The following is a 52,847-nucleotide window of genomic DNA, read 5'->3' on the forward strand; positions in this document are numbered from 1 at the left end:
CTACTGAGAGCTCACCGCCTCCAGGAGGCCTTCCCACACTCAGCCCCTTCCTTCCTCTCCCCCTCGTCCCCCTCTCCATCCCCCCATCTTACCTCCATCCCTTCCCCACAGCACCTATATATATGTATATATGTTTGTACATATTTATTACTCTATTTATCTTGTACCTATCTATTCTATTTATTTTATTTTGTTAGTATGTTTTGTTCTGTTGTCTGTCTCCCCCTTCTAGACTGTGAGCCAACTGTTGGGTAGGGACCGTCTCTATATGTTGTCAACTTGTACTTCCCAAGCGCTTAGTACAGTGCTCTGCACACAGTGAGCGCTCAATAAATACGATTGATTGATTGAGTGAGTGAGTGACTGAGGAGGCCCAAGCCCCCCTGAGGGGCAGGGAGCCATCGAAGCGAGCCCCGGCGGGGCCGCAAACTACACCTCCCGACATGCCTAGCGGGGCCCCTCCGGCCAGCAAACTACACCTCCCGACATGCCCAGCGGGGCCCCGCCGGGCCGCAAACTACAACTCCCGACAGGCCCAGCGGGGCCCCGCCGGACCACTTCCGCCCGGGGCTGGAGCGGGGGCCTGCGCTTCCCAGGAGGCCTTGCGCGGCGGGGCCTGACTGCGCAGGTGCGGAAGTGAGGCCGGCTTCCGGCGGGGCCCATTGTTGGCCGCCCCAAGCGCGGGAGGTCAGAGGTCAAGCCCAGGCCGGCCTCACACCCACCAGACCGACGGACGGCGCTTTCTTTGGGAGACGCTTCCACTGTGAGCTGATCACCGGAATAATAATAATAATAATCAGAGTAATAATAACAATGAGAGGGCGTTTGTTTATAATTATAACAGTAATAGTAATGATGCTATTTGATAAGCGCTCACTATGTGCCAAGCACTGTACTACTACTAATTAATCAACCAGTCAATCGTATTTACTGAGCGCTTACTGTGTGCAGAGCACTGTACTAGGCGCTTGGGAAGTACAAGTTGGCAACGTATAGAGACGGTCCCTACCCAACAGTGGGCTCACAGTCTAGAAGGGGGAGACGGACAACAAAACATTAACAAAATAAAATAAGTAGAATAGATATGTACAAGTAAGATAAATAAATAAATAGAGTAATAAATATGTACAAACATATGCTACTTGATGAGCGCTCACTATGTGCCAAGCACTGTACTACTACTAATTAATCAATCAATCAATCGTATTTATTGAGCGCTTACTGTGTGCAGAGCACTGGACTAAGCGCTTGGGAAGTACAAGTTGGCAACATATTGAGACGGTCCCTACCCAACAGTGGGCTCACAGTCTAAAAGGGGGAGACAGAGAACAAAACCAAACATACTAATAAAATAAAATAAATAGAATAGATATGTAAATAAACAGAATAGATAATGTAATAAATAGAATAGATACGTAAATAAATAGAATAGATATGTAATAATAATGATGGCATTTCCAAAGCGCTTACTATGTGCCAAGCACTGTTCTAAGCGCTGGGGAGGTTACAGGGTGATCAGGTTGTCCCACGGGAGGCGCGCAGTCTTCATCCCCATTTTACAGATGAGGGAACTGAGGCCCAGAGAAGTGAAGTGACTTGCCCAAAGTCACAGCTGACAAGGGGTGGAGCCGGGATTTAATAATAATAATGATGACATCTGTTAAGCACTTACTTTGTGCCAAGCACTGTTCTAAGCACTGGGGAGTTTACAGGGTGATCAGGTTGTCCCACAGGGGGCTCGCAGTCTTCAACCCCATTTTACAGATGAGGGAACTGAGGCACAGAGAAGTGAAGTGACTTGCCCCAAGTCACACAGCTGACAAGTGGCGGAGCCGGGATTCGAACCCATGATCTCTGACTCCAAAGCCCGGGCTCTTTCCACTGAGCCACGCTGCTTCTCTAAATGCCGGGGGATGGCGGGCAAAGTGATCACACAGTCTTCATCCCATCATCAATCATATTTATTGAGCGCTTACTGTGTGCAGAGCACTGTACTAAGCGCTTGGGAAGTACAAGTTTTAACAATAATGATGGCATTTGTTAAGCGCTTACTCTGTGCCAAGCACTGTTCTAAGCACTGGGGGGAGATAGATACAGCGTGGCTCAGAGGAAAGAGCCCGGGTTTGGGAGTCTGAGGTCATGGATTCAAATCCAGACCCCGCCACTTGTCAGCTGTGTGACTTTGAGCAAGTCACTTCACTTCTCTGGCCCTCAGTTCCCTCATCTGGAAAATGGGGATGAAGACTGTGAGCCCCATGTGGGACAACCTGATTACCTCGTATCCCCGCAGCGCTTAGAACAGTGCTTGGCACATAGTAAGCGCTTAACAAATGCCATCATTATTATTATCATTATTACAGGATAATCAGGTTGACCCACGTGGGGCTCACACTCTTCGCCCCAACTTTAATAATACTAATAATAACGGTATTTGTTAAGCGCTTACTATGTTCTAAGCACTGGGGAGGTTACAAGGTGATCAGGTTGTCCCACGGGGGGCTCACACTCTTCACCCCCACTTTAATAATACTAATAATGATGGTATTTGTTAAGCACTTACTATGTTCTAAGCGCTGGGGAGGTTACAAGGTGATCAGGTTGTCCCACGGGGGGCTCACACTCTTCACCCCCACTTTAATAATACTAATAATGATGGTATTTGTTAAGCGCTTATTATGTTCTAAGCGCTGGGGAGGTTACAGGGTGATCAGGTTGTCCCACGGGGGGCTCACACTCTTCACCCCCACTTTAATAATACTAATAATGATGGTATTTGTTAAGCGCTTATTATGTTCTAAGCGCTGGGGAGGTTACAAGGTGATCAGGTTGTCCCACGGGGGGCTCACACTCTTCACCCCCACTTTAATAATACTAATAATGATGGTATTTGTTAAGCGTTTACTATGGTCTAAGCACAGGGGAGGTTACAAGGTGATCAGGTTGTCCAACGTGGGGCTCACACTCATCACCCCCACTTTAATAATACTAATAATGATGGTATTTGTTAAGCGTTTACTATGTTCTAAGCACCGGGGAGGTTACAAGGTGATCAGGTTGTCCCACGGGGGGCTCACAGTCTTAATCCCCATTTTCCAGATGAGGTAACTGAGGCTCAGAGAAGTGAAGTGGCTTGCCCAGGTTCACACGGCTGACAGGCGGCGGAGCCGGGATTAGAACCCGTGACTTCTGACTCCCAAGCCCGGGTTCTTTCCGCTGAGCCATGCTGCTTCTTCTGTTTGTTATTGTTAAGCGCTTGCTATGTGCCAAGCACTGTTCTGAGCGGTGGGGTAATAATAATGATGGCATTTGTTAAACGCTTACTATGTGCAAAGCACTGTTCTAAGCGCTGGGGGAGGTTACAAGGTGACCAGATTGTCCCACGGGGGGCTCACTGTCTCAATCCCCATTTTCCAGATGAGGGAACTGAGGCACAGAGAAATTAAGTGACTTGCGTGGATACAAGGTAAGGGGGTTGTCCCACGTGGGGCCCACGGTCTTAATTCCCATTTTATAGATGAGGTAACTGAGGCCCAGAGAAGTGAGGCGGCTTGCCCAAAGTCACTTGTATCTACCCCAGTGCTTAGAACAGTGCTTGGCACATAGTAAGCACCTAACAAATGCTGTTGTGATTATTATTCACAAATAGCATAATGATATGAGAAGCAGCCTGGCTTAGTGGAAGGAGCCCGGGCTTTGGAGTCAGAGGTCCTGGGTTCGCATCCCGGCTCCGCCGCTTGTCAGCCGGGTGACTCTGGGCAAGTCACTTCATTTCTCTGGGCCTCAGTTACTTTATCTGTAAAATGGGGACCAAGATTGTGAGCCAACCTGATTGCCTTGGGTCTAGCCCAGTGCACAGAACAGCGCTTGGCACATAATAAACGCTTAAAAAATACCACGATTGTTATTATCGTTTCCCGTCTCGAGGGAGGAGTTCACAACCCGGTGGGTGGGTTTTGCAGTCCGATGGGAGGAGTTTGAACTTGCCCCATCTGAGACTGTCTCCTTCCAGCGCTTAGAACAGCGCCTGGCACGCGGTAAGCGCTTAGTAAATGCCGTAATCAGCACCGTTATCGCCGTCGTCCCGCGCCCAGGGCCGGCACCCCGCCCGCCGGACGAGATGGCGGAAGAGGCGAGCGATGAGAAGAAGCCGCTGGCCAAATTCGAGCTGGAGCGGGAGACGGAGTTGCGCTTCGAGGTGGAGGCCTCTCAGTCGGCCCAGCTGGAGCTGCTGGCCGGCATGGCGGAGATCTTCGGCACGGAGCTGACCCGCAACAAGAAGTTCACTTTCGACGCGGGCGCCAAAGTGGCCGTCTTCACCTGGCACGGCTGCTCGCTGCAGCTGAGCGGCCGCACGGAGGTGGCCTACGTCTCCAAGGACACCCCGATGCTGCTCTACCTCAACACCCACACGGCCCTGGAGCAGATGCGGCGGCAGGCGGAGCGCGAAGAGGAGCGGGGGCCCAGGGTCATGGTGGTGGGCCCCACCGACGTGGGCAAGTCCACCGTGTGCCGGCTGCTGCTCAACTACGCCGTCCGGCTGGGCCGGCGGCCCACTTACGTCGAGCTGGACGTGGGCCAGGGCTCCGTCTCCATCCCCGGCACCATGGGCGCCCTGTACATCGAGCGGCCGGCCGACGTCGAGGAGGGCTTCTCCATCCAGGCCCCGCTCGTCTACCACTTCGGCTCCACCACCCCCGGGACCAACATCAAACTCTACAATAAGGTGAGGGGCCGGGGCGGGCGGGGAGGCCAAGACCCGTCCATCTGCGGCGTGGGACGAACGCGTCGACCGTTCAAGTCGGTCCCCGGGCGGGACGGGGATGCCCCCCAATCCGTAGACCCCCGCATCGACCTCCGCGCTCTGTACGCCGCGTGGCACGTTGTAACCGCTTAGCAGATACCTCTGTGAGGATTGTTATTTTTGCAAATCAGGGTATAAATAATAGTGATGATGGTATTCGTTAAGCGCTTGCTATGTGCCAAGCACCGTTCTAAGCGCTGGGGTAGACCCAAGGTCATCAGGTTGCTCCCGATCTTAATCCCCATTTTAATAATAATAATGATGATGGCGTTTATTAAGCGCTTGCTCTGTGCAAAGCACCGTTCTAAGCGCTGGGGAGGTTACAAGGTGATCAAGTTGTCTCACGGGGGGCTCACAGTCTTCATCCCCATTTTCCTGATGAGGTAACTGAGGCACAGGGAAGTGAAGTGACGTGCCCAAAGTCACACAGCTGACAATTGGCGGAGCCGGGATTTGAACCCACGACCTCTGACTCCAAAGCCCGGGCTCTTTCCACTGAGCCACGCTGTTTCTTAATCCCCATTTTACAGATGAGGTCACTGAGGCGCAGAGAAGTGAAGTGGCTTGCCCAAGGTCACAGCAGACAAGCGGCGGAGCCGGGATTAGAACCCACGACCTCTGGCTCCCAAGCCCGGGCTCTTTCCCCTAAGCCAGTCGTCGTGGCATATCGAGGGGAGGGAAATGACGGGCTTCTATCCAGATGAAGATACCCTTTAGGCCTTCAGAGGCATTTTCTCGACAATATTCATTCAATCGTATTTATTGAGCGCTTACTGTGTGCAGAGCACTGTACTAAGCGCTTGGGAAGTACAAGTTGGCAACATACAGAGACGGTCCCTACCCAACAGTCTAGAAGAATAATGTTGGTATTTGTTAAGCGTTTACTATGTGCAAAGCACTGTTTTAAGCGCTGGGGTAGATACAGGGTGATCAGGTTGTCCCACGAGGGGCTCACAGTTTTCATCCCCATTTTACGGATGAGGGAACTGAGGCCCAGAGGAGTGAAGTGACTTTCCCAGAGTCACCCAGCTGACAAGTGGCGGGGCCGGGATTTGAACCCGCGGCCTCTGACTCCAAAGGCCGGGCTCTTCCCACTGAGCCACGTCAGCTAGATGATTCATTACGAGGTGCCCAGGCCAGGATTTCAGAAAACGAGATCCAGGCTGGCGCAGATTTGACCTCCTACTTCCTGGGATTCGACCCTGGCTGGGTTGGGCGTGACCTGCCCTATCCCCATCTTCCTTCCCCTCTTCCTCAGCTTGGCTCAGCGGAAAGAGCCCGGGCTCGGGAGTCAGAGGCCCTGGGTTCTAATCCCGGCTCCGACTTTGGGCGAGTCTGCGCCTCAGTGACCTCATCGGTATTCATTCAGTCGTATTTATTGAGCGCTTACTGTGTGCAGAGCACTGTACTAAGCGCTTGGGAAGTACAAGTCGGCAACATATAAAGACGGTCCCTACCCAACAGCGGGCTCACAGTCTAGAAGGGGGAGACAGACAACAAAACATGGAGACAGGTGTCAAAGTCGTCGGAACAAATAAAGCTATATGCACATCATTAACTAAAATTAACTCCCCCTCCCCATCCCCCCCCCGCCTTACCTCCTTCCCCTCCCCACAGCACCTGTATATATGTTTGTACGTATTTATTACTCTATTTTATTTGTACAGATTTATTCTTATTTTATTTTGTAAATATGTTTGGTTTCGTTGTCTGCCTCCCCCTTCTAGACTGTGAGCCCGCTGTTGGGCAGGGACCGTCTCTAGATGTTGCCAACTTGGACTTCCCAAGTGCTTAGTCCAGTGCTGGGCACACAGTAAGCGCTCAATAAATACGATTGAATGAATGAGCAGATAGAATAATAAATATATACAAGTAGAGTAATAAATCTGTACAAATATATATACAGGTGCTGTGGGGAGGGGAAGGAGGAGAGGAAAAGGGGGGCTCAGTCTGGGATCTATCTAAATCTAATCTAAACGCCTGGACATATTCCAACTGGACCGGGAGCCGTTGGATACCCGAGTCTCCCACAGTTATTGTCCTCTCCTTCCCAGTGAGAAGTGTGATCGCCTGGTGTCACTTTAGGTAGCTGGACAGAAAACTTGTTCTATTATAGTCCAGCCTCTGGTCTCGGGCAAGAAACACCACCTACTCTTCCCTTCCTCAGAGCTCCTCAGGGAAGGAGAGGGGTAGAATGGGGATGAAGACTGTGAGCCCCATGTGGTATCTCCCCCAGTGCTTGGCACACAGTAAGCGCTTCACAAAGACCATTATTATCATTACCTCCCTTCACTCCCGCCCCCGACCCTCTTTGGTCCAGGAGGATTGAAGGGACGGGGGACCGTGGCGGGCCCGGTTATCCAAGGGGCGCAGGCGGGCGGCCCAGCCGGCTCCCTCCGGACGGGGCCGGGGTCCCGGGGTCCCGGGGCCGGGTGTTCCCCTGTGCCCGCGCCGACCCCCGCCGTCCCCCTCGGCAGATCACCTCCCGGCTGGCGGACGTCTTCAACCAGCGGTGCGAGGTGAATCGGCGGGCGTCCGTCAGCGGCTGCGTCATCAACACGTGCGGCTGGGTCAAGGGGTCGGGTTACCAGGCCCTGGTGCACGCGGCCTCGGCCTTCGAGGTGGACGTGGTGGTGGTGCTGGACCAGGAGCGGCTGTACAACGAGCTGAAGCGCGACCTGCCTCACTTCGTGCGCACCGTGCTGCTCCCCAAGTCGGGCGGGGTGGTGGAGCGGTCCAAGGACTTCCGGCGGGAGTGCCGGGACGAGCGCATCCGGGAGTATTTCTACGGGTTCCGGGGCTGCTTCTATCCCCACGCCTTCAACGTCAAGTTCTCCGACGTCAAGATCTACAAGGTGGGGGCCCCCACCATCCCCGATTCCTGCCTGCCGCTGGGCATGTCCCAGGAGGACAACCAGCTGAAGCTGGTCCCGGTCACCCCGGGCCGGGACATGGTGCATCACCTGCTGAGCGTCAGCACCGCCGAGGGCACCGAGGAGAACATCTCCGAGACCAGCGTGGCCGGCTTCATCGTGGTCACCAGCGTGGACCTGGAGCACCAGGTCTTCACCGTTCTCTCCCCGGCCCCCCGCCCTCTGCCCAAGAACTTTCTGCTCATCATGGACATCCGCTTCATGGATCTCAAGTAGACTCCTCTCCCCGCCCCCCATGCCCGCGCCCTCCCCTCCCCCTGGAGATTGGTCCGGACGTAACCCGGAGTAAAGGAAACTTCCGTGGGAGACGGATCGGTGCGAGGACTGTGGAGAGGTGGGTGGGAAACGGGGAGGGTAGCTCTGGAGAGAAGGCAGGGGGATTGGGGGCGGGAGCAGGGAGAAGGGGTCTCCGGCTCTTCCCGGGGTCCCGTGGGCTCCCCTCACTCCACATTCCCGCTCCACATTCCCGTTTCCAGTGGGGAAGGGGAGGGCACCGGGGGGCTCACGGCGCATCCGGCAGGCGGGAGACCCCGGCCTGGCCGTGGGTTTTCGGGGCGCCGCTTGGAACGGTCATGGAGAGGAGGAGCCCCTTCTCTGTGCCCGGTTCTTCTTCCCTCTCTCCTGCTCTTCCCGCTGCTTGGCGTGAGCCGGGACTGGCAGGAGCCCCTTCAACCGAATTCCGAGTTTTAAAGACATTTGTTTTGTACTTTTAAATAAATATTTTTTCAGGTGCCCAGAGCAGAGCGTACGGGCCGAGTGCTTTCTGAAAAACGGGAGGTGCCGAGACCGGAGACGGGAAACGGGAAACGGGAAACCCACCCCCGTGCTCCGGGGGCTCACGTCCGGGGACCGGTAAAAGCCCAGGTGCTCCCGCGTGACCCACCTGGTTCTCGGCTTTGGGCCAGGGCCCCGAAGGTCGGTCGAGTCCGATCCGTCGGCCACGTTGTCACTCGTTTCTGCGGACCCTGCCCTGACGCCGGGCGGGTGACGGGAATGGGACGGGTCCCCTCAGGGTCTGCTGGCGACTCTGGCTTTTCCCAGGGGTCTCCCAGAGGAGGTGATGCTACATCTCCCTCCCCGCAACCCTCGTTTTCAAAAATCTACAAGATTTCAGGGGAAAAAAAAATCACTTATTCTGCAGTTCTGCCTCACCACACTTTTTGACTGGTCGAGCTAGACTCACCCCTCACCCCTCCTGGCATTTCAAGTTTGATTTTGGCGGGAAGTCAGAAAGGTCCGCTTTGATTTCTCCAGGAGAAGGCCGTCTGGCCAGGAGAGCTCGCAGAGAGAACTTGCATTTCTTAACCAGTCACCCACTTGATCTGCCATTCCCTTAAGTCAGCCTTCCGAGAGGCCAGAGATGGGAGTTCAAATCCCGGCTCCGCCAACTGTCAGCTGTGTGGCTTTGGGCAAGTCACTTCTCTGGGCCTGTTACCTCATCTGTAAAATGAGAATTAAAACCGTGAGCCCCCCGTGGGACAACCCGATGACCTTGTAACCTCCCCAGCGCTTAAAACAGTGCTTTGTACATAGTAAGCGCTTAACAGATACCATCATCATTATTATTATTAAGGGAGCCCTGCCGCTTTTCTCCGAGTTCTTTACCAAGAAGCTTGAAAAACATACGACGTGTATTTTTTGGATCGTTCTTGTTCAGCCTGTTGTGCAAAACGCCGTAGTAAGCCCTGGGGATTGGCAAGATCATTGAGGAACGAGCCCTTGACCCACAAGGGGCTCTCGGTCTGAAAGGGGACGTAGGAAGAATTGACAAGATCACAAGGAAAGAACGATATTTCGTGACTCAGTGGAAAGGGCCCGGGCTTTGGAGTCAGAAGTCACGGGTTCAAATCCCGGCTCCGCCACTTGTCAGCTGTGTGACTTTGGGCAAGTCACTTCACTTCTCTGGGCCTCAGTGACCTCATCTGCAAAATAGGGATTAAGACTGTTATCCCCCCGTGGGACAACCTGATCACCTTGTAACCTCCCCAGCGCTTAGAACGGTGCTTTGCACATAGTAAGCGCTTAATAAATGCCGTTATTATTATTATTACCGTGTGCGCAGCACGTACTAAGCGCTCGGGGGAGTACAGTTGAATTCCAAGCCACGATCCCCGCCCTCGAGGAGCTTTCGATCTAGCGAGGGGGAAGGGGGCGAGCACCAACAGAAAAATAAATTCCCTACAGGAGGGAGAAGAAAACGGAAAGCTGAACGTGTGGGTGAGGAAACGGTTCGATGGTAGAGCGTGCGCGTCTAGGTACGGAATCGGTAGACACGATCCCGGCTCTCAGAGAGCCCGTAACTTAGGGAGATGGAAAGATGAATGACAGGAATGACAGTTGATTCTTCCGAGAAAACGCCGGGCCCTGAAATCTCAAGGCTGAGGTAGGTCCGGGGGCCGGGGAAGTGGAGGGGAGACTCTCACACTGAGAGTCCATCGTCCCAGGACGGTCTTCGTTCCGCGCCCGGACGGAGGGGAGTCGCTCTGAAGTTTTCCTCCGCTATAATAACCAGTGAGGAAGGCCTAACACTGTTCATTCATTCAATCGTATTTATTGAGCGCTTACTGTGTGCAAGAGCATCATCATCATCAATCGTATTTATTGAGAGCACTTTACTAAGCGCTTGGGAAGTACAAATTGGCAACATATAGAGACAGTCCCTACCCAACAGTGGGCTCACAGCCTAAAAGGGGGAGACAGAGAACAAAACCAAACATACTAATAAAATAAATAGAATAGATATGTACAAGTAGAATAAATAAATAGAGTAATAAATATGTACAAGCATATATACATATATACAGGCGCTGTGGGGAAGGGAAGGAGGTAAGATCGGGGGGATGGAGAGGGGGACGAGGGGGAGAGGAAGGAAGGGGCTCAGTCTGGGAAGGCCTCCTGGAGGAGGTGAGCTCTCAGTAGGGCCTTGAAGGGAGGAAGAGAGCTAGCTTAGCGGATGGGCAGAGGGAGGGAGAGCAATGTACTAAGTGCTTGGGAGAGTACAATAATAATAATAATAATGGTATTTGTTAAACGCTTACTGTGTGCAGAGCACTACTAAGCACTTGGGAGAGTACAGTAATAATAACGGTATTTGTTAAGCACTGTTTTAAGCACTGTCTGTCTCCCCCTTCTAGACTGTGAGCCCGTTGTTGGGTAGGGACCATCTCTATATGTTGCCAACTTGGGCTTCCCAAGCGCTTAGTACAGTGCTCTGCACAGTAAGCGCTCAATAAATACAAATGAATGAATGAATACAAGGTCATCAGATCGTCCCAAGTGGGGCTCACAATCTTCATCCCCATTTTACAGGTGAGGTAACTGAGGCACAGAGGAGTGAAGTGACTTGCCCAAAGTCACACAGCTCAAAGTGGCAGAGCTGGGATTGGAACCCACGACCTCTTGACTCCCAAGCCCGTACTCTTCCATGCATTCATTCATTCAATCGTATTTATTGAGCGCTTACTGTGTGCAGAGCACTGTACTAAGCGCTTGGGAAGTACAAGTTGGCAACATAGAGACAGTCCCTACCCAACAATGGGCTCACAGTCTAGAAGGGGGAGACAGACAACAAAACAAAACATATTAACAAAATAAATAGAATAGTAAGTATATACAAGTAAAATAAATAGAGTAATAAATCTGTACAAACATATACAGGTGCTGTGGGGAGGGGGAGGAGGAGAGGAAGGAGGGGGCTCAGTGTGGGAAGGCCTCCCGGAGGAGGTGAGCTCTCAGTAGGGCTTTGAAGGGAGGAAGAGAGCTAGCTTGGCGGATGGGCGGAGGGAGGGCATTCCGGGCCAGGGGGAGGACGGGGGCCGGGGGGTCGACGGCGGGACAGGCGAGAACGAGGCCTAACGGTGAGGAGATTAGCAGCGGCAGAGGAGCGGAGGGTGCGGGCCGGGCTGGAGAAGGAGAGAAGGGAGGTGAGGTAGGAGGGGGCCAGGGGATGGACAGCCTTATAGCCGAGGGTGAGGAGTGTCTGCCTGATGCGTAGGTTGACTGGTAGCCACTGGAGATTTTTGAGGAGGGGAGTAACATGGCCAGAGCGTTTCTGCACAAAGATGATCCGGGCAGCAGCGTGAAGTATAGACTGAAGTGGGGAGAGACAGGAGGAGGGGCGATCAGAGAGGAGGCTGATGCAATCATCCAGTCAGGATAAGATGAGAGATTGAACGAGCAGGGTAGCGGTTTGGATGGAGAGGAAAGGGCGGCTCTTGGCGATGTTGTGGAAGTGTGACCGGCAGGTTTTGGTGACGGATTGGATGTGAGGGGTGAACGAGAGAGCGGAGTCGAGGATGACACCAAGGTTGCGGGCTTGTGAGACGGGAAGGATGGGAGTGCCGTCTACGGCGATGGGAAAGTCAGGGAGAGGGCAGGGTTTGGGAGGGAAGATAAAGGAGTTCAGTCTTGGACATGTTGAGTTTTAGATGGTGGGCAGACATCCAGATGGAGATGTCCTGAAGGCAGGAGGAGATGCGAGCCTGAAGGGAGGGACAGAGAGCAGGGGCAGAGATGTAGATTTGGGTGTCATCAGTGTAAAGATGATAATTGAAGCCGTGGGAGCGAATGAGTTCACTTTCCAATAAACTATGCATAAACAGAGACATTCCCTACCCACAACGAGCTTACAGTCTAGAGGGGAGAGAAAGAGAGAGAGACGTTAACAGAAATAAATAAATGACGGGGCAGCCCGGTTCCCCTGCCCCTTCAACCACAGAAGGCCTGAACCTCTTCTCTCCCAACCCTCGCGGGGAGAAGGCAAAAACAGCTCGGTCTAGTGGAAAGAACTTCCCAGTGGGAGTTGGATACCCAGAGTAAAGCTCGGGAAATCCCTCGGCACGAGAGCCGCCCGGCTCCGTCCTGTACCTGACCCAGATTTCTCCCATTTTAAGACACCGAAATCACTGTAAGGCACTTGGCAAATAGGATATCCTACACAAATGATAATAGCAATACCCTGTATTTATCCCTAATAATACCTTCTCTCTAGCTTTCTTTCATGAGCCCAGGGCTCATGAAAGACGTCTCACGCATTTTTACAACGCTCTGCTACGGTTGGAGGAGGATACTTGGAGTTATGGGCCGAAAAGATGCTAGATAAATACAAGGTATTATATTACGACGTAATTATCCGTCTCCTTTTACGTGAAGGGTAAAGACGTTTTCCAGCGTCTTTCCGAGGCCGCGTGGCAGCCGAGCGGCGGCAGAGCCGGCGCGGGATCCCCCGGGCCCCCGTCTTGCCGTCGATTCCCCCGGGTGCGGAGTCGGCCACGACCGGAGCGGACCTTTTGAGCGGTGAGTACCCAAAGAGCCAGTCCCACCATTTGAACCCACTTTGATTGCGAGATGTGGACGGTTTTAACGATCCGGCTCGGCCCTCCCCGGGCCGGAGAGCCACGTTTGGGGCCCAGAAGGGTCAGTTACGGCTCTTGAGCTGGAGGTTGTGGTGCCCGGCTGGAGATTTCCCCGCCTGATTCCGACAGACGGAAGATCCCGAGGAGCCCCGCTGCCGCGTGAACGCGACCTCCGAGGCAGGCCGGCCCCCGGGGCTCCACGATGTACTCTGTGGAAGGCTCGGTATTCAGAACGAGCCAGCCCTCTAATAAGAAGAAGAAGAATGGCATTTATTAAGCGCTTACTATGTGCAAAGCACTGCTCTAAGCGCTGGGGAGGTTACAAGGTGATCAGGTTGTCCCACGGGGGGGGTCTGCTTAGAGAAGCAGCGTGGCTCAGTGGAAAGAGCCCGGGCTTTGGAGTCAGAGGTCATGGGTTCAAATCCCCACTCCTCCAATTGTCAGCTGTGTGACTGTGGGCAAGTCACTTAATTTCTCTGGGCCTCAGTTCCCTCATCTGGAAAATGGGGATTAAGGCCGTGAGCCCCCCGGTGGGACAACCTGATCACCGTGTAACCTCCCCAGCACTTAGAACAGTGCTTGGCACGTAGTAAGCACTTAATAAATGCCGTTATTATTATTAATCCCCATTTGACAGATGAGGTAACTGAGGCCCAGAGCAGTGAAGTGACTTGCCCAAGTCACACAGCTGACAGTTGGCAGAGCCGGGATTTGAACCCATGACCTCTGACTCCAAAGCCCGGGCTCTTTCCACTGGGCCACGCTGCTTCTCCCTCTCTACATCAGGGGGGAAAAGTGGCTTGGCAGTTTGCAGTCAGAGGTCATGGGTTCAAATTCCGGCTCCACCAACTGTCAGCTGTGTGACTTTGGGCAAGTCACTTCACTTCTCTGGGTCTCAGTTCCCTCATTGTAAAACGGGGATTAAAACTGTGACACCCCCCCCCACCCCGTGGGACAACCTGATCACCTTGTTACCTCCCCAGTGCTTAGAACAGTGCTTTGCCCATAGCAAGCGCTTAACAAATATTATTATTATGAGGGAGACTCCCAGACGGTCCTCTGGTTCAATCCTTTCGCTTCTGGCCAATATTGAATCGGCTCCAGAAGAGGCCCGGGAGAGCCGGCACTGCTCCTCGTGCCCGTGGTTTCGGGCAGGCCGGGGTCAATCAATCAATCAATCGTATTTATTGAGTGCAGAGCACTGTACTAAGCGCTTGGGAAGTACAAGTTGGCAACATATAGAGACGGTCCCTACCCAACAGTGGGGTCAGAGGTGGCGGAGAGCCGGGAGGCGTACGACGGGGGCCCTGATCCTTCGACCCTACGGCTTCAGTGTGGGGGGCTCAGCCCGCAGACCCCAAAAGCCCCGGGGAGGGGGCTCGGGTGATGCCGCTGAGCCCGAGCCCCTGAAAGCTCCGGCGTAAATTGTTATCGACAAGTAGGGTGCAAAATAGTTTAACTGGTCGCAGGGTTCGAGAACCCAAGGTGGTGACGACGCAGCTAGGAATAATGGCTCGGAGACCTGAGTTCAGATAGAGCCGTTGAGGTAGGAAAGCTGACGGCTCGCCCGTTCACCTCCCGAGAGGTACGAGGGACCAACTGCCCCGATCCCACCCGCTTCTTCCCTTTTCTTTGCTTTCCCCATCGGAGCTACACCTAGGATTCCCAAGAGCGCGAAACTTTGCCTCACTTTTAGACTGTGAGCCCACTGTTGGGTAGGGACTGTCTCTATGCGTTGCCAACTTGTACTTCCCAAGCGCTTAGTACAGTGCTCTGCACACAGTAAGCGCTCAATAAATACGATTGATGATGACGATGATGGCACCCTGTTGTCAGGAGGCATCGCCCACACAGGATGGGGTCGTCTCGGACGGGGCCTAGCCGCTTTGATCAGTGTCAGCCCTCCTCGCTTACAGGATCTTCCGCGAGGCCGGCGCCTATTCCTCACATATCCAATCAATCAATCAATCGTATTTATTGAGCGCTGACTGTGTGCAGAGCACTGGACTAAGCGCTTGGGAAGTACAAGTCGGCAACATGTATCCAGCGTAAAATGGAGTCGGTTATGCTAAGCCTTTAGGAGTCAGAGGTCGTGGGTTCAAATCCCGGCTCTGCCAGTTGTCAGCTGTGTGACTTTGGGCAAGTCACTTAACCTCTCTGTGCCTCAGTTACCTCATCTGTAAAAGGGGGATGAAGACTGTGAGCCCCCCGTGGGACAATCTGATCACCTTGTAACCTCCCAGCGCTTAGAACAGTGCTTTGCACATAGTAAGCGCTTAATAAATGCCATCATCATTATTATTATTATTATTATTTAGGGAAAATGCAGTCAATGACGCTTCTGCTAGAGTATGCGGCTAGGGTGGACTGCAAAATTCAGCCTTGTTCGCGGCGATAACACAGGACCCCCAACCCATTCATTTATTCATTCATTCATTCACCCAGCCATTCAATCGTACTTTGGGCAAGTCACTTACCCTCTCGGGGCCTCAGTTCCCTCATCTGTAAAATGGGGATTAAGACTGTGTTGCCAACTTGTACTTCCCAAGCGCTTAGTACAGAGCTCTGCACACAGTAAGCGCTCAATAAATACGATTGAATGAATGAATGAGCCCCGTGTGGGACAGAGACCAATAATAATAATAATAATAATAATAATGGCATTTATTAAGCGCTTACTATGTGTAAAGCACTGTTTGAAGCGCTGGGGAGGTTACAAGGTGATCAGGTTGACCCACGGGGGGCTCACGGTCTTAATCGTCATTTTACAGATGAGGGAACTGAGGCACAGAGAAGTTCATTCATTCACTCATTCAATTCATTCATTCAAGTTAAGTGACAATTGGCAGAGCCGGGATTTGTGTCCAACCTGATGACCTTGTATTCACCCCAGCGCTCAGAACAGCACTTACCATTATTATTTTCTGAGCGCTTACGGTGTGCAAAGCACTGCTTGGGAGAATGAAATATAGCAACAGACACAGCCCTGCCCACAAAGAGCTCACAGTCCAGAGGGTGAGACAGGCATGAATCGAAATAAATAAATGAATAAATGACAGGTCTATACGGATATATGCGGCTGTGCTGTGGGGGTGGGAGGGAAGATGAACGAAGGAGCAAGTAAGAGCGGCGCAGAAGGGAGAGGGAGGAGAGGAGGGCTTAGTCAGGGAAGGCTTCTTGGAGGAGACGGGCCTTCAATAAGGATTTGAAGTGTTGGGAGGGGAATTATCCGTCTGATATCAGTAGGGAGGGCGTACCAGGCCAGAGGTAGGATGTGGGCGAGAGGCCGGCGGCGAGACGGACGAGATCGAGGTACACCGTGAGAGATCGAGTGAGCTCCTACTGTGTGCAGAGCACTGTACTAAGCGCTTGGGAGCGTACGCTACGACGATAAACACTCATTCCGTGCCCACGACGAGCTTACGGTTGTCAGTCATTCATTCATACTGAGCAATTACTCTTCTATTTCCTTGTATTGATGCCCATGTACTTGTTTTGATGGGCACATATCTATAATTCTATTTTTGTATATTGATGCCTGTTTACTTGTTTTTGATGTCTGTCTGTCTCCCCCCCCCCGCCCCCCCTTCTAGACTGTAAGCCCGGCGTGGGCAGGGATTGTCTTTATTGCTGAATTGTACTTTCCAAGTGTTTAGTACAGTGCTCTGCACAAAGTAAGCGTTCAATAAATACTACTGAATGACTGCTGGATGCAGAGCACCGTTCCAGCGCTTAGAACAGTGCTTTGCACATGGTAAGCGCTTAACAAACAGCATCATTATTATTATTATTATTACTAAGCACCTGGGAGACTTCAATATGACAATAAACAGCACACTCCCCGCCCACGATGAGCTTACAGTCTAGAGGGGGCTACGGACATTAATAGAAATAAATAAATAATAATAAAGATGATGGTATTTGTTCGTTCATTCATTCAATCGTATATACTGAGTGCTTACTTTGTGCAGAGCACTGTACTAAGCGCTCGGAAAGTACAGTTCGGCAACAGAGACAATCCCTACCCAACAATGGGCTCTGTTAAGCGCTTACTATGTGCCAAGCACCGTTCCAAGTGCTATGGGGATGTGGTGGGTGGGGAGGGGAGGATGAATATAATGATGGTATTTGTTGAGCGCTCACTACATGCCAAGCACTGTTCTAAACGCTGGAATAGATAGGAGGTAATCAAGTTGTCCCACGAAGGGCTCACAGTCTTAATCTCCACGTGGGCCAACCTGATCACCTTGTATCCCCCTCCAGCGCTTAGAACAGTGCTTGGCACATAGTAAGCGCTTAACAAATGCCGTCATTATTATTAAACCCAAATTGACGGGTGAAGAAGTGAAGTCCCAGTTCCACCACTTGTCAGTTGTGTGACTTCGGGCAAGTCACTTCACTTCTCCGGGCCTCAGTTCCCTCGTCTGTCAAATGGGGATGAAGACTGGGAGCCCCACGTGGGACAACCCGATCACCGTGTATCTCTCCTAGCGCTTAGAACAGTGCTTGGCACAGAGTAAGTGCTTAACAAATACTATTATTATTATTGACTTGCCCAAATAAAGGGAGCAAATCAGGGTGACCTACGTTGAGGGAGCTGGAGTGGGCACCGTGCCTCGGGTTGGGGGATTCATTCATTCATTCTTTCAATCGTATTTATTGAGCGCTTACTATGTGCAGAGCTCTGTACTAAGCGCTTGGGAAGTACAAGTTGGCAACGTATAGAGACGGTCCCTACCCAACAGCGGGCTCATTCATTCAGTCGTATTTATTGAGCGCTTACTGTGTACAGAGCACTGTACTAAACGCTTGGGAGAGCACAACATGGGACTTTAGGCAAGTCACGTGTTTTCTTTGTACTTCAGTTTCCTCCTCTTCTGGGGTGAGGGGAGGTTTTGTTCCAGGCCTGGGGTCCCGTACGGAGACGTCACGCAAGGAACGGAATCTGGTGTCTTCATTCATTTATTCAATCGTATTTTTTGAGCGCTCACTGTGTACAGGGCACTGTACTAAGCGCTTGGGAGAGTACAATGTGGAACTTTAGGCAAGTCACGTGTTTTCTTTGTACTTCAGTTTCCTCCTCTTCTGGGGTGAGGGGAGGTTTTGTTCCAGGCCTGGGGTCCCTTACGGAGACGTCACGCAAGAAACGGAATCTGGTGTCTTCATTCATTTATTCAATCGTATTTTTTGAGTGCTTACTGTGTACAGGGCACTGTACTAAGCGCTTGGGAGAGTACAACGTGGGACTTTAGGCAAGTCACGTGTTTTCTTTGTACTTCAGTTTCCTCCTCTTCTGGGGTGAGGGGAGGTTTTGTTCCAGGCCTGGGGTCCCATACGGAGATGTCGTGCAAGAAACGGAATCTGGTGTCTTCAGTCATTTATTCAATCGTATTTATTGAGCGCTTACTGTGCGCAGAGCACTGTACTAAGCGCTTGGGAGAGTACAACGTGGGACTTTAGGCAAGTCACGTGTTTTCTTTGTACTTCAGTTTCCTCCTCTTCTGGGGTGAGGGGAGGTTTTTTTACAGGCCTGGGGTTCCGTATGGAGACATCATGCAAGAAACAGAATCTGGTGTCTTCAGTGATTTATTCAATCGTATTATTGAGCGCTTACTGTGCGCAGAGCACTGTACTAAGCGCTTGGGAGAGTACAACGTGGGACTTTAGGCAAGTCACGTGTTTTCTTTGTACTTCAGTTTCCTCCTCTTCTGGGGTGAGGGGAGGTTTTGTTACAGGCCTGGGGTTCCGTATGGAGACATCATGCAATAAACAGAATCTGGTGTCTTCAGTGATTTATTCAATCGTATTATTGAGCGCTTACTGTGTGCAGAGCACTGTACTAAGTGCTTGGGAGAGTACAACGTGGGACTTTAGGCAAGTCACGTGTTTTCTTTGTACTTCAGTTTCCTCCTCTTCTGGGGTGAGGGGAGGTTTTGTTACAGGCCTGGGGTCCCTTACGGGGATGTCATGCAAGAAACGGAATCTGGTGTCTTCAGTCATCTATTCAATCGTATTTATTGAGCGCTTACTGTGCACAGAGCACTGTACTAAGTGCTTGGGAGAGTACAATGTGGAACTTTAGGCAAGTCACGTGTTTTCTTTGTACTTCAGTTTCCTCCTCTTCTGGGGTGAGGGGAGGTTTTGTTCCAGGCCTGGGGTCCCGTACGCGGATGTCGTGCAAGAAACGGAATCTGGTGTCTTCAGTGTTTATTCAATCGTATTTTTTGAGCGCTTACTGTGTGCAGAGCACTGGACTAAGCGCTTGGAAAGTGCAATTTGGCAACAGGTAGAGGCAATCCCTGCCCAACAACGGGCTCACAGGCTAGAAAGGGGGAGACAGACAACAGCGTGGCTTAGTGGACCGGGCCCCGGGCCCGGGAGTCCGAGGTCGTGGGTTCTCATCCCGCCTCCGCCACTTGTCAGCTGGGTGACCTTGGGCAAGTCACTTCACTTCTCTGGGCCTCAGTTCCCTCGTCTGTCAAATGGGGATGAAGACTGGGAGCCCCCCGTGGGACAACCTGATCAATAGGTGTGGAATGGAAAGAGCCCGGGCTTTGGAGTCAGAAGGTCATGGGTTCAAATCCCGGATCCGCCAATTGTCTGCTGGGTGGCTTTGGGCAAGTCACTTCACTTCTCTGGGCCTCAGTTCCCTCATCTGTAAAATGGGGATTAAGCCTGTGAGCCCCCCGTGGGACAACCTGATCACCTTGTAACCTCCCCCGGCGCTTAGAACAGTGTTTGGCACATAGCAAGCGCTCAATAAATGTCATCATTATTATTATCAAAATAGATGAATAGAATTATAGATAGGTACACCTCATTATTAAAATAAATCGAATAATAAATATACACCAATATACACCAGTACTACTCAGTGACCTCATCTGTAAAATGGGGATGAAGCCTGTGAGCCCCCCCATGGGACAACCTGATCATCTTGTAACCTCCCCAGCGCTTAGAACAGGGCTTGGCACATAGTAAATGCTTAATAAATGGCATCATTATTATTATCAAAATAGTTGAATAGAATTATAGATAGGTACACCTCATTAATAAAATAGAATAACAAATATGTACCAATATGCAACAGTACTATCCCAGCGGTTAGAACAGTGCTTCGCACATAGTAAGCGCTTAACAAATGCCGTCATTATTATTATTATTATCAAAATAGATAAATAGAATTATAGATAGGTACAACTCATTAATAAAATTAATAGAATATGTACCAATATGCACCAGTCCTATCCCAGCAGTTATAACAGTGCTTCGCACATGGTAAGCGCTTAAGAAATGCCGTCATTATTATTATTACTATTATCAAAATAGATAAATAGAATTATAGACACACCTCATTAATAAAATTAATAGACTATGTACCAATATGCACCAGTACTATCCCAGCGCTTAGAACAGTGCTTCGCACATGGTAAGAGCTTGACAAATGCTGTCATTTTTAATATTATTGTCAAAGTAGATAAATAGAATTATAGATAGATATACCTCATTAATAAAATAAATAGAATAACAAATATGCACCAGTCCTATCCCAGCAGTTACAACAGTGCTTTGCACATGAGGTGTACCTATCTACAATTCTATTTACCTATTTTGATAATAGGTAAGCGCTTGACAAATGCCATCATCATTATATTATTTTCAGCATAGATGAATAGAATTATAGATAGGTACACGATAATAAAATAAATAGAATAACAAATATGTACCAATATGCACACCAGTCCTATCCCGGCGGTTAGAACAGTGCTTTGGACATGAGGTGTACCTATCTATAGTTCTATTTATCTATTTTGATAATAGGTAAGTGCTTGACAAATGCCATCATTATTATCATTATTATTTTCAAAATAGATGAACAGAATTATAGATAGGTACACATTAATGAGATAAATAGAATAATAAATATGGACCAATATACACCAGTCCTATCCCAGCGGTTAGAACAGTGCTTTGCACATGAGGTGTACCTATCTATAATTCTATTTATACATTTTAATAATAGATAAGTGCTTGACAAATGCCGTCATTATTATCATTCTTATTTTCAAAATAGATGAACAGAATTATAGATAGGTACACATTAATGAGATAAATAGAATAATAAACATGGACCAATATACACCAGTCCTATCCCAGCGGTTAGAACAGTGCTTTGCACATGAGGTGTACCTATCTATAATTCTATTTATACATTTTAATAATAGATAAGTGCTTGACAAATGCCGTCATTATTATCATTCTTATTTTCAAAATAGATGAATAGAATTGCAGATAGATACACCTCATTAATAAAATAAATAGAGTAATAAATATGGACCAATATGCACCAGTCCTAGCCCAGTGGTTAGAACAGTGCTTCGCACATGGTAAGCGCTTGACAAATGCCGTCATTATTATTATTATCAAAATAGATAAATGGAATTATAGATAGGTACACCTCATTACTAAAATAAATAAAATAATAAATATGGACCAATATGCACCAGTCCTATCCCAGCGGTTAGAACAGTGCTTCGCACGTAAGCGCTTAACAAACGCCGTCATTATGATTATTATTGTTGTCAAAATAGATAAATAGAATTATAGATAGGTACACCTCAATAAAATAAATAGAATGATATGTACCAATATGCACCAGTCCTATCCCAGCGGTTAGAACAGTGCTTCACACATAGTAAGCGCTTAAGAAATGCCGTTATTATTATTATCAAAATAAACAGAATTATAGATAGGTACACCTCACTAATGAAATAAATAGAATAACAAATATGCACCAGTCCTATCCCAGCGGTTAGAACAGTGCTCTGCACATGAGGTGTACCTAGCTATAATTCTATCTACTATGATAATAGGTAAGTGTTTGACAAATGCCGTCATTATCATTATTATTATCAAAATAGATGAATAGAATTATAGCTAGGTACACGTCATTAATAAAATAAATAGAATAAATATGTACCAATATGCACCAGTCCTATCCCAGCGGTTAGAACAGTGCTTTGCACGTAGTAAGCGCTTAACAAATGCCGTCATTATGATTATTATTGTCAAAATAGATAAATGGAATTATAGATAGGTACACCTCATTACTAAAATAAATAGAATAATAAGTATGGACCAATATGCACCAGTCCCATCCCACCGGTTAAAACAGTGCTTTGCACATGAGGTGTACCTATAATTCTACTGATCTATTTTGATAATAGGTAAGCGCTTAACAAATGCCGTCATTATTATTATTATTTTCAAAATAGATGAATAGAATTACAGATACACTTCATTAGTAAAATAAATAGAATAATAAATATGGACCAATATGTACCAGTCCTATCCCAGCGGTTAGAACAGCGCTTCGCACATAGTAAGCGCTTAACAAAGGCCATCATTATTATGATTATTATTTTCAAAACAGATGAATAGAATTACAGATACACCTCATTAATAAAATAAACAGAATAATCAATATGGACCAATATGCACCAGTCCTATCCCAGCGGTTAGAACAGCGCTTCGCATGTAGTAAGTGCTTAACAAATGCCATCATTATTATGATTATTATTTTCAAAATAGATGAATAGAATTACAGATACACCACATTAATAAAATAAATAGAATCAATATGGACCAATATGCACCAGTCCTATCCTAGCGGTTAGATCAGCGCTTCGCACGTAGTAAGCGCTTAACAAATGCCGTCATTATGATTATTATGATTATTATGATTTTCAAAATAGATGAATAGAATTACAGATGCACCTCATTAATAAAATAAATAGAATAATCAATATGGACCAATATGCACCAGTCCTCCCCAGCGGTTAGAACAGCTATTCGCACGTAGTAAGCGCTTAACAGATACCAAAATTATGATTATTATTATTATTATTTTCAAAATAGATGAATAGAATTACAGATACACCACATTAATAAAATAAATAGAATATGGACCAATATGCACCAGTCCTATCCCAGCGGTTAGAACAGCGCTTCGCACGTAGTAAGCGCTTAACAAATGCCGTCATTATTATTATTATGATTATTTTCAAAATAGATGAATAGAATTACAGGTGCACCTCATTAATAAAATAAATAGAATAATAATTATGGACCAATATGCACCGGTCCTACCCCAGCAGTTAGAACAGCGCTTCGCACGTAGTAAGCGCTTAACAAATGCCGTCATTATTATTATTATTATTATTATTTTCAAAATAGATGAATAGAATTACAGATACACCTCATTAATAAAATAAATAGAATAATAAATATGTACCAATATGCACCAGTCCTATCCCAGCGGTTAGAACAGCAATTCGCACGTAGTAAGCGCTTAGCAAATGCCGTCATTATTATTATGATTATTATTATTTTCAAAATAGATGAATAGAATTACAGATACACCTCATTAATAAAATAAATAGAATAATCAATATGGACCAATATGCACCAGTCCTATCCCAGCGGTTAGAACAGCGCTTCGCACGTAGTAAGCGCTTAGCAAATGCTGTCATTATTATTATGATTATTATTATTTTCAAAATAGATGAATAGAATTACAGATACACCTCATTAATAAAATAAATAGAATAATCAATATGGACCAATATGCACCAGTCCTATCCCAGCGGTTACAACAGCGCTTCGCACGTAGTAAGCGCTTGACAAATACCAAAATTATGATTATTATTTTCAAAATAGATGAATAGAATTACAGATACACCTCATTAATAAAATAAATAGAATAATCAATATGGACCAACATGCACCAGTCCTATCCCAGCGGTTAGAACAGCGCTTCGCACGTAGTAAGCGCTTAACAAATGCCGTCATCATGATTATTATTTTCAAAATAGATGAATAGAATTACAGATACACCTCATTAATAAAATAAATAGAATGATAAATATGGACCAATATGCACCAGTCCTAGCCCAGCGGATAGAACAGCAATTCGCACGTAGTAAGCCCTTAACAAATACCAAAATTATCATCATTATTATTATTATTAATTATTATTATTAATTATTATGAAGATTCCGCTCCCCTCCCCCCCACCAGACCCGACTCCCTTCCGGGCCCTCGCGCGTCTGTGCGGCCTCCCCTGTCCCCGCCGATTTAAATAAAGTTTTGTCCGAATTGAATAACACCAAAAAAAAAAAAGGACCTTTTTTTTTCCCGTTTGCTGACGATCCGACCAATGGGCGCGCGGCGCCGGAACCGGAAGTGGGCGTGGCCTTCCCGCGAGGGGCCTCGTCACGTGCCCGTCGGCGGGCGGGCCGTACCATCGCTCCCCGAGGGGGGAGGCGTGGGCCCTTCTGCGTGGTTTCCCGGATGTGTCGACCCCCGATCCTTGTGGAAGGGGTGGGGGGGGTATTTCGGCGGGTAGGAGAGAGAGGCGGTGTGTGCCAATTGACTGACTTTGGGCAAGTCACTTCACTTCTCTGGGCCTCAGTTCCCTCATCTGTCAAAAATGGGGATGGAGACTGGGAGCCCCCCCGTGGGACAATCTGATCGCCTTGTAACTTCCCCAGCGCTCAGAACAGTGCTTTGCACAGAGTAAGCGCTTAATAAATGCTATTAAAAAAACAGTCCTCCCCCGTCCGCGAGTGGCCCACCCGACCCGATCGTTCCCGACGGCGTGCGTGCGTGCGCCGTGCGTCGCTCCGTCGCCGTCCGCCGGCAGCCAATCGGGGGGGGAGGGCGGGCGCGCCCCCGCGGCGGGGCCTGGGCGGCATGAATGAGGGAGGCGCGGCCGTCGCGCGCGCCCGCGCCGGGCAGCCAATCAGCGCGCCGGGGGCGCCCGAGCGCCGCGCCGGGCAGCCAATCAGCGCGCCGGGAGCGCCCGAGCGCCGCGCCTCAGGCCAACGGACGCGCGCGCGCGGGGGGGCGCGGACGGACGGGGGCGCGCGTGCGCGCTGCCGCGGAGCCCGGCCGGCCGGCGGAGGAGGAGGAGGCGGAGGAGGCCGCGGAGCGCGGGGGGCAGGGTGAGTGTCCGGGATGGGGGGGGGGGGCCCCACGAACCGGAAGTCCGCGCCGGGAGGGGGATGGGGGGGACGCCCCCGACCCTCCCCCTCTTTTCCTCCCTCAGCTCGGACCCCCCCCCCCACCCCTGCCGTGCCCCCCCCCCGGTAATAGTAATAATTGTAATAACGATAAGGGCATTTTATTAAGCGCTTACTCCGTACTGAGCGCCGCGCCGAGCGCCGGGGCGGTTAGAGGGCGGTGGGGTCGCCCCCGTGGAAACTGAGGCCCAGAGAAGGGAAGGGACTCGGGCCCAGCCACCCAGCTCACAAGGGGCGGAGGTGCGATTTGAACCCACGACTTCGGACTCCCAAGCCCGGGCTCTTTTCCACCGAGCCACGCCGTGACCAGCCGTGCCCCCCTCTAGCCCCCCCCCAGCCGTGCCCCCCTCTAGTCCCCTCAGCCGTGCCCACCTCTATCCCCCCCAGCCGTGCCCACCTCTATCCCCCCCACCCGTGCCCACCTCCAACCCCCCCGAGCCGTGCCCACCTCCATCCCCCCACTCGTGCCCCCTTCCATCCCCCCACTCGTGCCCCCTTCCATCCCCCCCAGCCGTGCCCACCTTTGTCCCCCCATCCCGTGCCCACCTCTATCCCCCTCAGCCGTGCCCACCTCTAACCCCCCCCAGCCGTGCCCACCTCTATCCCCCCACTCGTGCCCCCTTCCATCCCCCCCAGCCGTGCCCACCTTTGTCCCCCCAACCCGTGCCCACCTCTATCTCCCTCAGCCATGCCCACCTCTAACCCCCCCCAGCCGTGCCCACCTCTATCCCCCCACCCGTGCCCACCTGTAACCCCTCTTGGCGGTGCCCACCTCTATCCCCCCCCAGCCGTGCCCCCCTTCATCCCCCCACAGTCGTGCCCACCTCTGTCTCCCCACCCGTGCCCACTTGTAACCGCTCTTGGCCGTGCCCACCTCTGTCCCCCCACCCGTACCCCCCTCTGTCCCCCCCAGCCGTGATCACCTCTGTCCCTCTCAGCCTTGTCCACCTCTATCCCCAGACCCGTGCCCACCTGTAACGCCCCACCCGTGCCCACCTGTAACCCCCCAGCCGTGCCCACCTCTGTCCCCCCAGCCGTGCCCACCTCCATCCCCCCAGCCATACCCACCTCTATCCCCCCCACCCGTGCCCAACTGTAACCCCCCACGGCCGTGCCCGCCTCTAACCCGCCCCCAGCCGCCGTGCCCACCTCCAGCCCCCCACCCGTGCCCACCTGCAAACCCCCACAGCCGTTCCCACCTCTGACCCGCCCCCAGCAGCCGGGCCCACCTGCAGCCCCCCGTGGTTGTGCCCGCCTCTAAGCCCCTGGACACACCCACCTCAAGCCCCTCGCTGCCATGCCCACCTCCTCTAACCCCCTGTGGCCATGCCCACCTGTAACCCCCACGGCCCTAGCAGCCTCTAACCCGCCCCCACGGCCTTGCCCACCTCTGATCCCCCGGACGCTCCCAGCCCGAGCCCGGGCACCTCCAGGGGCGGGTCCCCCTTCCTTTTTAGCCGCCTTCGCCCCCGGGACAGGGGGGCCCGTACCGATGGCGTTTGTTAAAGGCTCACTTTGTGCCCCGAGCACTGTGCTGAGCGCTGCCGGCTCATCGGGGGGCATCCCGGGGGGAGGCCCTCGGCTTCCATCCCCATTTGACAGATGAGGTGGCCGAGGCCCGGGGGAGCGAAGGGGCTTGCCCCAAGTCGCCCAGCTGACCCACGGCCTCCGACCCCCAAGCCCGGGCTCTGGCCACCCGGCCCGGCGGCTTGGACGCGGGGCACCCAGCTGGCGTCGCCTCCTCCCCTTGACCCGCCCGTCCCCCCTCTTTTCGGCCTCGACTTCCCCTCCCCTCGCCCCCGGACCCCCTCCTCGCCGCTCTGCGCTCCGGGAGGGCCGAGGCGTTGGCCGTCATTAATAAGGATGCTATTTGCTAAGCGCTCACCGTGGGCCAAGTAAGCGATGGGGTTGTCCCACGTGGGGCTCCCGGTCTCCATCCCCGTTTGACCGAGGAGAGACCTGAGGCCCAGAGAAGTGAAGCGGCAGGCCCGAGGTCACACAGCAGGCAAGCGGCGGAGCCAAGATGAGAACCCACGGCCTCCGACTCCCAAGCCGCTCCCCTTTCCAAACGATGGTGGCATTGAAGCGCTTACTACGTGCCGGGCACCGCTCTTAAGCGCCGGGGTAGATACGGGGTTGTCCCACGTGGGGCTCGCCGTCCTCATCCCCATTTTACAGATGAGGCGAGCGAGGCACGGAGAAACGACCTGCCCAGAGACGGGTGGCGGAGCCGGGATTAGAACCCAGGTCCTTCGGGCTGCCACTGAGCCACGCTGAAGACGCCGAGGAGAGGCGGGGGGAAGGGACTCCGAAGTTACAGCAGGACCTGTAATAAAATCCACATGTCCGTTCTCCCCCCCGCCCCAGATCTTTTTCCTCCTCCATCGGGCCTCCCTCCTGTCCGTGGTGATGTCACTGCCCCTTATTAAAGCCCTTCCAAAACATTGCCACCCAAACTGTTCAGTAGCGCGGGGCGGGGGTTGCAAGTCCTCCTAATCTCCACGCGGATTTTCATTACGCTTCTCCTGTGCCGGACTTACTAAGCGGACTCCCCCATTACGCGTTTGAAGGACGATGGGCGTGCGCCTCGATTAAATACGCCGAGCCTGACGCCCCGATCGCATTCCCGGCCGTCCACTTCTCTCCCCGGGTTCTCCCTCCGGAGACGTCGGCTTTCCTCAACCCCCCCTTCACTGACGTATCCGTGGATTTCATCCCCGGGGCGAATGGTTTAGTTCTTGAATGCGTTAAGTGCTCACTGTGTATGTGGCAAGGAACAAGTCCATCAGGTCAGACGCGGGCCCGGTGCCACCTGGGCCTCACGGTCCGAGCAAGAGGGAGAAGAGGGATTGAATCCCCATTTGACGGGTGAGGAAACGGAGGTCCGGAGAAGCTAAGCGACTTGCCCGAGGCCACTCGGCGAGCAAGTGGCAGCATCAGGATTCGAACCCAGAGAAGGGGGTGCCGTAATCAATCGATCAATCGTATTTATTGAGTGCTTACTTTGTGCAGAGCACTGGACTAAGCGCTTGGGAAGTACAAGTTGGCAACATATAGAGGCAGTCCCTACCCAACAGTGGGCTCACAGTCTAAAAAAGCAGCGTGGCTTAGTGGAAAGATCCCGGGTTCTAATCCACTTGTCTGCTGTGTGACTTTGGGCAAGCCACTTCACTTCTCTGGGCCTCGGTGACCTCCTCTGTAAAATGGGGACTGGGAGCCCCCCGTGGGACAACCTGATCACCTTGTAACCTCCCCGGTGCGTAGAACAGGGCTCGGCACATAGTAATCGCTTAACGAATGCCACCATCATTATTATTATTATTATTATTATTTTGACTCCCAAGCCCGTGCTCTTTCCGCCAAGGCCACACTGCCCTTCCCTGCCCCGATCGTCTCTGCCAGGTTAGAATGGTGCTCGAGACCTCTCTTCCCGACGCCAGCCCGCCTTCCGATATCAATCAATCAATCAACCGTATTTATTGAGCGCTTACTGTGTGCAGAGCACTGGACTAAGCGCTTGGGAAGTACACGTTGGCAACATATGTTGTGGTTGCTTCCACTCCCTCGTCTGTTTATCGGACGGGCATTCGTGTGCATGGCCCAAATTGGTATCAGCCTAGATCACCGTCTCGAGCGGCTACACGCCCTTCCGATCCCTTTCCCCTCCCAGCTCGGCCTTCCGATGCGACCTGGTGCTTCTCCACCCATTCCCAGGATGTTCCCAGATTTTATCCCGCCCTCCCTCTCGGCGCCCGACCTGAAAACGCGTCCCGGTGGACTGCTTCTTTTCCGTGGGCCCGAATCGTCCTGCCCGCGTACCCTTTGGCATCCTCAGATTCCTTCCGTAGTAAAGGTTCCTGACCCACCTCCTCTCTCTGAAATAGCCTTGCCACTAATTAATACTCCTAGATTAAATCCAGATAGTTGGCCCTCTCTCTTCCTTAACCTTTAGGGTTCCCGGGAGAGAGTCCTGGTGGTTAGCTGTTGCTTAAACGGAGAATAACGTCGGCTCCCGGTCCCTGCAGGACTTCCTCTTCTTCTTGGTGGGTGGGTGGGTGGGTTTGAGGGGCCGGGGGGAGAGGGCAGAAGTTGGCACTGATTCTTTTCTAAATCAGGAATCAGCGGAGCTTCTCCTGGAAGACAGTGGGGTCGAGGGGGATGGGCCGGGAGACGATGTAGCTCATTCTGGCGAGGGCAGGAGGTGGGAAGGCTTCAGCCTGGAGCCTTTACATAGTAAACTACAAACACATTCCAAACTACCCTAGAGACCGTCTTACCCGCAGATGTGCCGGACTCCCGGCGCACAGTAAAAGAGCTGTTTGGCTTTTCGAGCCTCCGGTTTAATAAAAAGAAGAAAAAGGTGGGAGAAGCCGGCAGGGAGGGGCCCTCCACCTCCAGAAGCAGAAGGGATCAGAGCCAGAGTCAACCCCCGGCTCTCTCCCCTCCCTTAATCGGCCGCGGGGGAGTCAGGCCGACGGCCCCGGAGGTCCCAGGGGGGAAAAGGACGGTCTTTCCAGGGCACCGTCCGATGAGGCGACCCCGAAGGCCGTAGAAAATCTAACCAGGAATTCGACTTCTAAGGAGCCCTCGTCTCTCGGGCAGAGAGAGCGGTGGGCGTGGGAGAGGAAGAACGGGCTTGCGGAGGCAGGTGGGGTCCGGGCTCCTAGATCCCGAGCCGAGCTCCGGCCGTGACTCAGTGAGTCGCCTCGGGCCGATCTCCGAGTTTCAGGCTTACCCGGTGTGTGTCTGGAGGGGTGGCGAGAGGGTGTGCGTCAGCCGGTAATGAGAAAAGCGCTTTGAGATCTCCAGATGAAAAGCCCCCTGTAAAATCCAAAGTGGCGGCGTCATTCGCTGACAGCGGTAATTGCTGCTGGGAACTGTACCCCGAGTAGGTGGGACCCAGTTGGCCGTTGAGGGAAAAAGTTGTCAGGGCGGCAGCCGGAGCGAAGGAGTCCGAGCGCTTCGCCGCCGCGGCCTTTCGCCGGGAGGACCCCGTGCCGACCGACTTTCCGAGGTCGGCCTTCCGCGCGGAGGTCCCGCAGGGTGGGCGACGGGGCCCGGCCGGAGTGGCGGGAGACGGCGGTTGGGGCCGGCGGGACCCTCCAGGTTCTCGGAAAGCGGAGGCGGTGATTGTCTCCTTTCTGGACTGGGGTCCTCGAGAAGCAATGATAGCCCGTATCCTGGCGTGGAGCCTCCCTACTGCATCGGGGGCCCTGAAAAGTTCTTTCTACTTTTGTCGCCAGCCTCGGACAGTCGGGCACCGCCGCTTAGCGAGTGCCGGCCATAGGCAGGGCGCTGTACGAAGCGCCCGGGGGAGTTCTGTAGTTCGTTCGTTCATTCGGTCTGCGTTTATTGAGTGCTGACGGTGTGCAGACTAAGCGCTTAGGGAGCTTCCAGCCTAGCCCCGGAGACAGGCGCTAAATTGACTCGCACGTAGGAGGAAGCAAGAGAGTAGGAAGGCGAGTGTCCTGCGAAGCCTTAAGTCGAGGAGGTGTGTGCGCCCAAGTGCGCCGGGGGAGCTGAAGTGGGGTGGGGAGGTGGTGCCCGGGAGGGGAGATGAGATTAACCAGGGGAGGCCTGATGCCGTCGATCGACTGATTGATCGATGGACGGACGGATCGGAGGAGGTGACGCGATTTCAGAAGGGCTAGAGTAGGTTTTGGCGTGCCGAGGGAGTGCTTATATAGTCTGAGCGGGTTGGGATGGGTCCAGTTCTGGGGTTGGCTTGGGGGGACAGGCGGTGAAGACGGTTTCTGCTCCTGCTCTTTTAGGTAGAATTGAATGAGCTGGGCGGGGCGGGTTATTCTCACGCCCCTTCCTCTCAAGGCAGCCCCGCCTTCCCTCTTCCACCCCACTAAGCGAGAAAGAGGAGTCGTCTTCTCTCTGTAAACCCAGAGCCCATCCCGGAGGAGCTCGGCGTCGTTTCTCCGGGAAGGGTCCCCACCGAACGCCTCTAACGCGCATCTTTGCTTCCGGCAGGCGGGCGGCCGCAGCGTCTCGGGCTCACCCCGCGTCCCGGAGAGCCGAGTTCGGAGGAGGAGCTGAGGCGGGAGACCCCACCAGCAGACCGAGATCCTCGAAGGGAAGGAAGGCTCCGCTTCGACCTGCGGCGGCCTTTCAGAGTGCCGTCGACCGGGATCGACTCCCCCGTCCCCGTCTCGCCCGTTTGTGGAGCATGGCTTCTAGGGGGCCCGATTTCCCCTCGGCTTCCCGCGGACCCGACGGATTCGGCCACCTCTGACGGGCTTCGGAAAGGGAGAGAGAGAGAGAGAGAGAGGCCACGGACAGGAAGGGAGCAAGGACAGGCGCGTGCCCTCGACTCCGAGCCCTCCCCCGTCCCCAGCCGAAGAGAAGGATCTGCCGCTCAACCTCCCGGCAGCTGTCGCCCGGCTTTAGCTGCCAGGAGGGAAATAAATAAAATTAAACCGGCACTGCCAGACAGCGAGCCCTGTTGAAATCGGGGCGGAGGGCCGCGGTGCCCGGGACAGCCGGCTCCGGGAGGCACGGGCCGGACCGGAGGAGAAGCCCCCGCCCGGCAGGAGGAGCGGACTCCGCCCGAGCGGGCCTCGCTGGATGGAAGCGGCGCCGCGGGACCCCGCGGGGAGAGCGTCCGGGCCGCGCGCCGGGGGAACGGGACCCTTTGCGGGCCGCACGCGGGGGTCCGCCCTGGGCCGGAGAGCCTCCTGATCTGCTGCCGCTCCCCTCCCCATCCCCACCCGGCCTCTGCCCCCGGCCCCGTCCCCTCCACCCGTGTTCCACCCAGCCCGGGCCCACCCATGAGCCGGTGCAGCTCGCGCTCACCTTTTAAACCTCCCAAGCCGTGCGCCATCGTTGGTCCCGGCTTCCCTGGCTACCTGCGGCCTCTCAGCCGTCTTCCCGGGTGGCGGTGATTTTTTTTTTTTTTTTTAACCCCCTCCTGCTTCCCCTCTCCCCCTCCCATGCTCTTCTCTCGGTCCAGGACCCTCTGACTTGTGGTTTTATCCGGGAGGGGGAAGGGCAGGAGCGTGACTGTTTCTGGGGGACCCCGGTGCCCCCCCCAGGACCCCCATCCCCGCCCCGCTCGGCCGCGTCCGTCCTGCCGCCGTGCGGGCCTGGGCTATGCGGCAGGGCAGATTCCCCTCCAGAGCTCCAACATGCCCGCAGAGTCCGGAAAGAGGTTCAAACCCAGCAAGTACGTCCCCGTGTCCGCGGCGGGCATCTTCCTAGTGGGAGCCACGACCCTCTTCTTTGCCTTCACGTGAGTTGGACTCCGTTCCGGCGGCGGTGGTGGGCGGGAGCGGGAGCGGGTGCGGGGGACGGCCCGGGGGGGCGGCGGGGCGGTCGGGCCCGGACTCCGCCAACTCTGCCCGCTTCCAGCGAAGGAAATGGTGGTCAGGGGTGTTGGGGATCGGCCCTGCTCGACTCCAATCCCTAGAGAAAATAATAGTAATTGTGGTGGCATTTGTTGGGGTAGATACAAGGTATTTGAGTTTGCCAAGCGCTTACTGCGTGCCAGGCACTGTACTAAGCGCTGGGGTAGATGCAAGGTATTTGACTCGGACACAGCCCCGTCCCACGTGGGGCTCCCAATCTTAATCCCCGGAGAAATGACGTGATTTGCCCAAGTCCACACGGCAGGCGAGGAGCAGCAGCCCCTTGGTCCTAGTAGGAAGGGCCCGGGCCCGGGATGCAGAGCAACTGGGTTCAGGTGACCTTGGGTCAGTCACTTCACCTCTCGGGACCTCAGTCTCCTCCTCTGCAAGATGGAGAGGAAGTACCCGTTCTCCCTCCCGTTCTCGGTGTGGAGCGCGGACGAGCTCGGCACAGTACTTGGCACACGGTGGTGGTGGTGACGGCGATGGTGAGCAGCAGCGGGATGACCCGGGGAGCGGGCCAGTTATCCTTTCTGAATCCTCAGGATGCTAAACCTCCCCGCCCTTCACTGACCCGTGACTCTGTTTCCACTCGAAGAGCTCGTCCAGCTACAAGGGCTCCTAAAGGCTTAAACGACCAGTTGGGAAGATTGCCGAGCGAGAGCAAACTCCCGAGTTAGGTTTCCCGGGAGGCACGGGAAAGTTCTTGCAAGTGGAAATGCCCCCAACCCCGTCCCGAGAACGGCCAGTGAGCTTAATATCGAAGGGCCCCGGGGAGCGACGTAGTGGTGATGGTGTGGGGGGGTGGTAGCGATTGTATTTGTTCATTCATTCATTCATTGTCGTATTTATTGAGCGCTTACTGTGTGCAGAGCACTGTACTAAGCGCTTGGGAAGTACAAGTTGGCAACATATGGAGACGGTCCCTGTCCAACAGTGGGCTCACATTTGCCCGCCCGTTTGGTCCAGTGCACTGTACTCTAGTGTTCTCTCCCAAGCGCTTAGTCCAGTGCTCTGCGCACAGTGAGTGCTCAATAAATACCACGTTGCTGTTCAAAAATAATAATAATGATGGCATTTATTAAGCGCTTACTATGTGCAATGCACTGTTCTAAGCGCTGGGGAGGTTACCAGGTGATCAGGTTGTCCCACGGGGGGCTCACAGTCTTAATCCCCATTTTACAGGTGAGGTCACTGAGGCCCAGAGAAGTGAAGCGACTTGCCCAGAGTCACACAGCTGACAATTAGCGGAGCCAGGATTTGAACCCATGACCTCTGACTCCAAAGCCTGGGCTCTTTCCACTGAGCCACGCTGCAGTAATAATAATAATAATAATGATGGTATTTGTTAAGTGCTTACTATGTGCCAAGCACCGTTCTAAGTGCTGAAACAGAATAAAGGGACAGATGGCTTCCCCTTTATGACATTCAAATGGAGGAGACATACATAAAAATATTGACAAGGTAGGTCAAAATAAATATCTATTTATTCGTAGAGAAGCAGCGTGGCTTAGTGGCAAGAGCCCAGGCTTGGGAGTCTGAGGTTGTGGGTTCTAATCCCGGCTCCGTCACTCGTCAGCTGTGTGACTTTGGGCAAGTCACTTCACTTCTCTGGGCCTCAATTACCTCATCTGTAAAATGGGGGTGAAGACGGTGAGCCCCACATGGGACAACCTGGTGACCTTGTATCTACCCAGCACTTAGAGCAATGCTTGGCATATAGTACGCTCTTAACAAATACCATCGTTATTTTATATATATATATATATATATATATATATATATGGGGTATGTTCCCAGCTTGTACTTCCCAAGCGCTTAGTACAGTGTACAGTGCTCTGCACACAGTAAGTGCTCAATAAATACAATTGAATGAATGGTGAGGGACAGTCAGAACAGATGGATAGGTATCAATAAACAACAATAAACATACATATGATTATATATTATATATTATTATTATATGTAATACCTATAAGTATATCATTTATGCTCTCCTCCGTGTGTGTATAAATATGTACACACACACACACACAGACTAAGAGCAGAAACATATATAAATATATATATGGGGTATGTTGCCAACGTGTACTTCCCAAGTGCTTAGCACAGTGCTGTGCACACAGTAAGCGCTCAATAAACGATTGAATGGTGAGGGACAGAACAGATTGATGGATAGATAGATATCAATAAACAACAATAAACATACATATGCTTATATATTATTATTATATGTAATACCTATAAATATATCATTTATGCTTTCCTCCGTGTGTGTATAAATATGTACACACACACACACAGACTGAGAGCAGAAACAAATGTGTATATATATATATGTGTATATATATATATATATACCAACAATAAACATACCTGTGCTTATATATTATTACAGTATATGTTATACCTATAAATATATATATATATGTATCATTTATGCTCTCCGTGTGTGTGTATATATACATATATATATATATACACACAGACTGAGGAGAGCAGAAACAAGTTCCTAAGCGGTCCACTTGGCTGATGGAATCATATGGCTCTGACTGTGCAAGATTAATTGAGGAAAGACCTGATGGAGGAGGAATGATTTGAGGTGGGGCCCTGAAGGGAGAGCGGCGGTCTCTCTGCAGGCGTGGGGAGGGAGGGACGGAGTTCCAAATCAGGCGGGGAGTCCAACGAGGTGCGATGTAGAGTCGCCTCACGGGAGGTTAGTGTTCCCGTGCTGCCCCCCACCCGAGTCCAGAGGACCGACCGACCCTCGGGAGGAGCCGGGGCCTGGCCGCAGGGGAGGCCTCCCCTTGAACTGTCCCTCAGGTCGCCCTCTGTAGCGCCAAGATTTATGAGGAGGAGCACTCCAGAGTCACTTTCATTCATTCAGTCGTATTTAGTGAGCGCTCACTGTGTGCAGAGCACCTTACAGCGTGGCTCGGTGGAAGGAGCCTGGGCTTTGGAGTCAGAGGTCAGGGTTTCCAATCCCGGCTCCGCCAGTTGTCAGCCGTGGGACTCTGGGCAAGTCACTTCACTTCTCTGGGCCTCAGTGACCTCATCTGGAAAATGGGGATTAAGACAGTGAGCCCCCCGTGGGACAACCTTGTAACCTCCCCCAGCGCTTAGAACAGTGCTCTGTACAGAGTAAGCGCTTAATAAATGCCGTCATTATTATTATTATTATTACTAAGTGCCTGGGGGAATGCAGTCCAACAATAAACAGACACATTCCCTGCCCACAGTGAGCTTTCCAAATAGAGAAGGAGGAGCCTGTGGAAGAAGTGGCAACAAACGCCATCCACCGCCTCGCCCCGTTTTTGGGGAATGGGTGGTTGTGGACGGGCAAAGCCCGCAGGGTTTTGAGGGCCTCCGAGGTGGACCGTTTCTGCATCCTGGCGTGGGCCTCTCCTCTTCCCTGCCCCGTCAGTCTCTTCCCTTCTGGGAAGCAGCAACAGGGGCCCGGGCCGACTCGTTTGAGACAACCACGCCTAGCGTTAGAGGAGCAGGGAAGGCGAGAACCCCAGGACTCGTGGTTCTAGTGGGGCCCGGAGCTGCGGAGGCCCGGGAGAAGACTTGGGGTCAGCCTCGATAATGGTTCGGCTCCAAACTTGGCCGCCCAGTTCAGCGGTCCCTACAGTAGCATTTCCCTCGGGGCCAGAAATACCGCTGGGGAGAGGAAGGCCGCGGACTGGAGTTTGGGCCGGGAAAGGGGCCGGAGGGCTAGGAGGGAGGGGTATTCAGAGGCCAGTGGCTGCTCATTTGGGGCATGGAAGAGGGGGAAGCAAGAACCCGTCGATGTCGAGAAGGTTAAGGTGCTGACCCTCTCTCGCCAGCGGAAGGAAACGGGCTTTGAAAAATGGAATGGGAATCTCTGCATTTCAGTCAGACTCCCAGAGGGGTCTTAACTGAGTCGGGGATAGCTGGTTGGAAAATCAGCGAGAAAGAGAGAAACGAGTCATTGGCTTCGGTTCCGCTCCCCTGGCAGGTGGCGATGGGTTCGGCCAGGAAAGAACCGGCAGCAGCATCCCTTCTCCAGGCCGCCTCTCTGAGGAGAAGGGACGTGGGAGTGGGGTGGGCCCGGACTGTTGATTGGAGGCTTATCAGTGTTTCGGTATCAGGCTTATTGGTATTCTGTCGTCTCCACCGCCCGGAAGGCCGAGCCGCTGGAGACCTTTGCCCTGGCTTCTGGAGAGCAACCGTGGCTTGTGCGAACCTTGTACGTCCCCTCCCGGAACTGTAGACCCCTTCCCGTGGCAGGCCGGAGGGTGGGGTGGCCTCTTGCTCAGCTCGAATCCCCCCCGCCCCTTCTAAGTGTGTCCTTCCCCCACAGAAGAGGAGGTGACAGGGACTTGGCGTGGGAAAAGAGCCGGCTTGGGGTTCTGCTGCTCAGTCCGGGACCGCGCGGCATCTGACCCCCGAGGGCGGCAGGGACCATTCGATTTGGGGCCGGGGGCCGTTCGGAGGAGCGGCGTTGCCCGGCAGGCTGGATGCCCTCGACACGGAGCCCGTCTTCTCTAAAGGGTTTCTGTCCTCGGCCAAACCGAAGGAGGAAACGTAGAAGTCCGGGCAGGGGACCCTCTCTCCCACTACTATTCCAGCTAGCCCATCTGGGACCGGTGACATTCCCACTGGTTACACCAGTTTGCCTGGAACGGAAATGCCCCGTTGTAGGCGTTTCCTAGCTGGCAGAAGGAGCCATTAACCTAGTTTGCTCCAATTAGAGCAGCGTTCCTCGGGCCCTCGGCCTCAGGCGGGGTGAGGCCAGCTTGGAGGTCCGGCACTTCCCCGCCACGGGGTCCGGCGGGCCCGGCCCTCAGAGACCACAGCTAAACCGGCGTCCCCTCGGTCCGTCTCTGTCTGCGGCGAGGAGCCGGCGCTCATCCCGCCTGTGTCCGTCTCCCTCGCCGCCGCGGCATCCCCGCCGACCGCATATCTTCCCCGTCGGCCGGCGTCTCGTCCGCCGGCCGGCCTCATCTCTTCCCCCGAGTCTGCCCGGGCCATTTCCCCTGCAGATATCTCGGACAGACCCTGCCGGGTTCGTCCAAACGGTGCCGGGCACTGGCCGTGGCAGCCGGCCCGCAGACTGGCCACCTGCTCGCGCCTGCAGAAAAGAAATAAATACTTGCCCAACTGGCAACTCTGCTGCGGGCCCCCAAGGGCCAGCCCGGTTGACCTGCTGGATTTTCAGGTCTCTATGGCAGCAAGGATGAGGAGGGCAGGTGCGCGGTTGGGGGGGCAGTGGGGCGCCCACACAGATCGTTCTTGCTCCAGTTAGGTGAGTAATAATAATAATAATGACGGCATTTGTTAAGCGCTTACTATGCGCAAAGCACTGTTCTAAGCGCTGGGGAGATTACAAGGTGATCAGGTTGTCCTACGGGGGGCTCACAGAGAAGCAGCGTGGCTATAGAGAAGCAGCGTGGCTCAGTGGAAAGAGCCCGGGCTTTGGAGTCAGAGGTCATGGGTTCAAAGCCCGGCTCCGCCAATTGTCAGCTGTGTGACTTTAGGCAAGTCACTTCACTTCTCTGGGCCTCGGTTCCCTCATCGGTAAAATGGGGATTAAGATGGTGAGCCCCACATGGGACAACCTGATCACCCTGTATCCCCCCAGCACTGAGAACAGTGCTTTGCACATAGTAAGCGCTTAACAAATACCATCGTTATTATTATTATCCCCCTTTTCCAGATGAGGGAACTGAGGCCCAGAGAAGTGAGGTGAGTTGCCCAAAGCCACACAGCTGACAAGTGGCGGAGCTGGGTTACGGGAGTAGCGGCCACCTGCTTGCCCTGCCTTCTGTTTTTAGAGTAGAGAAGTGCCGACCGGGGTTGGGGAGAAGGGGGAGGGCGGCAGTCCGGGCCACGGCAGTGGCGGGCCCTCGGAGATTCAGTGCGGCGGGACATGCCCTTGACCTCGGGCTAATTACCGTCCCGTCCTACAGCTTTTCTGTGGGCGCCCGCACCCCCGGTCCGGTAACTCGTGAGCATGTGGATCTCTGGTCTGGAGGTGTTGGGAGTCGGGGAGGAGAGTCTCTTCAGCTGGCAGGTGGACTGAGTAGAGGCCCACAGCCTTCAACTAATGAGCAATTTTTCCCTCTGGTTGCTTCAGTGAGAAAGTGAGGCTGTTGAATAGAGAGTCAGTCTGGCGAGGGAATGAAAGCGATTGTGTGGTTTGGGAGGGCATGTCTAACTTCCTTGCCCGACTGGCGGGGGCCCGCTCCCAGCTGCCCACCTCTCCACTCTCCTCCTCCTCCCTCTCCCTGCCCCGGCTCAGCCGCACTGCCCTGTGGACACTGGACAGGAGGAGCTTTAGCAGTGAGGCGGCCCCCTGATTTCTTCTCTCCTCTTCAGTGCTTAGGAAGAAGATTTTTTGGTTCGAGAGAGCAGGTCGGGACTCCGGGTTCCTGCTGCTGCATCTTGGGCAAGCCGCTCAGCCTCTAGATGCCTCCATTTCCCCCTCTGCCCCATAGGAAACTTCCCCCTTCCCTTCGTCCTGGGCTCCGCTCCAGTCTGATCTCCCGTGAGGGAGACGGCCCTCTCACCGCCTCCCTTGGGCTCTGTTCTCGGCACCGTCCCGGGGCTTTGAAGAAGGACGTGCCTCTTGAGCAAAGGTCGGGGTAAGCGACAGCAGACCCCGGATAATTATGAATAGTACTAGCAGCTGTGATGTGTGTTCAGCCCTTACTATGGGCCAGGCACCGTTCCAAGCTCTGGGGTCAAGACAAGATCATCAGGCTGGGCACAGTCTTCCGGCCTTCGTGAGATTCACCATCTAGGTAGGAGGGAGAAGCGGTGGTGACTCCCCATTTGACAGACAGGGAAAATGGGGCCCGGAGAAGTGAAGTGACCGGCCCGAGGTCTCCCACTAGGCCCCCTCCTTCTGCCCACCTTGTTTCTGCCGGCGGCCAGGTTGTCCCCGGGTCGCGGCAGAGGACGGCTGCGCCCGGGCCCACCGACTGGGCCACCCCAGTTAGAGAGGAACCACAGGATGGCCACAATGTGGGCGGAGGACCTGCCCACCTAATGGTGTGGCGTGTTCGTCCCGGGCATCTGGAGGAGGGAAGCGGCGAGGAGCATTCCCGAAGAGGGTGTCGCTGGGCGAAGACGAGGGGCGGGAGCGGCCGGGCTCCTCTCCCTGGCCTGGAGCGGCCCCGCCCTGGCCTCCTCCCCACTGACTTAGCCTGAAACGAAATGGGCGCCAAGAGGGCCGGAAGGCCCCCTGGCCTGACATCCGGCGAGGCGTCCCGGCTTGAGGGGGGACGTGGATTGGGAGGTAAAGGAGGGACCGGAACGGGGATCCCGATGAGTAACTCGTCCCTGCCGCAGGTGGCCGGCAGCCACGGGACCCGGTGCTTCGGCTGCAGAGCTCAAAGCGTTTTTCGGTTCACTCCCACGACGCCCGCTTGGGGAACGGAGGAGGGGGTGACCGGGAGCGGTCAGGCGAGGTTGGGACGGCGCCCGAGGCCCCGACTCTGGTTCCGTAGTCCCCGATCCGGGCCGCTCCTGGTGGCGGGAGGGCCTGGCCCTCTGGGCTTCGGCGGCTGGCGTGGAAGGGAGGGAGAGCGGGCGGGCACTGGGCTCACGCCCTCCCCCACCACCCCGGAGCTGGCCCTCCCAGGGAGAGTGCCGGCCCAACGGGCAGAGGAACCTGTTCTTCCTGGGGTGGCTCGGCGGGGAGCCCCGGGGTGAGTCACGCGGGCCGTGGGGCCCGGGACGAGCCCCAACAGCTCCTCAGCCCGGCCTCCCCCCTGCCTCCTTCCCTCAGAGGGAGCAGATCCAGGCAGGCCACCAGGGGTGGTCACCGGGGAGCCCTGCCAGGCACCATGGCAACGGGCGGCCCCTCCCCGCGCAGGGCGGAGGATGGAAGGAGGCGAGAACGGCTTCTGCTCACGTTCGCCTCTCCTCCCGAGGCCGGGCCCGGGCCTCCCGGGACGGAAGCCGGGGGTCTCCGCGTAGGGAGGGATGGGGAATCGGCATCCCGACCCGGTTCGGGTGGGGAATTCTGCCGGGCTGAAGTTCGGGGGAGCCCGGACGGAAGGGGGTCGGGGAGTGTGTGGAATAGCCATTCTCATCGCAGGAGCACACGTGCGTGCTTGTGCACGGACACACCTTCGCATGCGTGCACACGCTCTGTGGCCTGCAGCGACCCCGTTCCTTTACCTCGCGGAAACTTCCCAGCCTCCGTGGGGAGAGGAGAGCCCTTGCCTTCCCCTCAGCATCCGGTGCCGGGAAAGGGCGAGGGGGTCGTCCAGCCGTCCGCCCATCCCGTCCCTGCCTCCCTCTCCGGCTGCCCGTAGCGGAAGGAGTTGTGGGAGAGCGGGCCCTCCGCCATCCTTTCTCTTGCTGACAGTTGGGATGACGGGTCGCTGCCAGGGAGGCGTTCCGGCCCGAAAGACTGGCCTGTCCCGCTCTCGTTCAGGGCGTCGGGCGGGTTAAGACTCGGCCCCCTCGCCCTCTCTCTTCCTCCATGCCGCTAGTCTCCAGGTCCCACCGAGGCAGGGTGGCGGGTCGGCCCGGTGCCGGGTGAAGAGGAGTCGTGTCTGTGAGGCCCGTGCTCCGATGCCACCCTCCCCTTAGGCGGTCGGCTTCCTTGGGCAGCCTGGAGAGTCTTGCCCCGGCCCCGGCCGAGAGATCCTCAGCCGGAGATCGTACGGTGCCGCCGAAGGCCGAGGTCCGGGGCTTCGACTGGGAGGAGACTGGGAAGGGGTTAGTAATGCCCTTCCTGGGGTCATGGGCTCGTGGAGTGGCTTAGCTGGAGGACTGTTTAATAATAACCATGGCATTTATCAAGCGCCTGCTATGTGCAAAGCCCTGTTCTAAGCGCTGGGAAGTTTACAGGGTGATCAGGTTGTCCCACGGGGGGCTCACAGTCTTCATCCCCCTTTTACAGATGAGGTCACTGAGGCGCAGAGGAGTGAAGTGACTCGTCCAAAGTCACACAGCTGACAATTGGCGGAGCTGAGATTGGAACCCATGACCTCTGACTCCAAAGCCCAGGCTCTTTCCACCGAGCCACGCTGCTTCTCCTCTAGACCTTATAATACACGCACTCACGCACGCACCAGTGGAAAGAGCCCGGGCTTGGGAGCCAGAGGTCGTGGGTTCAAATCCCGGCTCCACCAGTTGTCAGCGGTGTGACTTTGGGCAAGTAACTTCACTTCTCCGGGCCTCAGTTCCCTCATCTGTAAAACGGGGATGAAGACTGTGAGCCCCATGTGGAACAACCTGATCACCCTGTATCCCCCACAGCACTTAGAACAGTGCTTCGCACATAGTAAGCGCTTAACAAATGCCATCATTATATATATGTATAATAGTAATTGTGGCATTTATTAATGGTGTAGTAAATAGAGCAGGGGCCTGGGAATCAAAAGGTCATGAGTTCTAATCGCGGCTCCGCCACTTGCCTGCTGGGTGACCTTGGGCAAGTCACTTCACTTCCCTGTCTCAGTTCCCTCATCCGTAAAATGGGGATTAAGACAGTGAGCCCTTCTTGGGACAGGGACTGTGTCCAACCCAATTTGCTTGTATCTCCCCCAGCGCTTAGAACAATGCCTGGCGCATAGTAAGCGCTTATCAAATACCGTAATTATTATTAAGCGCTTACTTCATGCCAAGCACTGTACTAACCACTGGGGAAGATGCCGACTGGTCAGGTTGGACATGGTCCCTGTCCCACATGGGGCTCACGGTCTAAGCGGGAGGGAGGACTGGTATGGGGGGGTAATAGGCCCGGTGAAATTGGGCCAATCGGCCCAGCCATGCGTATGGTCGCACACAGCAGTCAGGTGGTAAAGCTGGATTCGAATCCGGATCCTCCGACTCCAGGCCTGTGCTCTTTCCACTAGGCCACACTGCTTCCCCACTATATACGGTTGAAGAAGACACCACCAACGGTGAGGTTCACCCAGGAGGGGCTCAGTGGGTGGCTGAAAAGGCCGACGCGGGACCCGCGGTCCCAGCGTATTGAGCGCCCAAGAAGGTCCCTTCTGTGCAGTTGAGCACACAGACCCCATTATAGGGAGAGGGTGCCACCGCCAGATTCCAACCCCTATCTCTCCTGGTCCCTGTCCTTAGGGACAAGAATCCTGCTCCGCTTCCTGCGTCTCTCTTCCAGCCGGGAACCCCTTTCCCGGGTATTAGAGTGAAGCGGGGCAGGGGAGAAAGGGGAGAGGAGAATCGGGGCGGCCCTGGATTAGGCTTCTGGGACCGACCGTATGTCACCTTGTTCTCCTAGGTCCTTCTCTCCCTCCCTTCCTCCAGAACGGACTGGGAGAAGGGGACAAGGACAGATGCTGCCCTAGATCCGGGGGATTAAGCGACAAAGCAGATTAGGGGATTACACCAGTGTCGTCTAGCGGGCAGCCCCTCTGGGCAACCTGTGGAGGGGACGGAGGAGGAGAGGGGAGGCCCGTGAGGCCTCTGGTAGAGCAAGTCGGTCATCACGTGATCATCACATGCCTCAGTCCTCCCCAGAGAAGCGGGAGAAGATGGGGAGGCCTCCTCTCTCTTCCTGTGAAGTTCACGGACCCCCACAAAGGGGGCACAGAGGCCGCCCTGGGGGTCTGCCCTGGCCCGGAGCTTCCTCTTCTGAAGGAGAGGAGCCACTCAAACTCAAAACTCGCCGTTGGGTCGGAGGGACCCGATGGATGCCTCTCTACCCGCCGCTCTTCCCTCCCCTGACCCGGCGGAGGGTCGGGCTCTTTTCCGAGGCGGGTCTGGGTGTCCGTTCCTTGGTGTACCGCCGTTCCCCCGCGTAAAATCCAGCTCCCGCCCTGGTGGGCTTCCTCTTCCCAGTGCTGCCTCGGCTGGTGAGGAATCTCCGGGAAACCGGAGAAGGGGAGGGGAAGAGATGGGCTCCCGGGTTTGGGGGAGGGAGTGGCAGGTGGCTTCTCCTCCGGTGAGCGTACAGGTCAGTGGGACGTGGCAGGGCTCCAGGGGCTCCGGGCGGCCTTTGGGAGGGGAGCGTGGCCGGAGAGCAGGGAGGACGGTGCAGGTGTGTTGGATTTTGGAGGCCCTGAAGCGCAGAGCCGGACATTCCCCGGGCTCCCGGCAGCTACGGGAAACCAGGACCAAATATCCGCTTGGGGGACGGGGCCGAGGATGGGACTGTGCGTCTGAGAGAGTGGGTTTATAAGCGGTCCAAGGCGGGGTGCCAGGCTGCGGCGTCGGTGCCCTCCCCGAGAAGAAAGGAGAAGGACCTCGTGGGCTCCATCACGCCGGGGACTTGGCGGCTCTCCAGGCAGCCCTCTGGGTGGAACCTGGGCCCGGCCTGCGGGTCGGCCTCCAGCGCGGAGGTCCCTCACCCACCCCCTCCTCTTCTGTTTTCCGTGCAGGTGCCCAGGGCTCAGCCTGTCCGTGTCTCCCGCAGTGCCCATCTACAATGCCGTCGTCTTCCTCTTCGTGCTGGCCAACTTCAGCATGGCCACTTTCATGGACCCAGGGATCTTTCCCCGAGGTGAGGCCTCCCCGGCTCCCTTCTGGAGGGTCTGGGCTCGGGCCGAGCCAGTTCTGGGTGGAGGGGCGGGCCCTGACAACTGAGCCCCCTGGAAGGGACGGGGACGGGGAGGAGATCCAGAAACCCCGGCCATGGCTTGGGACCCATCCCTGCCAGCCTCGGCCTTTCTGGTTCAACTTCGGCGATCGTGCGGTTCATGCATTCATTCAGTCGTATTTATTGAGCCCTTACTGTGTGCAGAGCACTGTACTAAGCACTTGGGAAGTACAAGTTGGCAACATATAGAGACGGTCCCTACCCAACAGTGGGCTCACAGTCTAGAAGGGGAAGAAGGTCTGATGTGCGAAGGCGCCACCCCCCCCCCCCAGTTCCTCAATTGCGTTTCCCTGTGCCAAAGGAAAGGAGAAGGTTCACGAGGCAGAGCTAAAACCGCCCTCCACTCCCACCAGAAATCGCCTTCCGATTGGGCAGAAGGAAACGGCTGTGGTCAAGATGGGGGGGAGTGAGGAATAGGTAGTGGTTTTCCCCCCGCCCCCAGTGTCGTCGTGGCTCAGCGGGCTCTGTCCTCCCTTCCTCCCCTCCCCGCCTCCCATCGCAGCGGAAGAGGATGAGGACAAGGAGGACGATTTTCGAGCTCCCCTCTACAAGACCGTGGAGATCAAAGGCATCCAGGTGCGCATGAAGTGGTGTGCCACCTGCCGCTTCTACCGGCCCCCGCGCTGCTCCCACTGCAGCGTCTGCGATAACTGTGTGGAGGTAAGACACCCCGCTCCCCGACCCCCGCCCCCGGCGAGTCTCGCACCCCCTTTGCCCCGGACACAAGCTCCCAGGAGCAAGTTCTGCCCAACCCGTTCCACGTTCCCTTCCTCTTCCCCTCCTCTCCCATCTCTTCCCCCTCCTCCCCAGGCCCAAGGTCTAGGCACGATGGCACGGCTCAGAGACAAAGGCCGTTTAATAAGAGGCGCCTCCTCACGAGGTTTTGCCCGTATTCCCCAAGGAAAACTGAAGCCCGAAAGGGACAGAGGACTCACCCCGCGCCTCCTAGAAGAGCCGGGCCTCGATGGGGCCCCTTTAGGCCCCCGTTTTTCCCCAGCCTGAGGTAGGATCCTCCCTTTTCCTGCAGGAATTCGACCACCACTGCCCCTGGGTGAACAACTGCATCGGGCGCCGGAACTACCGCTACTTCTTCCTCTTCCTGCTGTCCCTCACGGCTCACATCATGGGGGTGTTCGGCTTCGGCCTGCTCTACGTCCTGTACCACGTGGAGGAACTCTCCGGGGTCCGCACGGCCGTCACGTATCCTTCGGGACCCGGAGCGGGAGGGGGCTGCCGGGACCACGGGCCTGGGGGCGGGGGTTCTCATCCCGCCGCCTCCAGTTGCCGGCTGGGTGGCCTTGGGCAAGTCGCTTGAACCCCTCTGGGCCTCAGTTTCCTCATCTGTGAAAGGATGATCATCATCATCATCAATCGTATTTATTGAGCGCTTACTATGTGCAGAGCACTGTACTAAGCGCTTGGGAAGTACAAATTGGCAACATATAGAGACAGTCCCTACCCAACAGTGGGCTCACAGTCTAAAAGGGGGAGACAGAGAACAAAACCAAACATACTAACAAAATAAAATAAATAGAATAGATATGTACAAATAAATTAAATAAATAGAGTAAAAAAATATGTACAAACATATATTGGTAGCCACTGGAGATTTTTGAGGAGGGGAGTAACATGCCCAGAGCGATTCTGCACAGAGATGATCTGAGCAGCAGTGTGAAGTATAGACTGAAGTGGGGAGAGACAGGAGGAGGGGAGATCAGAGAGGAGGTTGATGCAGTAATCCAGTTGGGATAGGATGAGAGATTGAACCAGCAGGGTAGCGGTTTTGGATGGAGAGGAAAGGGAGGATCTTGGCGATGTTGCGGAGGTGAGACCGGCAGTAATCCAGTCAGGAAAGGATGAGAGATTGAACCAGCAGGGTGGTCGTTTGGATGGAGAGGAAAGGGCGGATCTTGGCGATGTTGCGGAGGTGAGACCGGCAGGTTTCGGTGACGGATTGGATGTGAGGGGTGAACGAGAGAGCAGAGTCGAGGATGACAGCAAGTTTGCGGGCTTGTGAGACGGGAAGGATGGTAGTGCTGTCTACGACGATGGGAAAGTCAGGGAGAGCGCAGGGTTTGGGAGGGAAGCTAAGGAGTTCAGTCTTGGACCCGTGCGAGCCCCGTGTGGGACGGGGAACACATCCGGCGTGATCACCCGGTATTCGTCCCACCGCTCAGTACCGCGCTCGGCCCAAAGCGAGCGCTTAGACAAATTCCAAAGGCACGGGGGTGGAGGGGTCTTCTCCCCGGGGGGCTGGGCAGACAGGGCCAAGCGCCCGCGGCGTTGCCCTTGACTCCGGGCCTCAGCATGGCCGTGATGTGCGTGGCCGGCTTGTTTTTCATCCCCGTGGCCGGCCTGACGGGATTCCACGTGGTGCTGGTGGCGCGGGGCCGCACCACCAACGAGCAGGTACGGGGCCGGGCCGGGGGGCGGAGGCGATGCACCTGGCCGCGGGGAAGGGAGGGGAAGCCCTCCCGACCCCATTCCCCCCGCACCCGGTGCCATGCCTCCGGCTCTCCTCCTCACAGGTGACGGGCAAATTCCGAGGGGGCGTGAACCCCTTCACCAACGGTTGCTGCCACAACGTCAGCCGGGTGCTCTGCAGCTCGCCGGCCCCCAGGTACGGTTACCCCCCGCCTCCGTCGGCTTCTCGGGGCGGAGCAGACGGATTCCCCCTAACACCGGGGAGCCCGCCCCCTCCTACCTCTCCCCGCTTCCCCCGACAGGTACCTGGGGCGGCCCAAGAAAGAGCAGACCATCGTGGTGCGGCCACCCTTCCTGCGGCCCGAGGTGTCGGACGGGCAGATCACCGTGAAGATCATGGACAACGGCATCCAGGGGGAACTGAAGAGAACCAAGGTGAGGGGGCGGGGATTGGGGGTGAAGGGCGGGACGGCCCAGCCGGGGCCCGTGGCGTGGCTTCTCCCATGGGGGGGGTCCCCGTCTGCGTCCCTTTCCCGTTGCCCTGGGCCCGACCCCGCTCCGTCTGTCCGCCCAGTCCAAGGGGAGCCTGGACGTGACGGAGAGCCAGTCCGCAGACGCCGAGCCTCCGCCCCCCCCGAAGCCGGACCTGAGCCGCTTCGCCGGCCTGCGCACCCACCTCAGCCTGGCCGCCGCGGAGGGTGAGCGTCGCCCGGAGCCGCCGGGCAGGGCGGCGGGGAGCTGGGCGGGGGGCTGGGCTTCCGAGGGGAGCGACCCCAGTCTACCCCCGGGGACCCCCGGTAAAGTGGCATCCGCGGGGACCGTGCCTCTTGCAGAAAGCAGCCTCCTGGGCAAGGACAGCCCCCCGACGCCCACCATGTACAAGTATCGGCCCGGCTACAGCAGCAGCAGCGCCTCGGCCGCCTTGCCACACTCCACTAGCGCCAAGGTACCGGGCTCGGGGCAGGGGGCGTGGGGAGCCACCGGCTCAGGGGAATGGGCCGGGGGAGGAGGCACAGCAGCCCCGCGAGCCTGGGTGCCCGACTCCCACTCAGCCCTCCCTCCCTGGCGAGGCCCTCCTTTCCTCTCCCTCTCCCTCCTCCACCGCCCCGACTTGCTCCCTTGACTCATCCCCCCCCTCCCAGCCCCACGGCGCTTACGTCCAGGTCTGGGGCAAGTCGCTTCACTCCTCTGGGCCCCAGTTCCCTCATCTGTAAAAGGGGGATTAAGATGGTGAGCCCCCCGTGGGACAACCCGATCACCTCGTATCCTCCCCAGCGCTTAGAACGGTGCTTGGCGCATAGTAAGCGCTTTAATAAATACCAAAATTATCATTATTATTACCGCCCGTCTCCCCCGCTGAGCCTAAGCTCGTCGTGGCCGGGGAATGTGTTAGGTCTGTGTAGTGTACTCTCCCAAGCGTGTGCCGTGCACACGGTAAGCACCCAGTAAATACGATTGCCTGACCGGGCGACCGGTGCCTGGGGTTAGGGGCGTCAGACGGGCCTCGGGGCGGGCCCTGACGGGCCCCCCGGCCCCCCTCTTCCCACCCCTTGCAGCTGAGTCGCGGCGACAGCCTGAAGGAGCCCACCTCCATCGGCGAGAGCGGCCGCCACCCGAGCTACCGGTCGGAGCCCAGCCTGGAGCCGGACAGCCTCCGCTCGCCCACCTTCGTCAAGGGCTTCCACGGGGACCCGCTGTCGAGCGGCTCGCGCTCATCCAGCCTCAAGTCGGCCCAGGGGACGGGCTTCGAGCTGGGCCAGCTGCAGTCCATCCGCTCGGAGGGCACCACGTCCACCTCGTACAAGAGCCTGGTCAACCAGACGCGCAACGGCAGCCTGTCGTACGACAGCCTGCTCACGCCGTCCGACGGGCCCGAGGCGGAGCCCGAGCCCGAGCCCCCGCTGGGCTACACCTCGCCCTTCCTGTCGGCCCGGCTGGCCCAGCAGCGGGAGGCGGAGCGGCACCCGCGCCCGGCGGCCCGCGACCCGTCGCCCGTGCGCTACGACAACCTGTCGCGCCACATCGTGGCCTCCCTGCAGGAGCGGGAGAAGCTGCTGCTGCTGCGTCGCTCCCCGCCCCTGCCCGGCCGCCGCGAGGAGCCGGCCGCCCCGCCGGACTCGGCCGTCCCGGCCGCCCCGGGCTGCGGCCAGGCCCCCCGCGCCGGCTCCTCCTCGGACGATTCCGGGCGCTCCCCGCCGGGCAAGGCCCCGCCGGCCCGGCCCGGCGTCCCCCGCTTCGGGAAGCCCGAGGGGCTGCGGGGCCGGGGCCTGGGGTCCCCGGAGCCGTCGGCGCCCGCCGCCCCGTTCCTGGCCCGGTCGGTGGCTTACGGCAGCCAGAGGGCCCCGCCCGGCGTCCCCGAAACGGAGGAGGTGGCCTTGCAGCCGTTGCTGGCGCCCAAGTGAGTACGGGTCCCGTCCCGGCCTCCCGGCCCCTCACCGCGGAGGGCGAGCGGGGGGGACGGCGACGGCGTGTCCGGGGACGGGGGGAGAGCGACAGAGAGGGGAACGGGAGCCGGGGCCTCCGCCCGGCCCGGACCAGGGGATCCGCGGGCCGGAGGGAGAAGTCGTTGCCAGCTTGTACTTCCCAAGCGCTCAGTACAGGGCTCTGCACGCAGGAATCAATCGATCGATCGTATTTATTGAGCGCTTACTGTGTGCAGAACACAGGCAACATCTAGAGACGGTCCCTACCCAGTCAGCGCTCAATAAATACGATTGAACGAATGGACGAACGAAAGAATGAAAGAGAAGCGGCGTGGCTTTAGCGGATTGGGCCCGGGACTCCGAAGGACCCGGCTTCTCGTTCCGTCTCCGCCGCCCGGCTGCCGCGTGACCGCGAGCCGGTCGCCCGCCCGCCCCCCGGCCTCAGTCACCTCATCTGGAAAACGGGAATCGAGACCGTGGGCCCCAGGCAGGACGTGGACTGTGTCCGGCCCGATGAGCTCGTCGCAGCGCTCGGCACGCGGTCGGCGCTGAACGGATACCATTAAAAAAAACGGCCAAGAGTAATAATGATGATGGCATTTGTTAAGCGCTTACTATGTGCGAAGCACTGTTCTGAGCGCTGTGGGGGGATACGAGGTGGAGAAGCAGCGTGGCTCTCGGGGGAAAGAGCCCGGGCTTTGGAGTCAGAGGTCATGGGTTCATATCCCGGCTCCGCCAACTGTCAGCTGTGTGACTTTGGGCCAGTCACTTCGCTTCTCTGGGCCTCAGTGACCTCATCTGTAAAACGGGGATTAAAACCGCGAGCCCCCCGTGGGACCACCTGATCGCCTCGTAACCTCCCCAAGCGCTTAGAACAGGGCTTTGCACAGAGCAAGCGCTTAACAGATGCCATCATCATTATTACTATTAAGGTGATCGGGTTGTCCCACGCGGGGCTCACAGCCTTCATCCCCATTTTCCAGATGAGGTCGCTGAGGCCCAGGACTTGCCCACAGTCGCCCAGCTGACAGGTGGCGGAGCCGGGATTAGAACCCGTGACCTCCGGCTCCAAACCCCGGGCTCTTTCCGCTGCGAGCCCGTTGTGGGGTAGGGACCGTCTTTCCATGTTGCCGACTTGTAGTCCAGCGCTCTGCACGCAGTGAGCGCTCAGTAAACGCGATGGAACGAATGAGTTCTCAATCCCCTCAATGGTGGGAGGGGGTTGCGGGTGGCAGACTCACTGACGGCTGTTTTTCCTCGTCCTCCTCCGCAACCAGAGACGAGCTGCAGCTGAAGACGGGCCACAGCAAGTCCAACGGGCAGCCGAAAAGCCTGGGCCCCACCTCGCCGGGCCCCGGCCAGCAGCCCCTCAGCAGCCCTACCCGCGGTGGGGTGAAGAAGGTGTCGGGCGTGGGCGGCACCACCTACGAGATCTCCGTGTGAGCTCCGCCGCCGCCGCCGCCGCCAGCCGGGACCCCAACCCACCTCCCCGTGGGGCTCCCCTCCCCTGCATGGACACCTCTCACACCACAGACCCCGAGCGGACGAGGAGCCCCTCAGAGGGGGCCGGGGTTCGGCGGGGGGGGGGAGCCCGCCGCGGTCGGGCCCGCCGACCGCCCCCCGGCCCCCCCCCGGGCCGGACTCGGCGGACACTCGTGCAATGGCCCGTCCCGCCGGAGGGGAGACCGGATCGTTTTTAAATCCAAATTTTTTTTATTATTGTTACGGATTCTATTTTTTTCCTCTTCTGCGTTACCAAGTGTGTGTGTACATATATATATATATATATTATAAATATCAAAGAAATTATATATCTAGCCCGAGGCGGGGGCGGGGGGGACGCGTGGGCACCGGGAAAGCGGGGGTGAGCCTCCCCGCCGCCCCAGGGATCGTGGGCTCGAAGGCCGCCTGGGCCGGGGCGACGTTTAGGACGGCGCCCCGTCCCCGTCCCCACCCGCCCCCCGCCCTCGGCGGGGAGAGAAGGCGGCCGGTACCAGCCGGGGCCCGGGGCCCCCAGCCCGCCCACCCGCCCGCCCCGGCTGTCCCTCCGGGCCTCTCGCAGCTCTTCGAATTCTATTTTCCAACCCGAGGCCGGGAGAGAAGAATCCAAAAAGCAATATTTTTCTCACGACATGCCAAAAACTGGGGCTCGAGAGAGAGAGAGGGGGGGGGAGGCGGCAGCCCCGAGCCCTTCCCTCTCCTTTCCCCCCCGGGGGGGTGGTCCTCAGCCCCAATCTATCTCCCCCGTAGCACCGGGCGGCGGGCTCACCGGGGCGCTCCGGCCTCCCCCCCCGGTGCCGGCTGAGGGCGGCGGTTCCGGCCCCCGGCCCTCACCTGGCCGGGGGCCCCGGGCCCTTTTATTTTTTATTCTGATAATCCATTTTAAACCGACAAGGAATAAACAAGTCCTGATCTAACCCGCCGTCCCGCCGACTCGTGTGGCTTTGTTGGGCGGGCCGGACCCAGGCAGCCGGAGGAGAAGCCCCTCGCCCCGTTCCCGGACGACGGATTCCCGAGGCGGATCCCGGCCCGGGGCGTCGGTGAGACCTCCACGGGGTGGGCAGGACGGAGTCCTGTCCCGTCGGCTTCGTCGGGCAGCGGCCCAGCGGGAGGGAGCTCCGGGGTCTCGGTGGGCCTCGGCGGGTGGTCCTCGTCGGGCCCCGACTCTCACGACACAGTCTTCTCCCCGGGGCGGATGGAGTAGCGGTGGCCGCCCTCGCGTCGTCCCGGGCCCGGGCTGGCGGTTGTCCCTGCCCCCAGCCAGCTACACAGTAGTCACCTCGGAGGTGCCCTCGGCGGGCACAGAGCCCGCCCGGGTGCCCCGTGCGAGGCCCGATGACCCTGCCTCTATCATCTCAGTGCTTGGCTCAGGGGAAGCCCTCAGCAAACACCGCTTCATAATAATAACGACGGTATTGGTTAAGCGCTTACTACCTGCCAGGCACTGTTCTGAGCGCCGGGGTAGATATAAGGTAATCGGGTTGTCCCACGTGGGGGCTCAGTCTTAATCCCCATTTTCCAGATGAGGGAAGGGGCCCAGAGAAGTGAGGTGACTTGCCCAGAGTCACCCGGCTGACAGGTGGCGGAGGCGGGATTGGAACCCACGACCTCTGACTCCCGAGTCCGTTCTCTTTCCACTGAGCCTCGCTGCTTCTCTCATCGCTACCAAGCGCTTAAGTACGGTGCTCTGCACACAGGAAGCGCTCAATAAACATGAATGAATGAATGGCGGGGGTGAGGGGCAAAGCCTTTTTTTTTTTTGATGGCATTTATTAAGCGCTTACTATGTGCAAAGCACTGTTCTAAGCGCCGGGGAGGTTACAAGGTGATCAGGTTGTCCCACGGGGCGCTCACGGTCTTACTCCCCATTTTCCAGATGAGGGAACTGAGGCCCAGAGAAGTGAAGTGACTTGCCCAAAGTCACCCAGCTGACACGTGGCGGAGGCGGGATTGGAACCCACGACCTCTGACTCCCAAGTCCGTGCTCTTTCCACCGAGCCTTGCTGCTTCTCTCATCACTACCAAGCGCTTAGTACAGTGCTCAGCACACAGTAAGCGCTTAATAAATACAATGGAATGAATGAATGTTGCCAATCTGTACTTCCCAGGTGCTTAGTCCAGTGCTCTGCGCACAGTAAGCGCTCAATAAATGATGGAATGAATGAATGTTGCCGATCGGTACTTCCCAGGCGCTTAGCCCAGTGCTCTGCACAGAGTAAGCGCTCAATAAATACGATGGAATGAATGAATGAATGCTTTGCACATAGTAAGCGCTTAATACATGCCATCATTATTATTATTATTATTATTCTGTGTGCCTCAGTTACCTCATCTATAAAATGGGGATTAAAAGTGTGAGCCCCACCTGGGACAACCTGATTACCCTGTATAACAATAATAATAATAATAATAATAATAATGGTATTTGT

General features: G+C 55.6%; 2 protein-coding genes across 2 annotated transcripts; both read left to right on the forward strand.

The window, feature by feature from the left end:
- The first annotated feature begins 698 nt into the window (after positions 1–698).
- CLP1 (cleavage factor polyribonucleotide kinase subunit 1) lies at positions 699–8,119 on the forward strand. The gene is made up of 3 exons (XM_038764601.1): positions 699–763; positions 4,092–4,723; positions 7,279–8,119. The coding sequence occupies exons 2-3, from the start codon at positions 4,118–4,120 to the stop codon at positions 7,948–7,950; spliced, it is 1,278 nt and encodes a 425-aa protein (XP_038620529.1). The 5' UTR covers positions 699–763; positions 4,092–4,117; the 3' UTR covers positions 7,951–8,119.
- Positions 8,120–25,058: 16,939 nt separating this feature from the next.
- ZDHHC5 (zinc finger DHHC-type palmitoyltransferase 5) lies at positions 25,059–50,498 on the forward strand. Its single transcript, XM_038764922.1, has 12 exons — positions 25,059–25,093; positions 31,151–32,408; positions 43,854–43,975; positions 44,574–44,731; positions 45,099–45,271; positions 46,378–46,480; positions 46,600–46,691; positions 46,798–46,930; positions 47,070–47,193; positions 47,329–47,441; positions 48,052–48,893; positions 50,196–50,498. Exons 2-12 carry the CDS (start codon positions 32,305–32,307, stop codon positions 50,359–50,361), a joined length of 2,130 nt encoding a protein of 709 aa, XP_038620850.1. The 5' UTR covers positions 25,059–25,093; positions 31,151–32,304; the 3' UTR covers positions 50,362–50,498.
- Positions 50,499–52,847: the final 2,349 nt, after the last annotated feature.

This window comes from Tachyglossus aculeatus, chromosome 22, assembly GCF_015852505.1.
Source record: "Tachyglossus aculeatus isolate mTacAcu1 chromosome 22, mTacAcu1.pri, whole genome shotgun sequence".
Taxonomy (NCBI): Eukaryota; Metazoa; Chordata; class Mammalia; order Monotremata; family Tachyglossidae; genus Tachyglossus; species Tachyglossus aculeatus.

Excerpts from the sequence above, each read along its gene's own strand:
- CLP1 (XM_038764601.1), top strand. The coding sequence starts at position 4,118 with ATGGCGGAAGAGGCGAGCGATGAGAAGAAGCCGCTGGCCAAATTCGAG. Across the intron at positions 4,724-7,278 it reads ACATCAAACTCTACAATAAG|ATCACCTCCCGGCTGGCGGA; the intron begins GTGAGGGGCCGG and ends CCCCCTCGGCAG.
- ZDHHC5 (XM_038764922.1), top strand. The coding sequence starts at position 32,305 with ATGCCCGCAGAGTCCGGAAAGAGGTTCAAACCCAGCAAGTACGTCCCC. Across the intron at positions 44,732-45,098 it reads TCTGCGATAACTGTGTGGAG|GAATTCGACCACCACTGCCC; the intron begins GTAAGACACCCC and ends CTTTTCCTGCAG. Across the intron at positions 47,442-48,051 it reads CACACTCCACTAGCGCCAAG|CTGAGTCGCGGCGACAGCCT; the intron begins GTACCGGGCTCG and ends CACCCCTTGCAG.